Source organism: Aegilops tauschii, chromosome 3 (genome assembly GCF_002575655.3).
Source record: "Aegilops tauschii subsp. strangulata cultivar AL8/78 chromosome 3, Aet v6.0, whole genome shotgun sequence".
Taxonomy (NCBI): Eukaryota; Viridiplantae; Streptophyta; class Magnoliopsida; order Poales; family Poaceae; genus Aegilops; species Aegilops tauschii.
Window position 1 is genome coordinate 315,404,349 of NC_053037.3, and position 72,089 is coordinate 315,476,437.

Here is a 72,089-nt window from a genome sequence, read left to right on the forward strand (position 1 = left end):
AACGTGTGCCAACCCCTATGCATAGGTTCATGGGCGGAACCCGCAAGTTATTCACCAAAACATACATCAAGTGAATCAATAGATTAACCCATTGTCACCACGGTTATCCCACGCAAGACATACATCAAGTGTTCTCAAATCATTAAAGACTCAATCCGATAAGATAACTTCAAAGGGAAAACTCAATCCATTACAAGGGAGTAGAGGGGGAGAAACATCATAAGATCCAACTACAATAGCAAAGCTCGCGATACATCAAGATCGTATCACCTCAAGAACACGAGAGAGAGAGAGATCAAACACATAGCTACTGGTACATACCCTCAGCCCCGAGGGTGAACTACTCCCTCCTCGTCATGGAGAGCGCCGGGATGATGAAGATGGCCACCGGTGATGGATCCCGATTGGTTTTTGGTGGCTACAGAGGCTTGCGGCGGTGGAACTCCCGATCTCTTCTATTCCCCGATCATTTTAGGGTATATGGGTATATATAGGAGGAAGAAATACGTCAGGGGAGCCACGAGGGGCCCACGAGGGTGGAGGGCGCGCCCCCTGCCTCGTGCCTTCCTCATTGCTTTCTTGACGTGGACGCCAAGTCTCCCAGGTTGCTTTCTTTCCAAAAATAACTTCTCCAGAAGGTTTCATTCCGTTTTGACTCCGTTTGATATTCCTTTTCTTTGAAACACTGAAACAAGGGAAAAAACAGGAACTGGCACTGGGCTCTGGGTTAATAGGTTAGTCCCAAAAATAATATAAAAGTGTATAGTAAAGCCCATTAAACATCCAAGATGGATAATATAATAGCATGAATACTTCATAAATTATAGATATGTTGGAGACGTATCATCTTCGGAGAGGGACATGTGAGTGTCATCTTCTGATTCTCCGTCTGTCGCCTGTTTCTTAGGGCTAGCTTACCCACCCTCCTGCTCGGAGCTTGGCTGGAGGGGATTGTCTTTGTCTTTGGCACTATCTGCAGTGTTATTGTCCCTTGTGCCGGTATCGCTGCTTTTGCTATGGCGGGGCTTAGAGCGGCGCCGTTGACGCCGGTGCTTAGATTGCTTCTCGAGGGGATTATCCTCTGTTGCCTTATTGCCATCGCTTTCTTTGGGGGTGTCCACCATGTATATATCATATGATGAGGTGGCAGTCCAGCGCCCTGTGGGCGGTGGTTCCTGTTCTTCTCCTACATCATCGTCCATACCGTCGATGTCTTCGGAGCCGAAATCAAGCATGTCGGTTAAGTCGTCAACAGTGGCTATTAAGTGGGTGGTGGGTGGGGAACGAATTTCTTCGTCGTCCGCTTCCCACTCAAGCCGGTCACAGTTCGACCAAGGGCCTCTTGACAAGGAGAGAGACCTTAATGAATTCAGCACATCGCCCAGGGCGAGTGCTGAAAGATATCCGCGGAGGAAAACTCCATGATCGGTGCCCAATCAGATTTGATAGGCGCTGACACAGGCGGTTCGGAACCCGTGGCCAGGGACGAATCCAAGAGTCCGGCAACACAGGTCTCGTAGGAGGTGAGGTCAGTATTTGGCTCTATCGCCACTGAGTGTGCGGCCGTGGCGGGGTCCATCCACTCGTCCACGGACGGCGCAATCTACTCCAGATTAAGGGCCGGAGTAGCCATAGGTGTGATCTCCCGAACACCGTCCGACGGCAGAGCTAAGTCATGCTCGTCGTGACTGTGCGGCGCACCTGACATGGGCTCGAATCCGTCGAAGACCAAGTCTCCGCGGATGTCGGCGGTATAGTTTAAGCTTCCGAACCTGACCTGACGGCCAGGAGCGTAGCTCTCGATCTGCTCCAGATGGCCAAGCGAGTTGGCCTGCAGTGCGAAGCTGCCGAATATGAAGATCTGTCCGGGGAGAAAAACCTCACCCTGGGTCGCATCGTTGCCGATGATCGAAGGAGCCATCAAGCCTTATGGTGACGGCACAGTGGAACTCTCAATGAAAGCACCAATGTCGGTGTCAAAACCGGCGGATCTCGGGTAGGGGGTCTCGAACTATGCGTCTAAGGCGGATGGTAACAGGAGGCGGGGGACACAATGTTTACCCAGGTTCGGGCCCTCTCGATGGAGGTAATACCCTACTTCCTGCTTGATTGATCTTGATGATATGAGTATTACAAGTGTTGGTCTACCACGAGATCGTAGAGGCTAAACCCTAGGATCTAGCCTATGATTATGATTGTTCTTGTCCTACGGACTAAACCCTCCGGTTTATATAGACACCGAAGCGGGCTAGGGTTACACAGAGTCGGTTACAAGGGAGGAGATCTACAGATCCGAATTGCCAAGCTTGCCTTCCACGCCAAGGAGAGTCCCATCCGGACACGGGACGAAGTCTTCAATCTTGTATCTTCATAGCCCAATAGTCCGGCCAAAGTATATAGTCCGGCTGTCCGAGGACCCCCTAATCCAGGACTCCCTCATAGGGAACGTCCCACCTTTGGGGACGAAACGATATCCACTGCCTCTTATTGCTTCTAAAATTTTTCTCGTGTCAACATAGAACAACAGGAGTGTTGTGTCAATTTTTGTGATTTTTTGGGGTTCTTTTGGACATTTTATGCATTAATTGAGTTTTCAATGCATTTATGTGCATAATTCAAATTTGAACTACATGCACATGCTCCAGTGCATATAAATTGGTTGAAAAATTAAATCTGTGCATGCTTAGGTCCCACGCAATAAATGGGAATGAATTTGAAACACCAGGGCACCGTTGATTGCCGACAAAACATTGAGATGCCTAGTTTTCAAATTCTAGTAAATCCAAAACTCGTCTGAAATTCATGAAACTTGGCATGCTATCATGGAATGGCGCCCGGCATGATGTGGTATTTTTCGTGTCCATTTTGGGAGAAGGCGCACTCGAATAATGACAGCCAACAAAGGCATTTTGAAAAAATAGCTGCCACTTAATATCTTATACGTTTGTATAATTCAAAACGTGTGCGTTCTGTTAACCATTCACGTGACGCCACGTGTCTTGGTTTTAATGGCTGTAGGAGGTGCTGTGCGGACAGCTCCTTGACCTTGACTGATTGGGAGGCGTGCGAGCGCAGTCCGGTGCACAGGCTGACCGAGAGGCGTGCAAGCTGTCCTCCAATGCGCAGGCTCACCGAGAAGTGTGTGAGCTTTACGCTGCGCAGGCTCACTGGGAAGCGAGCTCTTTGACTTACATGGCTGCCCGCCTTCCTCTCCATTAATGGCGCCCGAGCCGCTGTTTAATACGGGTGGCCTTACTGTTCACCTCCCATTCCCTTCCCCCCGCAGACCTCCACCGTCATGGCGCAGAATGATCATCTGCCACTAGTCTTCAAGTTTGGTGAAGTCGACCCAAGCCGGAGGAGATAGAAAATAAGGAGGAATGGGGCCTCATGGACATGGCCCAGAACGAGCTGGCCGCGGCGGTTGCTGCCACCGCTCCCGTCCCAGCTCCCATCCACGCGCCCGCGCCAGCGACCATCCCCGTAGCATTGACGGGCTGGTCGCCGAGCACTCTCGCAGAGCTGGAAGCCGCGGGCGTCAGCGAGGTCTCCACGGACCCACGCGAGCTCGTGTACATGCCAGCACCAGCGCCCGTGCCCGTGCGCGCCCCTCCACCCATCGTATCACCGGCCCCATGCATTTTGTTGCATCCGCCACGCCCGTGCGCGCCCCTCCACCCACCGCGGCGCTGGTCCCCGTGCGTTTGGCTGCGCCGCGCCCGTGCCCGTGCTGTTGGGGAACGTAGTAATTTCAAATTTTCCTACGCACACGCAAGATCATGGTGATGCATAGCAACGAGAGGGGAGAGTGTTGTCCACGTACCCTCGTAGACCGAAAGCGGAAGCGTTAACACAACGCGGTTGATGTAGTCGTACGTCTTCACGATCCGACCGATCAAGTACCGAACGCACGGCACTTCCGAGTTCAGCACACGTTCAGCTCGATGACGTCCCTCGAACTCCGATCCAGCCGAGTGTTGAGGGAGAGTTTCGTTAGCACGACGGCGTGGTGACGATGATGATGTTCTACCGACGCAGGGCTTCGCCTAAGCACCGCTACGATATTATCGAGGTGTAATATGGTGTCGGGGGGCACCGCACACGGCTAAGAGATCAATAGATCAATTGTGTGTCTAGAGGTGCCCCACTGCCCCCGTATATAAAGGAGGAAGGGGGGTTCGGCCGGCCAAGGGGAGAGGCGCGCCAGGAGGAGTCCTACTCCTACCGGGAGTAGGACTCCCCCCTTTTCCATGTTGGACTAGGAGAGAGAGAGGGGGAAGAGGTGGAGGGGAGGAAGGAAAAGGGGGGGCGCCGCCCCCCTCTCCTTGTCCTATTCGGACTTGGGGGGGGAGGGGCGTGCGGCCCTGCCCTGGCCTCCTCTCCTCTCTTCCACCTAGGCCCACTAAGGCCCATTAAGTTACCGGGGGGTTCCGGTAACCTCCCGGTACTCCGGAAAAATCCCAATTTCACCCGGAACACTTCCGATATCCAAACATAGGCTTCCAATATATCAATCTTTATGTCTCGACCATTTCGAGACTCCTCGTCAAGTCCGTGATCACATCCGGGACTCCGAACAACCTTCGGTACATCAAAACATATAAACTCATAATATAACTGTCATCGTAATGTTAAGCGTGCGGACCCTACGGGTTCGAGAACTATGTAGACATGACCGAGACACCTCTCTGGTCAATAACCAATAGCGGAACCTGGATGCTCATATTGGTTCCCACATATGCTACGAAGATCTTTATCAGTCAGACCGCATAACAACATACGTAGAGGCATACTAGTGACACTCTATTTGTCTATGTATTCACACAAGTATTATGTTTCCGGTTAATACAATTCTAGCATGAATAATAAACATTTATCATGATATAAGGAAATAAATAATAACTTTATTATTGCCTCTAGGGCATATTTCCTTCAGTCTCCCACTTGCACTAGAGTCAATAATCTAGTTCACATCGCCATGTGATTTAACATCAATAGTTCACATCACCATGTGATTAACACCCATAGTTCACATCGTCATGTGACCAACACCCAAAGGGTTTACTAGAGTCAGTAATCTAGTTCACATCGCTATGTGATTAACACCCAAAGAGTACTAAGGTGTGATCATGTTTTTCTTGTGAGATAATTTTAGTCAACGGGTCTGTCATATTCAGATCCGTAAGTATTTTGCAAATTTCTATGTCTACAATGCTCTGCACGGAGCTACTCTAGCTAATTGCTCCCACTTTCAATATGTATCTAGACCGAGACTTAGAGTCATCTAGATTAGTGTCAAAACTTGCATCGATGTAACCCTTTACGACGAACCTTTTGTCACTTCCATAATCGAGAAACATATCCTTATTCCACTAAGGATAATTTTGACCGCTGTCCAGTGATCTACTCCTAGATCACTATTGTACTCCCTTGCCAAAATCAGTGTAGGGTATACAATAGATCTGGTACACAGCATGGCATACTTTATAGAACCTATGGCCGAGGCATAGGGAATGTTTTTCATTCTTTTTCTATCTTCTGCCGTGGTCAGGCATTGAGTCTTACTCAATTTCACACCTTGTAACACAGGCAAGAAACTCTTTCTTTGGCTGTTCCATTTTGAACCACTTCAAAATCTTGTTAAGGCATGTACTCATTGAAAAAACTTATCAAGCGTCTTGATCTATCTCTATAGATCTTGATGCTCAATATGTATGCAGCTTCACCGAGGTCTTTCTTTGAAAAACTCCTTTCAAACACTCCTTTATGCTTTGCAGAATAATTCTACATTATTTCCGATCAACAATATGTTATTCACATATACTTATCGGAAATGCTGTAGTGCTCCCACTCACTTTCTTGTAAATACAGGCTTCACCGCAAGTCTGTATAAAACTATATCCTTTGATCAACTTATTAAAGCGTATATTCCAACTCCGAGATGCTTGCACCAGTCCATAGATGGATCACTGGAGCTTGCATATTTTGTTAGCACCTTTAGGATTGACAAAACCTTCTGGTTGCATCATATACAACTCTTCTTTAATAAATCCATTAAGGAATGCAGTTTTGTTTATCCATTTGCCAGATTTCATAAAATGCGGCAATTGCTAACATGATTCGGACAGACTTAAGCATAGATACGAGTGAGAAAATCTCGTCGTAGTCAACACCTTAAACTTGTCGAAAACCTTTTGTGACAATTCTAGCTTTGTAGATAGTAACACTACTATCAGCGTCCGTCTTCCTCTTGAAGATCCATTTAATCTCAATGGCTCGCCGATCATTGGGCAAGTCAATCAAAGTCCGTACTTTGTTCTCATACATGGATCTCGTCTCAGATTTCATGGCCTCAAGCCATTTTGCGGAATCTGGGCTCACCATCGCTTCTTCATAGTTCGTAGGTTCGTCATGGTCTAGTAACATAACCACCAGAACAGGATTACCGTACCACTCTGGTGCGGATCTTACTCTGCTTGACCTACGCGGTTCAGTAATAACTTGATCTGAAGTTCCATGATCATCATCATTAACTTCCTCACTAATTGGTATAGGCGTCACGGAAACTGGTTTCTGCGATGAACTACTTTCCAATAAGGGAGCAGGTACAATTACCTCATCAAGTTTCTACTTTCCTCCCACTCACTACTTTCGAGAGAAACTCCTTCTCTAGAAAGGATCCATACTTAGCAACGAATGTCTTGCCTTCGGATCTGTGATAGAAGGTGTACCCAACTGTCTCCTTTGGGTATCCTATGAAGACACATTTCTCCGATTTGGGTTTGAGCTTATCAGGATGAAACTTTTTCACATAAGCATCGCAACCCCAAACTTTAAGAAACGACAACTTTGGTTTCTTGCCAAACCACAGTTCATAAGATGTTGTCTCAGCGGATTTAGATGGTACCCTATTTAACGTGAATGCAGCTGTCTCTAATGCATAACCCCAAAACGATAGTGGTAGATCGGTAAGAGACATCATATATCGCACCATATCTAATAAAGTACGGTTACGATGTTCGGACATACCATTACACCGTGGTGTTCCAGGTGGCGTGAGTAGTGAAACTATTTCACATTGTTTTTACTGAATGCCAAACTCGTAACTCAAATACTCTTCTTCACGATCAGATCGTAGAAACTTTATTTTCTTGTTATGATGATTTTCCACTTCACTCTGAAATTATATGAACTTTTCAAATGTTTCAGACTTCTGTTTCATTAAGTAGATATACCCATATCTGCTCAAATCATCTGTGAAGGTCAGAAATTAATGATACCTGCTACGAGCCTCAATATTCATCAGACCACATACTTCTATATGTATGATTTCCAACAAATTTGTTGCTCTCTCCATAGTTCCGGAGAACGGCGTATTAGTCATCTTGCCCATGAGGCACGGTTCGCAAGCATCAAGTGATTCCAAAATCCCATTAGTATGGAGTTTCTTCATGCGCTTTACACCAATATGACCTAAACGGCAGTGCCACAAATAAGTTGCACTATCATTATTAACTTTGCATCTTTTGGCTTCATTATTATGAATATGTGTATCACTACGATCGAGATCCAACAAACCATTTTATTGGGTGTATGACCATAGAAGGTTTTATTCATGTAAACAGAACAACAATTATTCTCTAATTTAAATGAATAACCGTATTGCAACAAACATGATCAAATCATATTCATGCTCAACGCAAACACCAAATAACACTTATTTAGTTTCAACACTAATCCCAAAAGTATAGGGAGTGTGCGATGATGATCATATTAATCTTGGAACTACTTCCAACACACATCGTCACCTCGCCTTTTACTAGTCTCTGTTTATTCTTCAACTCCCGTTTCGAGTTACTACTCTTAGCAACTGAAGCAGTATCAAATACTGAGGGGTTGCTATAAACACTACTAAGTACACATCAATAACATGTATATCCAATATACCTTTGTTCACTTTGCATCCTTCTTATCCACCAAATACTTGGGGCAGTTCCGCTTCCAGTGACCAGTCCCTTTGCAGTAGAAGCACTTAGTCTCAGGCTTAGGTACAGACTTGGGCTTTTCACTTGAGTAGCAACTTGCTTGCCGTTCTTTTTGAAGTTCCCCTTCTATCCCTTTGCCCTTTTCTTGAAACTAGTGGTATTGTTAACCATCAACACTTGATGCTCTTTCTTGATTTCTACCTTCGTCGATTTCACCATCGCGAAGAGCTCGGGAATTACTTTCGTCATCCCTTGCATACTATAGTTCATCACGAAGTTCTACTAACTTGGTGATGGTGACTAGAGAATTCTGTCAATCACTATTTTATTTGGAAGATTAACTCCCACTTGATTCAAGCGATTGTAGTACCCAGACAATCTGAGCACATGCTCACTGCTTGAGCTATTCTCCTCCATCTTTTAGCTATAGAACTTGTTGGCGACTTCATATCTCTCAACTCGGGTATTTGCTTGAAATATTAACTTCAACTCCTGGAACATCTCATATGGTCCATGACGTTCAAAACGTCTTTGAAGTCCCGATTCTAAGCCGTTAAGCATGGTGCACTAAACTATCAAGTAGTCATCATATTGAGCTAGCCAAACGTTCATAACGTCTGCATCTGCTCCTGCAATAGGTCTGTCACCTAGCGGTGCATCAAGGACATAATTCTTCTGTGCAGCAATGGGGATAATCCTCAGATCACGGATCCAATCCGCATCTTTGCTACTAACATCTTTCAACATAATTTTCTCTAGGAACATATCAAAAATAAACACAGGGAAGCAACAACGCGAGCTATTGATCTACAACATAATTTGCAAAAATACTATCAGGACTAAGTTCATGATAAATTTAAGTTCAATTAATCATATTACTTAAGAACTCCCACTTAGATAGACATCCCTCTAATCCTCTAAGTGATCACATGATCCATATCAACTAAACCATGTCCGATCATCACGTGAGATGGAGTAGTTTCAACGGTGAACATCACTATGTTGATCATATCTACTATATGATTCACGCTCGACCTTTCGGTCTCCGTGTTCCGAGGCCATATCTGCATATGCTAGGCTCGTGAAGTTTAACCTGAGTATTCCGCGTGTGCAAAACTGGCTTGCACCCGTTGTAGATGGACGTAGAGCTTATCACACCCGATCATCACGTGGTGTCTGGGCACGACGAACTTTGGCAACGGTGCATACTCAGGGAGAACACTTTTATCTTGAAATTTAGTGAGAGATCATCTTATAATGCTACCGTCAATCAAAGCAAGATAAGATGCATAAAAGATAAACATCACATGGAATCAATATAAGTGATATGATATGGCCATCATCATCTTGTGCTTGTGATCTCCATCTCCGAAGCACCGTCATGATCACCATCGTCACCGGTGCGACACCTTGATCTCCATCGTAGCATCATTGTCGTCTCGCCAACTATTGCTTTTACGACTATCGCTACCGCTTAGTGATAAAGTAAAACAATTACATGGCGATTGCATTGCATACAATAAAGCGACAACCATATGGCTCCTGCCAGTTGCCGATAACTCGGTTACAAAACATGATCATCTCATACAATAAAATATAGCATCATGTCTTGACCATATCACATCACAACATGCCCTGCAAAAACAAGTCAGACGTCCTCTACTTTGTTGTTGCAAGTTTTACGTGGCTGCTACGGGCTTAGCAAGAACCGTTCTCACCTACGCATCAAAACCACAACGATAGTTTGTCAAGTTGGTGCTGTTTTAACCTTCGCAAGGACCGGGCGTAGCCACACTCGGTTCAACTAAAGTTGGAGAAACTAACACCCGCTAGCCACCTCTGTGCAAAGCACGTCGGAAGAACCAGTCTCGCGTAAGCGTACGCGTAATGTCGGTCCAGGCCGCTTCATCCAACAATACCGCCGAACCAAAGTATGACATGCTGGTAAGCAGTATGACTTATATCGCCCACAACTCACTTGTGTTCTACTCGTGCTTATAACATCAACGCATAAAACTAGGCTCGGATGCCACAGTTGGGGAACGTAGTAATTTCAAAATTTCCTACGCACACGCAAGATCATGGTGATGCATAGCAACAAGAGGGGAGAGTGTTGTCCACGTACCCTCGTAGAGGTAAAGCGGAAGCTTTAACACAACGCGGTTGATGTAGTCGTACGTCTTCACGATCCGACCGATCAAGTACCGAACGCACGGCACCTCCGAGTTCAGCACACGTTCAGCTCGATGACGTCCCTCGAACTCCGATCCAGCCGAGTGTTGAGGGAGAGTTTCGTCAGCACGACGGCGTGGTGACGATGATGATGTTCTACCGACGCAGGGCTTCGCCTAAGCACCGCTACGATATTATCGAGGTGTAATATGGTGGAGGGGGGCACCGCACACGGCTAAGAGATCAATAGATCAATTGTGTGTCTAGAGGTGCCCCCTGCCCCCGTATACAAAGGAGCAAGGGGGGGGGGGGGTTCGGCCGGCCAAGGGGAGAGGTGCGCCAGGAGGAGTCCTACTCCTACCGGGAGTAGGACTCCCCCCTTTTCCATGTTGGACTAGGAGAGAGAGGGGGAAGAGGTGGAGGGGAGGAAGGAAAAGGGGGGGCGCCGCCCCCCTCTCCTTGTCCTATTCGGACTGGGGGGGGAGGGGCGTGCGGCCCTGCTTTGGCCTCCTCTCCTCTCTTCCACCTAGGCCCACTAAGGCCCATTAAGTTACCGGGGGGTTCCGGTAACCTCCCGGTACTCCGGAAAAATCCCGATTTCACCCGGAACACTTCCGATATCCAAACATAGGCTTCAAATATATCAATCTTTATGTCTCGACCATTTCGAGACTCCTGGTCATGTCCTTGATCACATCCGGGACTCCGAACAACCTTCAGTACATCAAAACATATAAACTCATAATATAACTGTCATCATAACGTTAAGTGTGCGGACCCTATGGGTTCGAGAACTATGTAGACATGACCAAGACACCTCTCCGGCCAATAACCAATAGCGGAAACTGGATGCTCATATTGGTTCCCACATATTCTACGAAGATCTTTATCGGTCAGACCGCATAACAACATACGTTGTTCCCTTTGTCATCGGTATGTTACTTGCCCGAGATTCGATCGTCGGTATCTCAATACCTAGTTCAATCTCGTTACCGGCAAGTCTCTTTACTCGTTCCGTAATACATCATCTCGCAACAAACTCATTAGTTGCAATGCTTGCAAGGCTTAAGTGATGTGCATTACCGAGAGGGCCCAGAGATACCTCTCCGACAATCGGAGTGACAAATCCTAATCTCGAAATACGCCAACCCAACAAGTACCTTTGGAGACACCTGTAGAGCACCTTTATAATCACCCAGTTACGTTGTGAAGTTTGGTAGCACACAAAGTGTTCCTCCGGTAAACGGGACTTGTCATAATCTCATAGTCATAGGAACATGTATAAGTCATGAAGAAAGCAATAGCAACATACCAAACGATCGAGTGCTAAGCTAACGGAATGGGTCAAGTCAATCACATCATTCTCCTAATGATGTGATCCCGTTAATCAAATGACAACTCATGTCTATGGCTAGGAAATATAACCATCTTTGATCAACGAGCTAGTCAAGTAGAGGCATACTAGTGACACTCTGTTTGTCTATGTATTCACACAAGTATTACGTTTTCGGTTAATACAATTCTAGCATGAATAATAAACATTTATCATGATATAAGGAAATAAATAATAACTTTATTATTGCCTCTAGGGCATATTTCCTTCACGTGCCCCCCCTCAGCGGCATGGGACGATGCTGTCGACCGCTACCTCTCAGCGGTGCCAGTTGCCGTCCTCCCGCGCCCCGCCCGTCGATCGCGCGATGACATGATGTTTGATTTACAAGTGAAGAACATTTTGTGCTGCCTTGAAGACTTCAACAAGCGTCCCGGAGGACGAAAACGACAATGACGGCGCGGCACGCCGCCTCCGCCGCCGTCGGAAATAGTTTTTTTGGGGTTTAATATTGTATCTCGAATTCTCGATCATATGAATATAAATTCATAGTGTGATTGAATGAAATATATGGTGTGAACGAACTTGCATTTTTCTCTCTTAATGTATAGAATTATCGAACAATTTTCTTTTGAAAAAAACGTCAACGGTTTTTAAATATAAAACACTCATCGCAAATGTTTTAGTTAGAACACCCGTATGCAAACCCGACAGCTTCCCCAGGAAGCCAAGGGAAAATGTGCCGAGCAGGATTTCTCCATCCCTTCAACGCAAATGGTTGTTTTGCATGACCCGTGTGCAACCACGTACAAACAATTGGATAAGATTTGCATATCTGTCATTTTGGGTATGTTGCCATTTCTCAAACTGGAAAGATTGACCTTTGTTTATCTAGTAACATTGCCATTTGTCAACCTTGTAACACTGCGATTTGTCAAAATATGCAGCTACAAATCACTAGCACTATCTAATTTTTGCAACTAAAATCACTAGCACTATTCATATGAACACCACTAGCAGGCGTGAGTTCATGGACGCATATGCAAATGTACCATTGATTACATACAACAAGTCATCAACCCACAACGACAACAAGGATACACGTTGGATTATAGATCATTTCCAACAAAACATTCTAGTAAAGTTTTTTCTCACACAACAAATAACAAAGCGATGAAATGAACTTCAGATCAACCACTCGTCGGCGTTGGAAACACTTGCTTTGAACCAGAAGTGATTCTCTGGGAAGGGCCAGCTACTGTCAATCTCGAGACCAACGCAGGACTGATCATTTAGGCTAAAGCGGCCTATTTCAATACCCATATTGGGACAGTAGGGAAGCATAGTAATGTCCGAGGTATAGATACAGTTGCTTCTCATAAATGGTAGTAACGTTGTGTCAACAGCAGCTGGATCGCCTTCCACCATCATTGGATAGTTTTGTCCAAGGAAGAGCGAGTTTCCTCCAAGACTTTAAATGCTGAACCAGGGAGAAGGTGTTGGCGCTAGTACACTAGTATCCATCCCGAATACCCCGCAAAAGATGTTGGAATAGGTCCGGAGAGTACGACCATACGAGACAACACCTGCTTTCTTAGTAACATCAGTAGTGCCCCGTATACAGACAAGAAGAAGTGATCCATCGGAATAAGTTGCCAGGCGCCACTGAGTATATGGGTCCTACTCATCCTCATGCTCGTGAATAAAATTTTCAAGTATAGGTGGTGGAATGTTCACAGGACCTTGGAAACACAAGAAGGTTAATTAGTAAAGGGAAACTAGCTAACACGCATACATGTGGATGAAACAATTATAATTACGGTGGAAGACAAACGTACCGAAATCATGAGGATTCCATGCAAAAACAGTGCCACGAGTGGTGGCAGCAAACACAAGACCCTCATATTGAATTGCATCACAATACTCATCCATGTATAGAAACTGATTTTTGAGCAATATCCATCGAGTCGAACCATGAAGGATGGCAACAAGCTTGTCGAAGATAGCGACAACATAAGCATTCCTATAACCCCAAGAGCGGTTGGGAACTCGACAAATTGCTATCTTCCATAGACGACAGTCAGCATGATCATATTTGAACTCACGTAGAATACCGGTGTACTCAACCTCTGGGCAGTCGTCTGAGATTTTTCGAAGTGGAACCCGGTGACGAGTGTACACATACACAAGTTCCCACTCGCAATTGTACCCAATATAAACAACCCAATCTCCATTTGCGCCTGCCCAAGCCTTGCCCTCAAGCGATGGCATCTTAACATCATACGTATCATTATCAAGCGGCATCAACTTACACAAGGTGAGGCTTCCCTCGTCCCCGCGCCAATCAGCAGGGTCATGGCAAAGAAGATAGGGGAGATCAAACCGCTCCTGAACCCTTATGTTCCTTGTAATGACGTTATTAGTTGAGTCGAGAATGGTCTTGAACGAACCTGCCATGCTAGCCGAGGTGATGACGTCGCACCGATCAATGAGTTCCTCCACCGCGTCATCATTCAGATCGGGGCAAGAATAACGGGGTCATTTCCGGCTTGTTCCCTCCATGGAGAAGACGATCAAACAATGGCAGAAGGAAGGGTGAAGGCAAATGGAGGAGGGAGGAAGAGCTAGCGTGCGACAGCAGTTCCAAATCGAGAGCGAAAGGCGAAGAGTCGGTGGACGGTTGCACTACAAAAAAAGACACATCCGTGACATTTTGGGCCGAACGAATTTTTTCTCTGTCATACATATGACACTTCTATGACGATAAATGTGACAAAACCCAGTATCATCATAGATGTGGTGGGCTCCTACTTCTATGACAAAAAATCATGACAGAAAATGGGCTTTTCGTCCTGGGCGGGCCGGAGACGCAGCTGCATGACATTCTTTGGGCCGTCTATGACGGAAAAATCCGTGGTAGAAGCGAGGGGGAGGAAAATTTCGGGGAGTTCCCGGTTACGGTGGGAGGTCGGGGGCCGAGCGATGCGCGTTTCTCTTGTACACGTACGCGCGTGTGTGCGAGGCGTTGGCTCGAACTGAACCCGAGCGAGGCGTTGGGCTCTAACTGAACCCGAGCGATTGCACTGCAGGCTACGCGTTACTGAACCCAAGCGATCGATCGATGGCTGTTAACTGAACCCGATCGAGCGATTCCTTCGCTACTGCTACTAACTGAAGCCGATCGATTGGATGAACAGTGAGCGTTGCGGGGGGGGGGGGGGGGGGGTGGATGAACAGTGAGCGGTGGCGTTGCCTCTGGATGAACAGGACCCCGTGGTGTGGAGGGCTGGATGAACAGTAGACGGTGGAGGGGTGCCCGTGGAGGGGTGGTCGAACAGGACCCCGTGGTGTGGAGGGCTGGATAAACAGTAGACGGTGGAGGGGTGCCCGTGGAGGGGTGGTTGAACAGTAGCCGGTGGAGTAGCGCGCGGTGGAGGCTGGATGAACAGGAGCCCGTGGAGGCTGGAGGAGGTCGACGGTGGAGATGAACAGTATCCCGTGGAGTCCCATTTTGTGGTACGCCACACCCCTCCCGATGAACAGGACCCCCGTTTCGACCGTAGGAGGTCCATTTCATCCGTTTTGTGGTACGCCACACCCCTCCCGATCAACAGGACCCCCGTTTCGACCGTAGGAGGTCCGTTTCGTCCGTTTTGCGGTACGCCACACCCCTCCCGATCAACAGGACCCCCGTTTCGACCGTAGGAGGTCCGTTTCCTCCGTTTTTTGGTACGCCACACCCCTCCCGATCAACAGGACCCCCGTTGCGACCGTAGGAGGTCCGTTTCCTCCGTTTTGCAGTATGCCACACCCCTCCCGATCAACAGGACCCCGTTCCGAACGTAGGAGGTCTGTTTCCTCTGTTTTGCGGTACGCCAGGCCTCATTTCCATCGCCTGTTCCGTCCAAGCCCTCCCGATGAACACGACCGTGCATTCCGTTCTGACCCAGCCGGTTGGCTCCCACGCGTTCCGTTGCCTCCCGATGAACACGAAGCATTCCGTTGCCTCCCCATGAACACGACGCATTCCGTTGCCTCCCCATGAACACGATGCATTCCGTTGCCTCCCCATGAACACGACGACGACGCTGTTTCTCCGTTCCGACCCAGCCATGTACACGAGCCCTGGCCGTATGTATGCACGAGTAGGCGTTCGAGACCCCGCCCGTATGTACACATACGTGGTCGTATTTTCTTTCTTGCACCCTGGCCGCTGTACGTACGTGTACATGCTATGTGCGCGCCTCTACTACGACACGTACGCGCCTCTACTACGACACGTGCATGCCTCTACATCAACCAGTATATATGTACGTACACGTTCGCGACCAGAATGACAACGCTACGTACGCTTCGACCAGGTGGGTTCCGACTGTCAGGCACTTCCTTGTGTGCGAAGATGTAGCTGGTGGGTCCCAGCAGTCAGGGGGCGAATCGTTTTTTTGCCCGGACGCACTTCCTTGCGTGCGAAGATGTAGCTGGTGGGTCCCAGCAGTCAGGGGGCGAATCATTTTTTTGCCCGGACGCACTTCCTTGCGTGCGAAGATGTAGCTGGTGGGTCCCAGGAGTCAGGGGGAAACATTTTTTTCGTGAAATACGGTGGCCTGTCCGGTGGGTCCCCGCTGTCAGGTGGAGGAATCATTATTTTGCGCGTAATAAGGAGGCACTTCCTTGCTACGGCCGTGGACCCAGCTGTCAGCCTCTCCACGTATAGTCCACGTCCGATGGAAGTCGTTCCTTGACCACGTTGACCACGCCGCGCCGAGAGCACCACGGCGAGGACTAGGAAGGGGACGACTCCGAGCCGGGGCAGACGCAGCAGTGGATGCCCACGCGAAGAGGAGTACGAGGGTTCACTGGTTCGGCTGCGGTGTGAGGCTGCTGTCGCCGCAGAATAACAGGGGGTGTGGGTGAGTAGAGGGATGGCATGGCCAGCGGTGGGAGTAGTAGGGGGCGGTGAGGCCTCCGCGGCATCACAGCCGACCATGGGAGGCAGGAGCACGCGGCACGACCGGCGCTGGTTTGGGCGGCTGGAGCAAGAAGACCAGAGGTTGAAGAAGCACTACGGCCGTTGGATGAACATCGTACGGTAACAGGAGCTAGAATCGTTCATATTGACTAAGTTGACAAAGCCCTCCGTCCCCGTCAACTTGGTAGGCCCACAAGTCAGTCTCCCACTATGCTGGGTTCCAGCTGGCAGGGGGAGTATTCATTTTTTTTGTGCGTAATAAGGAGGCACTTCCTTGCGTGCGAAGATAGCTGGTGGGTCCGACATGTCAGCGGGGGGCACGTTATTTTCGTGAAATACAGAGGCCCTTCCGGTGGGTCCCAGATGTCAGGTGGCGAAATCATTATTTTGCGCGTAATAAGGAGGCATTTCCTTATGTGCGGCCGTGGACCCAGCTGTCAGCCTCTCCACGCACAGTCTACTTCCGGTGGTGTCGTTCATTGACCACGTTGACCACGCCGCGCCGAGCGCATCCAAGGTGGTGGACGACGGCGAGGCCCCGGACAGCAACGAGCCAGAGATGGGAAGACGCGGGAGTAGAGTCGCAGACGGAGAGGTGTACGAGGGTTAACTGGTTCTAGTGCGGTGTGGTTCGGCAGTCGGTGGAGAAGAACAGGAGGTGTGGAGGGGTGGAGGGATGGCCTGGCCAACGGTGGAGTAGCGCTTCATAGCGAAGCGTGCTAAGCACAGCTGCTAGCAGCAGGAGGCGGGAGGTGGTCCCGGCGGTGCTGGAGGAAGAAGACGAGAGATTGAAGATGGATGCCGGTCGTTGGATGTAAATCCAGTGGCTAACATGTCAGAATCATTTGTTGACTAAATTGACAACGACTTGCGTTGGCTTCGACCTATTGGCCCACATTTCAGCCTCCAAAAATGTGGCCCGTATTCAACCCATTTTTTTCAGAATTTACAGTCTTTTTTTTGCCCGGTAGAATTTACAGTCAATTTGATCTTTTTTTTGAATTACAGCCATTAGCTGGGCTGGGTGAACAAATAATGTAGCGTCCATGCGGCCCATTTATTTTATTTCCTAAAAAATTACAGGCCATTTGCACTTTCTCGAAATACACGATTTTGCTGGGCTGATTCTAATTATAATGTTGGGTTGGGCCAGCAATGTTATCAAAAAATAAAAAGGGGCTGAGCATTTTGTTATAAATATATTTAAATAATAAGTGATATTATTACATTCGTCCTTAAATCTTACCAAGCTTTTGTACACAATCACTAGGATTTTCGTGCCAAAACAATCCAGGATTTTATTTGTTAAGAAATTATTTTTATAAGTTAATAAGATGTGGGATATTGTTTTCTTACATATGTAAGTATCTGTTAAATATATGATGACAATAAAAATAATATATAATAACATATAAAATAATTTATATATATATAATATAGTTAGAAGGGAAACATAAGTTGGACCTGGCGTTCCTATTCTTATATAGAAAAATAGAACAGACCTCTGCGTTTTCTTAAAAAAAACATAAATTGGGCTGCCAAAAATAAAACCTCGGATGGGAGGTACATAGGCCGGTCGATACATGACGGCCCTAAGAAAATACAAACAGGCCTATGGACCTCCCATCCGAGGTCGTGGGCTGCGCATGTTAAAAATGAAAGCCTAGACGGGGCAGCCCAAAACCACGTCCAACACTTGCCAAAACTTCGTCCCTCGTTTTCTCTGTGTTTCGCACAGTCGACATTGTGTGGGCATTTTGACTGTGCATCATATGAAGATGTGCTATGCATGAATGTTGATCAACATGATGTTAACTGGCTGGTAGTTCCATTTTCGACCATGAATAAAACTTCCAATATGATGTTAACCCTGTTTGAAAAGGGCATGTTAATATAAATGCTCTGCCTCTGAAAGTTGCAGTTTATTATCTGAAACTGAACTTGCAGTTTCTTATCTGAAACTGAAACTTGCAGTTTCTTCTCTGAGATTCACATTGTCTGCACTTTTATACTCCTATGAAACTACATTTTTAAGTGCTAAAAATAGATCTCTAGAATTCATAAAATATTTCATATGCTCAATACTGCAAATCTGAAATTCAAAAGACATTCATATCTGAAAGTACTCTCAAAATACACAACACAAAACACAATTCACAACCTGCAAATACTGACAACCCTAAGCTCCTCCTGACAATTCACAACCTGCCCGACTATTGGGCTGGGGGGCAGCCCCCTCCTATTCCTCGGTGGCAGACAGCCGCCCCGTGAGACGATGTGAACGTCGAGGGAGACGATGGCGGGGAAGCGTCGTCGGTCCAACTGCTTTTCTCCTCTTGCAGTCGGGTTCGGTCGACGAAGACTCCACCGGCTCGCTCTGGCAGGACACCCTCACAAACGACACCCTGTAGATGCTCAATCCTTCAATCTCTGGTGGATGCTCCATCTGGGATCGATACTCCCACCACCGCTCCCTCACGATCGGATTTGGTGAATCTGTTTGCTCCATGGCCCAGAGGAGCAGCTCTATGTACTCCGGCGCGACTCCCTCCGGGAATATCGCTGCCTTTTCGCTCTGTTGCAGTTATTTGGCCATGGATGTCGCCGTCGCCGCTAGTTGGTCCTTGTTGTCAAACCAAGACTGTATCTCCAACATCCTAGCTAGCTTCACAGGGTCGCCGTCTGCAATCCTTACGTATCGGTTGTACTCCTCCATCGATCTACTTCTGCACAGCACCTTCACTCGTCGGCGGTGGTTTTTGAATGGAAGAGGAGAGGAGCAGCGCTGGTTTTGGATTAGAACGGGAGAGGAGCGACGCTGGTTTTGGACTGGAACAGGAGAGGAGGGGCGGTGGTTTTGAAATGGAAGAGGAGAGGAGCGGAGCTGCATTTAGATTGGAACAGGAGAGGAGCGGCGGTGGTTTAAGAGGAGAAGAGCGGAAGAGCGGCGCTTGTCTTGGAAGTATTTTTTTGTTGTTTTGCGTATTTTGGGTCAAAGTCTGACCACGTACTGTATTTGACAAGCAAATGTGAAGGCATGTCACCAAAAATTGTATCGTTTGGTTCGTATCTGAATGTACTTTCAAATTATATTATTTTTGCAACGTATAACATATATTTTATGTGCGAAAATCATGGTCAATTATGACCCAGAATAAAAGGGAGACTAGTTAATGTGGGGTCGCTTTCTTAATTGAAGGGTAAATTGATTTTGATTTTGATCCAGTCACAGCGCGCCGGCCCTCTCGTCCAATCCTAAATCGCTGCCGCACGCTCCTCTCCCTCTTCTCCATTGCAAAACCACCTCCTCTCCTCTCCATCATCTCCATTCCAAAACCACCATCTCGCCTCTCCCTCTTCTGATCTTCTCCATTGCAAAACCACCTCCTCTCCTCTCCATCATCTCCATTCCAAAACCACCGTCTCGCCTCTCCCTCTTCTGATCTTCTCCATTGCAAAACCACCTCCTCCCCTCTCTATCATCTCCATTCCAAAACCACCGTCTCGCCTCTCCCTCTTCTCTATTGCAAGACCACCGTCTCTCCTCCCATCTTCCAAAGCTAGCACCGGACCACTCAGAAGGACATCTATGGAGAGGATGCAGCAGCGAATCAGGCAGATCGCCGGCGGCGACCAGGCAAAGTTAGCCAGGTTGAAGGAGATCCTTAGTTGGTTTGACAATGAGTGGGAGATTTTGAGGACGGTGCAGGCCATGTGGCAATGTATGCGAAAGAGCGAGACGGCGGCGATGAGGGCGGCGATGTACATGTACTCCTCGACGGCAGTCACGCCGCAGTCCTCCGAGTTCATCGAGTATCTCCTCTGGGCGATGGAGCAGACAGATTCGCCCGAGGCGACAGTCAGGCGGAGGTGGTGGGCGTACAGGTCGAAGGTCGAGCACCCAGAGGATAACGAATCGATCGAGTATGGTGTGCCGTTCGTGAGGGTGCAGAGCCAGCTGGAGCCACAGGAGTATTCGTTCTCCCACCGCAAGAGGAGGCCGGATGGCGTGACGTCGCTTCCCCGCCGTTCTCCACGGTTCCCTTGACGCTCGCCTCGTTTCAACGGCGGCGGTAGGGTTTAAGGTAAGCTTCGCACTAACCTAATCTTCCACCTGCTCATGCTTACAATCAGTGTGACAGCTAATGAAAATCATGCTTACAATCAGTCTCCGAGTACTACGCCAATCACCCTAAAATAGCTCTGGACCTTTGGGTCAAAGTTGTGACACAGTGTACAAATAAAGAAAAATAGATTGGTGCTTCTTTCAGAAAAGAGTACTCCCTAGAAAACTGCCAATATAAGCTACTAGTATTTGGTTAGATGATTTGCTGCCAAGAAAGATCCCTCCACAGAGAGCGCCACACATCCCACTGGTGGTGGTGGATGCCAATGCGTGCATGCAGCATGGTTGGTGTCAGTAATTTTTACTTGGCACACCTCGCACTCTGCATATATGCCGGTTCCATACGTACATTTGTGCAGTTCCACCAAAATGCAGCTGAATAACCCTGTTTGCACAGATAATGAAAAAGCGTGATTACATTATACTGGCACTAGTTGATGAAACACACAAAATAAATAGAAGAAAATATTGCGATAGTATCATAGTATGCCATGCTGCGAGGGCGAGATGGGCCCTGCGGTGCCTCATACGGTACGCCTCATACTAGACATCGTGCCAAGTCTCCCAGATACACCTTCTGCCAGTGATGAACATCTGTGTACAGCGGTAGTACAAGGAGGCGCCTTGAGACATTCAAATCTCTATTTTTGTACATATCAACTAAAATTAAGCACCCCAGTTTGCAGAAACGCTTAAACATTAACAATGGTACTAGTTGATGAAACATACATTAACAAAGAGAAGCACTTTCTTTATCTACATTGGAAATGAAATGATTGAGATGACACTCGCTCTATTTTAACTATATTATTACTTCATTTTATCAGTAACACTAGGGTCGAGCAGGTGGCAAATGAGGTGTACCGTGCGTCGCAAGGATGGAGGCCGGGGGTGCTTAGACTGGGATGCTAAAGCTGGCTCTTTCAGTCACCAACATGGATGATTCAATTCATGGGACCTTTTGGTGCAGTTCACCAAAAATGAAGCAATGTCCCGTGAGCTAGCAGCTTCTTCTTCAATTTTTTTTAAGAAAAGGGCTCCAGCCCCGGTTCCATTTCCATCAGAAAACGAAACCCACAGGGCTTCTTCTTCATTAGTTGCAATAAAATTGAGCAACATCAAGGTTGGTTGTGAAGCTCCTGGAATGCTCAACTATAATTTGGATATCATTTGTGCAGTTCAACTAAGATCGAGCGTGAAATGTATATCTCTGTTTGCACAAAAAAAGGTGGAAAGGAGGGTGACTAACAAGTGATGAAACATGCATCAAATGAAAAGAAGCATGTTCCTTATCTGAATGGCAATCCTACAAGGACAGTAGCAATTTCTAAAGCACTGGCATTGCTAGATATTAGTGTGGGCATTAGGATTAACTATGACAACCGTTAAATATGACATTACTTTGGGCACGGGAGAGTAGGCAGACCAGGACAGTTGCATTTCTAACGAAAAGAACCAACTTATCTTAATGGGAAATTTTAGCAGGACATGTAAAGAAGTGCCATTGATTCATATTACTGGAGGCATTACATTGAAAACAACATTGGTTTAACGTGTCCTTACTTTTAACAGTGCGACTGCTACATTTTACCAGTGGCATTACATAAGAGTGGCTCGGGGCAACAAACATCAGAACATGATATCTGGGTTGGTCCCATTTTTGTTCGGTATAGCCACCTTATACTGTGAGGCTAGCAAATCTAGTGCTAGACTTACTCTGTTGACTTGTCCCCCAGTCCCCACTTTCTTTCCTTTTTCAACCAATAGATCGGGTTTATATTGAGTTTGTACTGCGTTTCCCTTTATTTCCCTATTAGACCTAGAGACCAGTTGGATAGCCAGTCTCTGCTACTTTTCGCCCCCATTATTTCCTCTTTCGACCAAGTCCTAGATTCAGGTAACAAATCCTCCCCCCCCCACCCCCTTTCTTCCTTGTTTGAACCAAGTAGTACTAGATTCGAGTGGCATGAACTAGTTTTACCTCTTAAACGTAAAAAAATTAGGTGGTTTTCGAATAGCCGATCGATCCTATCTACGAGGGGGCCTGAGAAATAGTAAAAGATACAAATGCAGTGACGTCAGGAGCTCGGGAAGTAGAGCAAGGCCGGTTTCAAAGGAAGTTATACCTGATGGTCGCCGGGATGTCGCTAGGTGGGCGGAGGGAGGCCGGATCTGCCCACACTATGGCAGCGAGGAAGAAGGGGTCGGAGGCCCTCCCTCGCCAGCGGTGCTTGGGAGAGAACGGCAAGGCGGGCTGATTGGGACGCGCCCAACAGTGGGTAAGAGCCATCGCCGAGGACGACCGCGTGAACGTTGCACCTTCTCACCTTCCCCGGAGGAGAGGATCCGGCTGGATCTGTGACCAGCGGTGAGCAGAGAGAGAGAGTGTGGCCACCGCTGTCGTGTTTAGATCTGGAGAGGCCGAGACAGTGTGAAGAGAGCAACACTAGCAAGCAAGGCGGAGGCTCCTGCCTATATAGTGGAGTAGTACTAGTTTTCTTTTGTCTACCGGAGCCGGCTTGACCTCGTGAATGACAGTTGAGAAGTCTTCATGCACGTGGCTCGGAGGCGCCGTTGTTGTCATTTTGATCTGAAGCGCCGGATTATAACATATAACACGAAAAAATGCCACATGACAAGAAATCATAACCTCACTGCCCAAAGGAGACAACATGAATCCCGACGGACAAACCAGACGAGGAACAAAGCTCAAATTAAAGATAAACTCGTAGAAAAGGGGTCCGTCGATAGATGTCCTAATTAACATAGCCGGCTTGACCTAGATGGCAGCCGAGTAGTCCCTGTTCGTGCATGTGCCCCCAATGACTAGCCCAACTCAATTGTCGCCGTTTAACCCTCGCAGTGATCCGAAGCACATGACACCTAATTTTGCGAGATGACAAGAAACCTTTTTTTAGATTTCTCACCACAACTACAGCCATGTACAACACAACCTGCACAATATGTACACGATAGCCAATCCAGGCGTGTCTGCTGGAGTCTGGTCACATGCATGGACGAACTGATCTTCCGTGTCTTGCAGGGATCGTCCACGCACCAACGTAATACAACACTTCTCTAGTACTATCGCTCGTCTCCCTCTTCTATTAAGTCACCCGACTTGTGGGGCCGGGGAGTGTGCCTATGGTCGGTTCTCAATTGCCGTCCCACATGTGTGTGCAAACGCAATATGACGCGCGTTCCATTCGGAGAGCAGCGTGCCAGACCGACCGACCGTCTAGGGTGCGACGCGAACGCGACGGGCGTGTTGTATACTCCGTACATGTGTACCGCCATTTTCTAGACGCTTTGCTCCATGGTGCGGGCGCAATCCATGGATACAAAATTAGTATACTGGATACTATTTAAAAGTCGAGGGCGGGGCTTTTCCTGCGCGTAAGGCGGCGGGGCAGTTCCGCCTAGTCGGTTCGACAGAGACGCGAGAAGATGAGGGAGTAGGCTGCTGCAAACGTAGGGTTGTGTGATTTGACAGCGAGTTACTGCTGGACAGGTGGGGCCCCGTGATTTGACTTGCCATTATCATTTTAACTGCAGCGCTACGACCGGCGCGAGTCTCCCGATTCCTGACCACCTCCATACAGGTGCCTCTCCCAATGCTCCACCATGTAGTAGAGGCTGGCTCTTGCATGAGAGCCCACTTCTCCACTTTTTCCTTGCCTCTCTTTCCTCCACATATGCAAAAATGCCATGTAAAGCGCACTATTGTACTTACTTTTACTTGCTCCTACAGGTGCTTAAGCTTTCCACATAGGCATAAAGTCTGATGTGGCAAGTTAATCAAGAAGAGAGAGACTAGTTTGGTGACCCAAGGAAGAAACGGTGCTAAGCGCGTGTACCTAGGTGAAAAGACAATTTTGAGTCTATAGCTAATTAAATGAAGCAAACTTAGCAACACCATTTCATTGGAAGAGGTCACTCCTTGGCAAATGCAATAAATACTAGTACTCCCTGTGTCCCATAATATAAGAACGTTTTTGGCACTACACTAGTGTCAAAAACGTTCTTATATTATGGGACGGAGGGAGTACGAAGAAAGAGATAGAGAGGAGTAAAAAAAATACACTTATAGCCAACCTTATAGCCAACCTTGTTGTAGTATGAGTGACTAAGTGATGACTATGTATGACATGCCAACATCAGATAGCCTAACGCACCGTGTTAAATCTCCAAGGGCGCGACCGCGCGAGCGACGCGACGGTCGTGGTAGGCGCGACCATGATACGGGCTGCTGGCAGCCCTTGGATCTGAGATCAAACGGTCGCATGCTAAGTTGCTGAAAATTTGTAGAATAACCCTCCAGGATAGGATATTCACCCATAGGTCTAGAATCACGCCATGCAACCGTTCGATCTCAGATCCAAGGGCTCTCGGAAGCCCGTATCATGGGAGAATGGAAAGCCACTACCCTGCCGTTCGCACGCTGGCAGTTCGCTCCTATTCGTCCCCGCACGTCCTTCAATACTATGGCGGTTCGCTCCTAGTCGTCCCGTCCATTCACATTACGGCAGTTCCACTAATCCTAACCCTCCTCCCAAGTCCATGGCGTCCCAAATCTCCACGATCGGCGGTGAGTACAAGGTTAGAACCATCACCGACGATGAGTTCGACGTCATCTATACCCGTTCTTCCGCGATGGTGAAAGGATGCCTTTCTCGCTTCAGACGCATGTTCGAAGACTCAGATGATGAGTGGGTCACTGGGCTAGATGTTGAGTACACCACAGTCCTGGGACGAGAGAAGGATCTAAAGGACGAAGAGAGGAAGAAGCCCGCCGTGATCCAGGTTTGCGTGCATGACTTATGCTTGGTCTACCACATATGCTATGCCGACGTTGAGTGCCAGGATTTTAAGGACTTCCTCGAGAGCAACCTAGTCAAATTCGTTATTGTAGACTTTGGTAATGACAAAGAAGTCCTGCGTCGGATAGGCCTTGTTGTAGGAAACACCTTCGACCTCCAGAAGAATCGGTTGGTGTCCTCTCGTCAGCCTTCAATGCTGACCCTGGCAGGAGCCACGGTTCATCCTTCGTACGGTAAACTGGAGAAACCTCCATACACGTTTCATCGTCATGCATGGCAGAGGAATGTACTAGATATAGACCACATCCACTACGCTGCAATGGATGGCTACCTTTGCTTCAATATCGACAAGGGTTGGATGAAGAGCAACAACCAAGTGTGCGGTTCAAGCAAAGAAGTATCGGCCAAGAGGAAGAGGGACAAGGACGAAGTCGAGGACGTGGACGAGGACTCCGAGTAAGGTGGCAGTGTCGTTGCTCATGGTGGTTCTAATGCAGTGTCTACCGGAATAGTTGCAAAGTTTAATTTCAGGTGTGCTTAAGTTAATTTGAGGGGTGTGTTTTGCTAAGCCCCCAGCAGAACTATGTTATGTTTCTTCTCGTTACTTTAACTCTTCAGTATGTACATACTAGTATTTCTTAAATTTCATCTTTTAGTTGGTATAGTACTACCACTCGTTTCTTCACATTATATACGTACAATATATATGGCCAACATCATATAGCCAGCAGTTTAGTTGTCAAAGAATTTCATGGTGCTTAGTTTTGTCAAAGAATTCTAGGATGCTTAGAGGGTGCTTGGATCCAAGGGGCTTATTTTAGTCTGACTAAAAATAGTCTCTTTAAGAGGCTAAAGTTCCAAGCACCCCTGACTAAAGAGGGGCTAAAACTAGTCTTGAGACTAAATTTTTTTAGTCAGGGGTACCCCTACTAAAATGTGGATTAGTCCTCTCTCTACGCATTTAACTCCTCTCCTTTAACACAGGCGAGTTCTGGATTGGAGGGTTTGGAGGATAATAAATGCTCATTAACTTGATTTTAGCCTTTTTAGTATTTGGATCCAAGCATGGGTGAGGCTAGCATGTTTTAGTCCCACTACTTTTACTCATGGGACTAAAACGTATCCAAGCACCCTCTTAGTTTTATTTGAGGGGTGGGTTGTGCTGGACACCATTATTGTGACTAGCCTTTTTAATAGTACTATATGCATAATTTGGCGACGAGCGCTCTCTATATGTACCACCTTTTTTTTAATTTCAAGTTTTGCTCCATGGCGCAATCCATCGATACTACTGCTGTACAAAAGTATACATTTTTTAAAAGGCTAGAGGGCGGGGCACTCTAGCTTGGTCGGTTTCACGAGAGGAAAGGGCCTTTGTGATTTGATGGCTCATTACCGCTGGAAGGCGAGGCCTTGTGATTTGACTGCTCGTATAAATGCGCCGACGACCTGATCGAGGAGGAGCAAAGAACCGTGCGGTATACTCAAGTTTTCCACTAGAGTAGTACTGCGACGGAGGAGCACGAAACACGGCAGCCCAGTGCCATATGGCGATAAAAAATGATCTAATTTGCTAGTCATCTCATTGTTAGCATTGTTCTATTCATTCCCTCAAAAAAACCATTGTTCTATTCATGCCTCACAGAGAACGTGACACGTGCGGCGAAACACCCGAAGCAAAAGATGAAACACAGGAGCAAAAGAAGAAGGAAGATTATCACCCCAAATGATCTAATTTGCCGCGGAGTCGTAACTGCTTCTTCATCGCCTCCACGACCTCCATCTCCTTGCGCGTCTCCTCCGCCATCTTCCTCATTCTTTCCATGACGCGGGATTTCTCGATGCGAGCCTTCATCATCTGTTCCACGGCCGCATTACGTACCTTGACAGCAGTCGGGTGCTCGATGCGGAGCTTCGCCAACTCCTCCTTCTGTTCCATGACGAGGGCCTGCAGCATCTTCATCGAGGAACTACTATTCTCATGCAACTTCTTCCAGCCGGCGTTCTTCTCCTTCAACAGGTCGATCTCGTGGCAGAGCTTCGCCTTGTCCTCCTGAAGTCGCAGGATTTCGCCGGTCGCCTTCTTCTCCGAGGCAATGCTCTTCTTCAGCAGCATCACCAAGCCGGCGGTCAACTCCGCCTGCTGATTGAGCTCAGCGGGCATGTCGTCGAGGCTCTCCTTCAGCAACTCTATCAAGCCTTGGATGAACTCCTTTTGCTTATTGAGCTGATCGGGCATGCCGTCAAGGGATAATGACTCCAGCTCCGCCGGCTCGGCATGTTCGCCTCCGTGGCTAGGGCGCTCCTGGGAGCCATCGCCTGCCCGTGAGAGATCTTTCGAGGTCTCTGCGTGGCGGCGAGCCCTCTCTTTTTTTCCGCAGCCTTGGTTGCCGCTCCCTTGTTACGATTAGTTCTCGACCTAGAGCTCTGCTCACCGGCCATGGCAACGACGGACGAAGAAGAAGCACTTATGAGGAGGAAAGGTAGAGTAATTTTCGGTTAGGTAGTTCCCCTTTTTATAACCTAAGTACTAGCACTAGTACTAATACCTGCATAGTGGGAACACGTTCAGGTTTGGTACGTACTAGTAGGTGTGAGCAGGCTTTCGAATGTGATGGGAACAAGGTAAAGATTAGTTGATGGTTTTGGTTTCGAGGCCCGAAACGGCTCCCGATGAGTTTAGCGGAACATAAATTTCAAGTACTACACTGCTCAAATGCGTAAATATTATGTTACTGTCAAAAATTGGCACAAAATACGAAGGAGACCAATGGAAGTACTACTAGCAACCCACGATTTAATTACTCGCATGCGCGTAGTGGAGTAATAATGTCTTTTTTCCGCCCTCACGTCCACTCAATTTGCATGCACTGTATTAATTGACCATCGATGAAGTGAATGACTTTACACGCGTCAAATTATCACATGGGGTGGATCTTGGTACAAAATTGCGTCCGCCCATGTACCCGCGTGTGCGTGCGAGGGAATGAGTGTGTGCGTGGCGTGCGTGCACATCTTTGCTTCGTGCATGTACCGCCAGTATGGCTCAGGTAGGACGAGTACATTCTTCTGGAACCAGCAGCATGTCACTGTGATCAATCCACGCAAGGAGGTCGCGACAACGCCTCCACATGTGCCACGTGGCTTCATGAACTGTAAGAGAGACACTGTGTAGCGTGCCATTGGTATTCTAATTTACGTGTTTTGCACATACTCGAAGTACTAGTAAGGTACACGTGCATTGCACGCATCAGATTTTATAACCAAATTATGAATAAATACCACACTATAGCATGTAAGCTCTGAGTCATATATGCCTGATGTAGCCCTTCGTTTAATTCTTATAGTTCATCTCATTCAAAATCAATTAGTTTTTATAAAAAAGCCAAGAACGCGGGAATAGGAAAAACATGGGATTATAGTGGAATGTCGTCTTGAATCCTACAGGATTGTACGAGTGTTTGATTGTGCATAGAAAAAACGCAGAATTCTTTCAAAGAGGTTTGAGTGGATGGGATGTTTCCTATGAAATCTAGTGCAAATGAATCATATGGAAAAATTCCTATGGTTTACAATCCTACGAATCAAACAACCAAGATAGGAAAAATTCCTAATGATTAGAATCCTCCAAAATTCCTTTGAGAATCCTTTGAATCAAAGAAGCCCTTAATCTATTTTATGGTTCATGGAATTGTGCGCTGTAAAGCATAAAGTAAAACCAAATAATGGCAATTCAACTAGAAAAAAAGTTTGGGCAGTTATGATACGGAAGATTCTAGAACAAAAGAGAACCACTGTTGTTTTGAGGTTTGTGCATTATGCTTAAGTTCAACCATGGAGTCTGCTAGATTGTACATGTGGCAAAATCCGGTGGGGGGCTAGAAGATGGTGCGAGGGGCCGAGTGGAGGGACACTATGAAGGAATGCACAAGTGCGAGATCGATATTTAGAGAGAGGGGGCGAACACGTGCGCTGTTGCGCGCAGTGGCGGAGCCATGAAAAATAAATGAGCTAGGGGGCCAAGCATTGCTTATCCTTTACGAGGAGGGTCAATTCATGAACTTAAACCATTTTTAGCAGCAATTGTCTAATGATCACATTCATATTAGCCTCGATATATAGTGATGTTAGGGGGGAGGGGGCAGGGCCCTTACTGCCCCTGTCTTCGCCATTGTGCACGAGTCTGAGAGATGAAGCGGAAGGCATGGATGATGAGAGGGGGACGTTGGATATATAATTAATGTGGGTGTATTAGCTATATATGTTAATCCTATATAGAGAGGTATAGATTGATCGATGTGGACGTGGGAAAGAGGGTGAGACCTCACTGGATATATCGATTGATCGGTTTGTGTGGAAAACTATGAAAGACCTAGCTATATACACACATACATAGAGGAACATCGATCGTTGCGCATGCACGCGTGAGAGATAAAGAATGCCCAATATGATGGAGAGGGGGATGTGTGTGGGTGTGTGCCTTCACGGGAGACCGACCTGAAGAAAAAGATTGCATGCGTGCGATGGATAATACCGACTGGTAGTGTGTGTGCATGCATGCACGAGAAAAAGTTAGTGGTACAATTATAAAGAGAAGACTACTGTGTGGGTGTAAAAGAATAGGTGAGGTCATAATCAATGTAAAGTTGAATTCAAATATTTGAATAAGAGATCCTGATGTTTGAAACCCATGCATGCATGAATATAACGGAGATCTGCGCGGTGTGGTTTGGAAACGAGCATGTTGTAATGCATACACATTGAACAAGGTCAGACTGATTTGAATTTGAGATACCGATGGCAGACATCATTTGGCCACGTCGCATGCGTGCATGGACACACTATTCTAATTGGAGATGATGGGCGGCTTTCGCATCACATATCTATATCTATACCCCTATATATGTATATTATATTTTATATTTTTTTATATTGTGTGCGGGTAACTTTAACTTTGAAAGATGGTCGTTGGATGAGGCGAATCCGATGGTCCAAAGATGGCAAATTTGAGCACTACTGGCCGTTGGATATCATCTAAATTCCACTAGATTTCGCCACATGTATAATCTAGAAGACTCCATGGTTGAACTTAAGCATAATGCACAAACATCAAAACACAAGCACTTATTATTTGTTCTAGAATCTTCCGTATCAGAATTGCCCAAATGTTTTTCTACATGATTTGCCATTATTTGTTTTTACTTTATGTCTTACGATGCACAATTACATGAATCCTAAAATAGATTAGCTTTCTTATAAAAACTAGATGATTTTGAATGAAATGAACTATAAGAATTAAACAAACATCTACATCATGCATATATGACTCAAAGCTTGCGTGCTATAATGTGGTATTTATTCATAATTTGGTTGCCAAATCTCATGCGTGCAATGCACGTGTACCTTACTCTAGTCTAAATGGTGTGTGTGTGTGTGTGTTGTGCGTGTTGAGGTGCAAATTGTCTTTTTTTGGTACACGTTAAGCTTGTTCTTCGGAAATTTCAAGCCGCGCCTTGTTATGCCGAAAATTCAAGCTAGCGTCTGTGTCTATCGTGCTGCGAAACTCCCGCCTCTTCAACCCGCGCCTTGTTAGCCCGAAATATTTAAGATATATCTTTGTCTCGTTGTGCTCCGACAACTCCCTCCATCTCAACCCGCGCCTTGCTATTCCGAAATTACAACGCGCGCGAAAACTCCCACCTCCTGTGAAATCCCGACACGCGAAATGCCCGTGGTACCCCTGAACCGAAAGAACCGCCTCAAATCGGTGGGGGTACTTTTGTAACTTACCCCACATTTCGGACAAGCGCATCTCTAAGCCATGGTTCCCCACTGCCATCCCATCCGCCCACCCATTCGTACACCGAGGCCGCGAAAACCTGTGACGAAACCCCACACCCTGCTCTGTCCGCCACCCAGTCGGAGCCTCTTCCCTGACGACGTCGTTCACAGCAACACCTCGACGTCCCTCATCCACCGTACCGGATGAGGATCCGTCGTCGATCTCATCGTCCCGCCGGTTCAGCCACCCCGTCCTCCACCTCCAAGGAGCTGCCCCGACGTTCCCCTTGTCTTTCGCGCCACCTCCATTCCCACACCGCCGTCTTCACCTGCACCACCGGAAGAGCATCATCATCACCGTTTCCTCGGATGAAGCTGCGGCCTAATCGGTGCCACCAAAGAGGTTGTACACTAATCGCCGCATTTTCTTCTTGATTTGATCTCACGGTGCTGCCGGCGCTCGGTCCCGAGCCGACACGGCACGACTCCATCCACGGCGGCGTCGCCGGCCACTTCCTCCACGGCGTCGCTCCCTCGGCGGCGATGTCCACATCAGTAGGAGTTGCTGTTGCTTTAGCTCTCGCTCGCGCTGCTGCTCTGCTCTTGCTCTCGGTCCCCTGCCTGGTCTGCTCTTGCTATTGCTCTTGCTCGCGCTGCTGCTCTCGCTCTTGCTCTTGCTTGCGATGCTGCTCTGATTTAGCTACACTTTAGTCGACTGAATCGACTTTTGGGTCAGTCGATTTTCTGGGGGTGGGGGGGGGGGGCTAGCCGGGGTGAAGGAAGAACCAGCCGCAGCGGGGAGGGGGGCTCGCCGGAGAGGTACCCCACTATCTATCTTAGGGTTCAGGATGGGGGCGGTGGTCGCCGACGGTGGCGGGGCGGTGGCGTGGGGATCGCTGGAGAAAAAGCTCGGCACGGGGGGGGTGGGCTCGAGGGATGGCCGGGGCGGCGGTGGACCGGCGGTGGGGAGTGTTTTCGGGGCGGCGGGGCGGCGCACCGCCGGCCGCGGGCGGCAAGGGGCTGCTGTTTGGCCGGTGGTGGCTGGCGGCTCAAGGGGTGGAGGTTGAAGATGAACCGCAGGCCCTTGATTTCGTATCCAACGGCTGCAAAATTGACTGACCAGAGATAAAAAAGTCCGTCGACCGACGTGTAGCCTCACCTTGCTAGTGCGTTCAGTTTCGACAGCAAAATTCAGTTTCGACAGTTAAGTTAAGTTTCGACAGTTAAGTTCAGTTTCGACAGTTAAATTCAGTTTCGACAGTTAAGTTCAGAGATGAGCGGCTGATGTATTTTACATCTAGCACTTTGTGGTTATGTATTTTACGTCATGTATTGGAGATGCTATTAGAATTCCACTCAGGTTAACGTTGTTCGTTGTCTCTCTTGTCCTGCTTCAGCTTCGGCGTCGTACAACTCGCCGGAGCTGCTCCAACGACGAAACCCTCCATCACAGCGGAGCAGTACCTCGGGCTCCATCTCCAGACGCCTAAGATCTTCTTCCCCTCCTCCGACAGCCAAGTCAGCCGGAGCATCCTCACCGGCCAACCCAATCACGCTGAGATCGACATGGCTTCGCCAAAGAGGTTGTACACTTGTTGCATCTCTTTTTTACTCTACATGTTATATATATTGTCCACTGAGCACTCGTAGTAACGGGAAATACGATTATTTTATCCTACTATATGACAAGCACTGAGGTACCAGGCAACTTAGCTATCCGTGATGGACTCTCTTGAACGCCATCATTATTTATCTCTGCGCGTTTGAGCTGTGCATTTGTCGATGGGCCTAGGAGTTGAGCTAGTATGGCAGTGGCCTGGGTCCAAAGTAATAGAAGTAGCACAAAAACATTTTTTTAGTGTAGGATTTTCATTGCTCAAGCCTGCCTACTAGAATCGCCAGTGCTTGAAAGGAAAAGTGAATGAAAAACATCAGAATTGGAAAGTTTCCTATGGTACTACTTTTCATGAATTTGGTGCAAAGGAATGGAGCAAAGGAAAACTGTAGGATTTGTTCCTTTAGTGTCTCCTAGAAAGAAAAAACCGTAGGAATTCTAATTTCCACTTCTCCTCCTTTTCATATTCCTATTCATCAAGCACAAGACTAAGAGATAGTAGCATAATAGCATTATAACCGTGCATTTTCTTGTGGTTTGACTTAATCTCACCATGCTTTTTTGCATCATGTGATCTTCCAATTGTTGTCAATCAAACACCTAGATTGGCAGAAATCCTGTGTTTTTAAATTCTCTGTTTTGCACGTGCATTCCTACCCTATTCCTGTCTAGTTCCTATCCCTGCATTGTTAGAATCCTCAAATTCAAACAAGCCCTTACTCAATTACTTCTGTTATAGATATGCGTCAAAGAAAACCTTGTGTGGTTTGTCCTGCTCCTGCGGCGCTGTGTTCCACCCCAGCTCAGCTGCTCCAACGACGGAAGGGTTCACCACAGCAGGGATTCACTCTCCAGACTGTCTTTTGCCGCCTCAGATCTTCTTCCCCGCCGCCGACAGCCACGACAACTGCATTACCATCATCAACTGAGCAGATGACCTTGAGGACTACACGGGTCCGCAAGGGAGGTCGCACTCTTCCGTGTCTGCTTACGTTATGCGTCGCTTAATATGATGACATGCTACATTATCGTCGTGTTCACCTATTAGACTCTGAGTCAGGTCCAAACTAATGCTGAAACTTGAGTTTTTAAATGGTTGTGGGGTACATATTGGGGCAGCAATCAGTACTATCTGTCTACTATCTGGTTAATCTCTGGTGTCTACTATGAGTTTCATGTTGGGTGCAAACAAACATTAAAGGAGCCATTATCTGTATTTTTTAACTAAAGCTATTATCTGCCTGCTATCATTGGTTTTGGGTCTATCCACAGTTTGCTACCATCACTCTGGATTTGTGCATGCACTCCTTACATAATCTCACTATGTTTTATTCCTATGCATGCCAGTTATTGTACACAATGGAACTGATCATGTATAGCAAAAGAGACGAGCCTTGCATGGCAATAAAATTTCATGCAGACGTCATTCCATGGTGGGCGCAAAGGCAGCCCCCCTCCACCCATTTCGGATCGTAATCAAGAGGAAGATAACTGTTCTAAGGGGGATTCGGAAGGAGAAGACCACTCCTATTCACCCCATGAGGTCTTCGCTCTAACTTGGCATGCTGATGTTGGTAATATCATGCATATGGTGCCTTGCATCGCTTACTGTATACATTAAAGATGTCATCTCCTTAGTTTAGACATGCTTTGTGTCAATGCCATCTGTTTAGTTTCTTTATCATATATGTGAATCATGTAATGCCATCTTGTCTAGCCAGGCATCATATATGTGAATTTTGCAATGCCACCCTGGTTAGCCAGTCATCTTATATGTGAATTATATCATTCCATCATTTTTTTATTACTTGTTAAATTTGTCAACAATTTTAGTACATTCAATTACTCTTCCTGTGCATCAGCCATTCGGCACGGTCATGAAAAAATATGGAGTGGAAACAAGGTCTTCAGAGCAGACAATGCTATCTGACGAAGCGCATGTCTTGCTGGTTACTGATAGCTCCTCAGAGGAGGATTCAGAGATAGATGACAAGTCATATCCCCCCCCCCCCCGAGGTGCATGCCCTAACTTGGCAGGGTTATCTTGCTCATATCGTGTGTATGGTATCTTGCATTGCTATGTCATTTGCTTAGTTTAGACATGCTTTGTGTGAATGCCACCTGTTTAGTGTCTAATTACCATATATGTGAATTATGCAATGCCATCTTGTTGCAAGACATTATATATGTGAATTATGCAATGTTATCTTGTTGCAAGGCATTATGTATGTGAATTATGCAATGCCATGCTGTTTAGGCAAGCGTCCATATGTGAATTATATCATGTCGTCCTTTTTTTTGTATTTCTCATTGCTTTTGTCGACAATGTTTGTATATTCAACTGCTCTTCCTATGCATCAGCCATTTGAATTGGTGATGGAGAAATCTAGAGTGAAAACAAGGTCTTCAGAGCAGACAATGCTACCTGCTGAAGCAGATATCTTGCTGGTTACAGATAGCTCTTCAGAGGAGGATTCAGAGGCAGATGACCAGTCCTATTATCCCCCTGAGGTGTATGCTCAAACTTGGCAGGGTTATATTACTCATATAATGCATATGTTGTATTGCAATGCTTAGTTTTTACATCATATACACAATATTAAATGCCATCTCCTTAGTTGACACATCATATATGCGATTGCCCTCTACTCACTTCCTTAGTATATAAATCATATATTTGAATTATGTCATGCTATGATGTTTACATAGACAGCATTTATCTGAATTATGGCATGCCAACCCATTTTCTAAAGACATAATATAGTTATATCATCTCATCTTGTTTACATAGTCATCATATTTTAAATTATGTCATTCTATCCGTGAATTATATCATGCCATCATGTTTCCATCGACGGCATGTTTGTGATTTATGGCATGCCAACCACTTTAATAGACACATCATATAGTTATATCATGTCATCCTGTTTACATAGTCATCATATTTTGAAGTATGTCATTCTATCCTGTTTAGTTAGCCATCATACATGTGAAATTGTGTCATGCTATCCTGTTTAATTAGCCATCATATATGTGAAATTATGTCCTGCTATTCTATTTGCTTAGACAACATAAATGTGAATTATTTCATGCCCTGTTTTCTTCCCTACTATCCATTGCACCTGTCTATCTTACAATGTCTGTACATTCAATTACTTTTCTTGTTTATCAACCATTTCAATTGGAGGGAGTGATGGCAGTATCTGTGGGAGTAAAAACATGGTCTTCAGAAAAGATCGTGCTACCTGTCGATGCAGATAGAACCACGGTTGTACTTGCCCAAGAACCAGCCCCACCACACATAACCCACACTCATGCAGATTGTACCCCTACCCAGTTGGACAGAGAACCAGCTACACCCCTTCTAACCCCAACCCCAGCAGATAGACACCCAGTTCCCGTTGACACAGCACCGTCTCCACCACAGAGCACCCAAACACGAGCAGTTAGTAAGGCAACTGTAGTGCCCAAATCACGAGGACCACCACTCCGAACCCGAAGTCAACGCTTAAAGAAGAAGAAGAATTGTTCTCAGGTCAGGTTCCGTAGCTATGGTTCATACTACTTTGCTCTTGCATCACTGTATTTACTGATACCAACTAATTTCAAATTTGAAGGATGCAATTGAAACTCCAATGCCGCAACAGGTATGTTTTAAACCTGTTTCTTCAACGTGTTTGGCTATTTGCTGTTGTAACTTGCTCTATGTTGATTTCAGTTTCAATTGAATAAATAGTTATGTTCTCATGCCATGCACATTACAAGTGTTGTTATTGCTGTGTAGTTTCCCACACTTATATTCTGTCTATGCTGCTTTGTCTTAAATAGATATGATTCAAACTGTATCTATCTTGATTTGGCAACATAAACTAGAATGATATAGACCATACAGTGACCATACTACATAGATATATGTTTGTTTCATGTTGTTATCCTGTCCACCTTACTACTGAACTGGTTTACCAAAATGAGTTTCATATACTACATTGTAAACCTGAGATGTGTTTGTTTGTTTCACTTTTAGAACGCGGATAAAATATTGGAGAAGAGCACCCTGTTATGCAATGGTAAAGGAAGTAATGCAGATAAGGTTCAAGATAGGGAGACATCCCTGTTGGTCTCCAAGAAAGCTGATAAAAACTATATTGAAGACACTAAGACAACCCCAAAGTCCTGTCTTGATGTAGTGTTCGAGTTACTGGCTACCACTGCTGGCACCAGCTCTTCGAACTCGTTGCCTGAATCAGTTCGGCTTCTTGAGTCTCAACTTCAAGTTGAAAGACATCGATCAGATGTTATGCGACAGGAAGCCGAAGGACTGAGGAAGTCCCTGCAGAATTCAGATGCATACTTTCTGGTGCAATAGCAAGCGCTGGAAGACTTAAGCGCAAAACAAGAGAAAGTTAATAAGCTTGCTAAGCACCTTGCCAGCATTATGGGTACCCAGGATATTGTTTCTTGAGCTCTTCTGAAGTGGTTTCAGTTCTGGACTTGTTTTGCTGCGGCGTTTATATGCTGCTGTGTTCCCTATATTTGCACTGGTGGCGAACTTTGATGCCCAGTGGATGTAATATGTGTAATAGCCGTGATAGCCTAGTGTAAGTTGCTTGCTTATTTATTTCCTTGTTGTCTTGTTTATTTGTTTGCTTGTAGTCAGTGCAGTTCTTTTTCTGCGGTTTGCTAGTGGCTGCAATAACCTATTTTTTTAAACTAGGCCACAATAACCATGGGCTAATATTTACTGTAGTGACACTGGGCCTCCTACGGGCTGTAGAAACAGTGGGCCTTCTACGGGCCGTATAAACAGTGGGCCTTCTACGGGCCGTAGAAACAGTGGGCCTTCTACGGGCCGTAGAAACAATGGGCCTTCTACGGGCCGTAGAAACAATGGGCCTTCTACAGGCCATATCATCAATGGGCCTTATACGGGCCGTATGATCCAAAAATGGGCCAAACAGACCGCATTCTGGCCGTAAACGGGCTAGAGTTGGAATCGTCCGTTCATGGGCCGACCATAACGGGCCATCGTTAATAGGCCGTATTTGATGACGCTATGAAAACGGCCCAACATATTAACGGACCACAAACGGGCCGACTGTAACCACGGGCTGAATTTGGCCCACAAGCAGAAAATGACAGTAACGGGCCGTAAGTAATCGAATGCTGGAAAATAGCCCAAGAATAAATGGGCTCTGAGAAGGCCGAAAGATAACATGCGCTGCAAACGGCCCAACGGAATAACGAGCCGTTAATGGGTATAAAGTGATACACTGTTCTTTACGGGCCAGTTTCACCACGGGCCGTTAATGGGTGTAAAGTGATACACTGTTCATTACGGGCCAGTTTCACCACGGGCCGTTAATAGGCCAAGAGTTACATAGGGCCTCATATGGGCCGAAAGACGTCATGGGCCATACATGTGCCAGAAGTGAAAACGGGCTGGAATCATATTGGATGGCCCAGATGACGCTATTGGGCCTAATTCGAATAGGGCGTAACGGGCCTTGGGTTAGCGGGCTGTAAATGGGCTATATGTGAACAGGCCGTTAACAGGCTTTCCATGGGCTGGCCCGCCACCTTTTGACCAATTCAAACGGGCCGGCCTTTTCACAGGAATGGGCCTCTGTTGGGCCGTGCCACGTGTCGACATATCATAGGCGCCTTCTGTCCAATGAGTGGATGACATCTGTCCCAACGATGAGCCGACACGTGTTTCCTCCAGCCAATGATGATTTTACATGTGGAAAATCCCCATTGGTCGGGGCTGTTAACGGGTTATCGGATCCAAAACCCGACCCGATAGCTTAACGACGTTCCGTTACGGTGGATGCCACGTGTCGGTCACCCTTGACGAAAGCACTTCTGTGACGCGTGATTTATCGTCATGGAAGTGGACACTTCCGTGATGATAATTTTGGTAATGTCATGGAACACTTCTACGACAGCACAGGTATGACTATCTTGATTCTGTCATAAAATCGTCATGGATGTACATGCATGATAGAAAACGCGACCTACTGTGACAAACACGTATCATCACGGAAGTGTATTGTTTTTGTAGTGTTGCCATGGTACACGAAGAGGCGCCTGGGGAGCGAACAATTTCCACAGAGGTCACACACTGACGACAAGGGCCGAGTGAACCGCATGCAATCCCATCGCACAACACACACATCTTGTTAAGTTGAACCATTTCTGTACTCTTGTGTCAACGCAAACAGTTCATCCGAGTGAACCACATGCCGTATATCCCACACACCTTGATCTGGCTGACTGTTTCTTTTGTGTTGCCTAATCACAAACAGTTCATCCGAGTGAACCGTATGTTGTATATCTACACACCTTCATCTGGCTGCCCGTTTCTTTTGTGTTGCCTAATCACAAATAGTTCATCCGAGTGAACCGTATGCTGTGTATCGCACATGACTTCATCTGGCTGCCCGTTTCTTTTGTTCCTCCTCATCACAAACAGTTAATTGAACTGAACCGTATGCCCTTCATCGCACACGCAACTAAAACCTGAACCGTGTTTGATGCATCCGTCATCGCAAATGTTTTATACATTTCTGATGGTTTTCATACAGCACCGTTTGAGATTATGGCATCGCACACAGTTTCTCGAAGGGTCTCTGATTGTAGTGTCGTATCAAATGCCATCAATAGCCCGTGAGTAGTGCATGATGATGGCAATGCTGGTCAAAGCAAGGGCTTTTGCGACTGGAGGCTAGGGAGACCAACAACTCAGTTGTGAATGAAGAAGATGCAGAAGAAAGGAAGAGGTGAAGGAGGGCATGTGATAAAGCTGAAAACATGAGGGAAACAACAATATGAAGAAATGAAGGAAAAATCAATATGAAGAAGCAAGAAATAGAGAACCATCGAGCAACTGCTACGAACCCATAGTCCAAAGAGAACTACTCATGGGATATCGATGGCATTTGATACGTCCATTTTGCATCATGTTTTATTACTGTTATTTATATTGTTTTTTGGTTATTATTCCACTTTATGTTGCAATTATAATGCCTTTTATCTCTTAACTTGCAAGATTTACATGGAGAGGGAGATTACCGACAACTGGAATTCTGGACCTAAAAGAGCTACAACAAAGATACCTATTCTAGAGAGCTCCAAATGACGTGAAACTCCATGAAGATTTTTTGTTGAATATAAAAAAAATACTGGAGCAAAGAAATACCAGAGGGGGCCCACCAATTACCCATTAGGCAACAGGGTGTGGTCACCCCCCTTGGAGGCGCCCTGATGCCTTATGGGGCCCACAGCTGGCCTCCGGTGCCCATCTTCTACTATATGAAGAGTTTTGGCCTAGAAAAAAAGAAGAGTACACTTTCGGGATGAAGTGCTGCCGTCTCGAGGCGGAACCTGGGCAGGAGCACTTTTGCTCTCCCGTGGCGCGATTCCGCCAGGGATACTTCCCTTCGGGAGGGGGAAATTAAAGCCATCAACATCACCAACGATCCTCTCATCGTGGGGGGACCAATCTTCATCAACATCTTCACCAACACCATCTCATCTCAAACCCTAGATCATCTCTTGTATTCAATCTTTGTCCCAAAACATCAGATTGGTACCCGTGGGTTGCTAGTGAGGTGTTACAACAGCTCGAAACACCATAAATACCAACACTTATAGCACACCCGCCTATTTCAAAATGGAATATGTTTTGCTAATTGGGGAGTGGTTTATTCTAATGGTCCTCTTATTCCAGAATCATAAGGCTCCCAGTAGTCCCATGCCGACAACATGCTCACGAAAAATACTGGGTGGTAAGCCTTTAGTTAGCGGATCCGCAAGCATATTCTTCGTTCTTATATGTTTAAAATCAACTGTTTGATCTTGGATTCTATCTTTCACAACACGATACTTGATGTCAAGTGTTTGGCAGCATTACTTGACGTGTTGTTACTCGTATAGAAAACCGCGCGTTCATTATCGCAGTATAATAAAATTGGTTTAGATATGTTTTCAACCACTTTAAGCCCGGGAAAAAAATTCTTTAGCCATACAGCCTGCCCGGTGGCCTCAAAACATGCTACAAATTCTGCTTGCATTGTAGATCCAACAGTTAACGTTTGTTTGGTGCTTTTCCATGATATGGCTCCCCCGGTGAGTGTGAATATATAACCAGACGTGGATCTCTTATTATCCACACACCCGGTAAAATCAGAGTCTGAATAACCAACAATTTCTAGGTTATCAGTTCTTTTATATGTAAGCATGAAATCCTTAGTTCCTTGCATATAAGGCAAGACTTTTTTGCGGCCTTCCAGTGGTCCGGTCCTGGATTTGATTGGTATCTGCCAAGCATCCCGGTTGCAAAACATAAATATGGGCGCGTACACACTTGAGCATACATGATGCTTCCGACAGCTGAAGCATAAGGAACTGACTTCATCTGATCAGTTTCATACTGGTTCCTTGGACATTGAAATGTGCCAAACTAATCGCCCTTAACTATAGGAGCATGTGTGGGTGAGCACTTATGCATATTGAATTTCTTCAGCACTCTCTCAAAGTATGCCTTTTGAGATAGTCCTAACATTCCCATGGACCTATCTCGATGAATCTCAATGCCGAGGACATGCGAGGCTTCACCAAGATCTTTCATATCAAAACTAGATGACAGAAAATACTTGGTCTGATGTAGCGTATCCCTATCGCTACATGCTAACAATATGTCATCAACATATAGGGATAAAATTGTGAACCTACTGCCTTTAAAATTAACATATATGGAGTTGTCCACAACATTTTCGGCGAAACCAACAGTTTTGACAATTTTATCAAAATTGAGGCACCACCCTCTTGATGCTTGCTTTAAGCCATAAATTGATTTCTTTAGACAACATGCTAAATGTTCCTTCCCTTCCACAACAAAACCTTCCAGCTGAGCCATGTAAACGTTTTCTTTCAGGTCACCATTTAGAAATGTCGTTTTAATATCCATTTGGTGTAGTTCTAGGTCATAATGAGCTACTAATGTCATTATGATTCTGAAAGAATCCTTAGTTGACACAGGAGAGAAGGTTTGCTTATAGTCAATTCCTTCTCTCCGTGTATACCCTTTTGCCACTACCCTTTCCTTGAACCGTTCAACATTCCCTTTGGAATCATACTTGGTTTTGTAGACCCACTTGCAGCCTGCTTTCTTAGCTCCATCGGGAACTTCTACTGAGTCCCAAACATCATTTGAGCCCATAGATTTCAACTCGTCTTCCATGGCAAACAACCACTTGGAGGAATTTTTGCTTTTAATGGCTTCCTTATAAGAGGTTGAATCCTCCAACTTTCCCATATCATTCATATCTTCAATCATGAAAGTGACATAATCATCTGATATAGCTTTCTTCCTCTCACGCTGTGGTCTACCCACGGGAGGAGGTGGTGGTGGTACATCATTATTTTGAGGATCATTATTTTCCTGGGGGTCCTCATTTGTGTCTGGATTTTCATTATTACTTTCTGGATCACCATTATTACTTTCTAGATCATCAGACGTCACATCTCTTCGTATTGGAAAAAACAATCTCTTGGATAATCGGGGGTGGTTGATGCGGCTAGAAACTATGTCGGTATTTCCCCAAATAGGAAGGGATGATGCAGTACAGCTATGGTCGGTATTTCCCTCAGTTATGAAACCAAGGTATCAATGCAGTAGGAGAACCAAGCAACACTATGTAAACGGTGCCTGCACACAAAGAACAAATCCTCGCAATCCAACGCATGAGAGGGGTTGTCAATCCCTCCTCGGTAAAAAGATAGATTAATTTGTACGAGTTTGGATAAATAGATCTGAATAAAACACGAAATAAAATAAATAAAGAAAAAGTGCAGCAAGGTATTTTTGCGTTCTTGGAATAATAGATCTGAAAACAAATACGACAAAAGATAGATCGGAAAGCAAATATGATAAAACATAGACCCGGGGGTCGTAGATTTCACTAGTGGCTTCTCTCAAGAAAATAGCACACGGTGGCTAAACAAATTACTGTTGGAAAATTGATAGAAGAACAAATAATTATGATGATATCCAAGGCAATGATCAATATATAGGCATCATGTCCAAGATTAGTAGACCAAAACGATTCTGCATCTACTACTAGCACTCCACACATCGACCGCTATCCAGCATGCATCTAGTGTATTAAGTTCATGGAGAAACGGAGTAATGCAATAAGAACGATGACATGGTGTAGATAAGATCTATTCATGTAGGAATAGATCCCATCTTGTTATCCTTAATAGCAACGATACATACGTGCCTCGCTACCCCTTCTGTCACTGGGTCAGGACACTGCAAGATCGAACCCATCACAAAGCACCTCTTCCCATTGCAAGAAAAATCGATCTAGTTGGCCTAACTAAACCAAAGATTCGAAGAACAAATACGAGGCTATAAATAATCATGCATATAAGAGATCAAAGAAGACTCAAATAATATTCATGGATATAGATATGATCATAAACTCGAACTTCATCGGATCCCAACAACACACCGCAAAAAATCATTACATCAAATAAATCTCCAAGAGACCATTCTATTGAGAATCAAAAAGAGAGAAGAAGCCATCTAGCTACTGCCTACGGACCCGTAGGTCTATGGTGAACTACTCACGCATCATCGGAGAGGCACGAATGAGGATGATGAACCCCTCCGTGATCGTGTTCCCCTCTTGGAGAGTGCCGGAATAGGGCTCTAGATTGGATCTCGTGGTTCTGGAACTTGCGGCGGCTAGAATTGTGTTTCATCGACTCCCCTAGGGTTTCTAGAATATTTGGGTATTTATAGAGCTAAGAGGCGGTGGAGGAGACCCACGTGGGCCCCACAACCCAACAGGGCGCGCCAGGGGCCTCTAGCATGCCCTGGTGTCTTGTGGGCCCCATGGGCCTCCTCCCAGGTGCTTCCTTGGCTCCCAAGTTGTCTTCTGGTCCAAAAAAATCTCCAAAAAGTTTCACTGCATTTGGACTCCGTTTGGTACTGATATTCTACGAAGTAAAAAAAAAGCAAAAAACAACAAATGGCACTGGGCACTATGTCAATAGGTTAGTCCCAAAAAATGATATAAAGTCGCTATAAAATGATTGTAAAACATCCAAGAATGATAATATAACAGCATGGAATAATCAAAAATTATAGATACGCTGGAGACGTATCAGCATTCCCAAGATTAATTCCTGCTCATCGTCGAGTAGGTAAATGATAAAAATAATTTTTTTGATGTGGAATGCTGCCTAACATGTTCATCACATATTCTTTTCTTTTGTAGAATGGAAATTTGGACCTTTTAGATGGTTCAAAGCAATAGTCTAGTTTTTACATGAAGATTTCAATACTCAAGCATATCAATAAACAACCATGTCTTTCAAAATATCAATACTAAAGAAAGTTCTCCCTAGCCCATCATGCTCAATCATTGATCCATTCATGAAACACACTCGAATATTTGCTACATCCAATGCTCAAGTACGATCATAGTGCTCCCTAGTTGGTGCTTTACAAGAGAAGATGGAGACTCAAATAAAAATAAAAATTTCATAAAAGTAAATAGATAAGCCCTTCGCGAAGGGAAGCAGATATTTGTAGAGGAGCCAGAGCTCAAAGCAAAAATTAAGTGATACATTTTTTGAGAGGCATGCTTTTCCTGTCAACAAAAACGACCGAGTAATTCCCAACACTTTCCATGCTAGATATATCATAGGCGGTTCCCAAACATAAAATAAAGTTTATTCCTTTTTCCACCATACTTTCACACTCCACGGCTAGCCGTATCCACATGTACCGTCCATACCAACACATTCCAAGGAATTTATTATTTGACAACATAAGGTAAATTTCTTTTTCATTCCGGGACTGGGCATCCCTATTACCGCTGTACTCTCGTGCAATGACAAGTGAATAAACACTCATATTGAGAATAACACATCTAGCATGGAAAATATTGGCCACCCCCTACCGTTTCATGAGCAGTACGGGCACACAAAAAGGAAATTCATTTTTAAAATTAGAGTTGGCACATACAAATTAATTTAGAACGGCACGGAAATACCGCATATAGGTAGGTATGGTGTAATCATATGGAAAAACTTGGTTTAAGGATTTTGGATGCACAAGTAGTATTTCTACTTAGTACAAGTGGAGGCCAGCAAAAAGATTGTGCAGCAACCAACCAAGAAACTAAAATTCTCATAAACGAGCATTATGCATAACTCAGACCGAATACTGCACCACAAGTAGGATGTAATTTCATTGCATAACTATTGGCGTTCGTGCTTGCATAGGGAATCACAAACCTTAACACCAATATTCTTACTAAAGCAGAATTACTCACCAACATGACTCACATATTACTATCATCATATCTCAAAACTATTACAAAGAATCAAGTTTATTTTGTCCAATGATCTTCATGAAGGTTTTTATTATATCCCTCTTGAATATCTATCACTTTGGGACTAATTTCATATATTGCAATTGCTTTTGACAAGCTCAAACAAATTTAAGTGAAGAACATGAGCATAAAGATTTTCATCTCTCAAAATAATCTAAGTGAAGCATGAGAGAATTTCTTCAAAAAATTTACTAACTCTAAAATAAATCTAAGTGAAGCATGAGAAAATTTCTTCAAAAATATTAAATCACACCGTGCTCAAAAAGATATAAGTGAAGCACTAGAGCAATTCCATGGCTCAACTTTTTTTAAGTGAAGCACTGCTACTTCTTGAACTTGCGTTGGTTTTTCCCTTGAAGAGGAAAGGGTGATGCAGCAAAGTAGAGATAAGTATTTCCCTCAGTTTGAGAACCAAGGTATCAATCAAGTAGGAGACACCGCACAAGTCACCGAATACCTGCACAAACAATCAAACAACTTGCACCCAACGCGGTAAAGGGATTGTCAATCCCTTTACGGTTACTTGCAAAAGTGAGATCTGATAGAATAGCTAAATAGTAAAGTAAATATTTTTGGTATTTTTGGTTTATAGATCGAAAAGTAAAGATTGCAAGAATAGTAGATCAGAAACTAAAATTGTAGATTGGAAACAATATGATGGAAAATAGACCCAGGGCCATAGGTTTCACTAGAGTCTTCTCTCAAGATAGAAAATATTACGGTGGGTGAACAAATTACTGCCGAGTAATTGATAGAAAAGCGCAAAGATATGACGATATCTAAGGCAATGATCATGAATATAGGCATCACATCCGTGTCAAGTAGACCGAAACGATTCTGCATCTACTACTATTACTCCGCACATCGACCGCTATCCAGCATGCATCTAGAGTATTAAGTTCATAAAGAACGGAGTAATGCATTAGGCAAGATGACATGATGTAGAGGAATTAACTCAAGCAATATGATGAAAACCCCACCTTTTTATCCACGATGGCAACAATACAATATGTGCCTTGCCGCCCCTACTGTCACTGGGAAAGGACACCGCAAGATTGACGCTAAGCACTTCTCCCATTGCAAGAAAAACCAATCTAGTTGGCCAAACCAAACCGATAGTTCGAAGAGAATTACAAAGATATCAAATCATGCAAAACAGAATTCAGAGTAGATTCAAGTAATATTTATAGATAAGCTGATCATAAATCCACAATTCATCGGATCTCGGCAAACACACCGCAAAAGAGTATTACATAGAATAGATCTCTAAGAACAACGAGGAGAACATGGTATTGAGAATCAAAGAGAGAGAAGAAGCCATCTAGCTACTAGCTATGGACCCGTAGGTCTGGGGTAAACTACTCATGCTTCATCGGAAGGGCAATAGAATTGTCGGTGTGGAACGACACCTATGGGATCACGAGAATCCCTACTACGGTTGCCGGGGCGCAGGGTTGCGAGAAGAGCAGGATTAGTAATCAGCACAAGGATCGTTTACCCAAGTTCGGGCCGCGAGGATGCGTAAAACCCTAGTCCTGCTTTGGTGGGTGTATTTCAGAGAGTTCTTGATCTCTCGAACTAGCTAGGGTGGGGTGGGTGGTCCCAAAGAGCCGAATCCCTCTCCAGTATGCCATGGGCCTCCTTTTATAGTCGAAAGGGGCTGCCACAGTGGCATACAGGAGGTGGAAAGCCGTACAGTATTGCGAGCTTATCGCTCGTATTATAGGACAAGACGCATTTAATGCGCCGCTGAGGTGTCCCCCTAGCTTTATCGGGGACGGGGGCGAGGCCCATCCCGTCCGTCGCCGCTCCTCCTCGCTTCGACACGCGCCCTGGCCAGTGACGCATGCGGTGCCATGTAGGCAGGCAGGCAGCTGGGGTGGCATGGTGGTGGAGCCTCCATGAAGATCTGCATGACGCCACGTAGGCGCTTGATGAGTTGGCTCGGCAGCTGCATGTTGCCACGCAGGTGCCTGCTCAGCTGGTTGAGCTGGCAGCTGCATGCAAACGGCGGTGGAAACTTGGTTGGTGCGGGCCTGGTAGTGGCCCTGCTGGCGTCCTCCGTGAGGGCCTTGCCGGGTGGCCTGGCAAGGGTCTTGCCGTGGCGTGCTGTCGTCCCCGGCAAGGACCTTGCCGGGGATCTAGTGGCCTTCCTCGGCAAGGATCTTGCCGGGGGTCGTTGTCTTGTAATCCTCATCTAATCTTGAGAGTTCCTTGTCTTCACATCTGCATGCCATCACAGAGGTGCCTCCCGAGCCCTGGACCAACGTGGTTGATGGTGTTGGGGACGTGGGCTCAAGGGTGGCTCGCTCTGTTGGTGTTTGGGCGTGCTGCCCGGCAAGGGTCTTGCCGGGGCTGCTGAGGCCGTCCCGACAAGGGTCTTGCCGGGTGAAACTGCTCCGCCCCTCTGCTTCTTTGCGTCCTTGGTCTTGGCGTTGCTCTGGCTGCCTCGGGCTTCGGTTTTACCTTGGTTCACCTCCCCTGCTCTGCTTGGTGTGGCCGTGGGCGCGGCTCCGACTGCCCGTGCATAGGTAAAGGGGTACAAAAGTGCGCCCCTTCGTTTGTACACCGACAGGAGCCCCCGGCCCTGGGCCACACATAAGCGCGACACGTTGTTGGGCCAGGCCCAAAACAGTGCGCGGGCAGGCGGGGCGGTTTTTACCGCGGTAAAACTTTTCGCGTGCTGCGCTTCCTCCGGCCCGCGCGCGGCGTGGCGCGGTGTGGAGGGGTGCGCGTGACGTGGGCGGCATGCGTGGGGCACTTTCCGCATGCATGCGTCACATCATGGTAAAGAGGCGGCTCGCGTCTTCCCCATAAAAAGAGGGAGGCATGGAGGCGCGGCTCATTTACTGCACGGGGCCGGGTCGCGGTCTTCAAGGCATCCACACCCCACGATCACGGGGCGGGGAGAGGTCGCTTCACCCGTCCCCTTGATTCTGCACGTTCGCCACGCGTCCTTCATGCGATTGGGGTGGCAAGCGGTGGAGGCGGGAAATCGGGCCGTCGCTGATTGGGGCAGCGGGTCGGTCTCGATTCCCTGTGCCCCTAGTGGCTGGATTGGCCGAGCGGGGCGGCCGAGCCCCGACCCCACCCCTTTATAAGGAGGGGGAAGGGGGGATGGCATCCCGCACTCTTCTGTCATCTATCTCCTCCTGCTTCCGCTTCTTCCTTTCACTCGCCCTGGAGAAAGGAATCCCGGTCCCTCGCTGGTGGCGGCGAGGGTCGCTGCCCGACAGCGCGTCCATCCCCCTCCTGAGCCCACGGTGGTGGAGCCGGCCGCAAGGGGAAGGGGGAGGGGGCGAGGCCGTGGGCGAGGCCGGGGCAGAGGTCGTGGTGCTCGGGGAAGAGGAGGGTGGGGCGGCGCACCGGCTTCGCCCCCGCCAATGATGCCTTTTCCGATGGAAGGCCATGTCGGAGACCAGCCCCGCGAGTTCTTCATCAGGCTGCGCAGGCCTCCGCGTCGCTGTCTTCGTCTTCCTGCCCCGTTCACTCAGGAGATGGAGCGTGACCCGCCCCAATCCCTCAAATTGCACATGAGGGGCTGCGGGAACGGGGGACGCGGGTCGACGTTGACTTCTAGGCTCCTCGGGTCATGTACCTCCGTCGTGGATGGAAGACGTTCGCTCGTCCTCTACTTCAAATTAATGGAGGATGGCCTGCTCTCCGTCAAGGTCTTCGGAGACTTCGGGACTCGCCTGAAGTGCTGCGTGGAGAGCTCCTCCGACAGAGATTCCGACGACGGAAGCTCTTCCTCGAGCGAAAGCGATGAGGAGGACAGCGGGGCAGATGATGGGGACGAGTCCGATTAGGCGTCGGATGCCCTGCGCCTGGGCGGGTGTGGCAGCAGCAGCATCTGCACCTGGCCGCTTCTCCGGCAGAGTTTTGCTGGGGGAGGGGCCAGCTCCTTGAACTTCTCGGGGCCATCACCTTGGGCGGCTGGCGTCCGGAGGCTGCGGAAGAAGAAGAGTGCGGGCGGCAAGGCCGTCAACTCAGAGTACGCGGGCACCGACGCCTTCGTCGCGTATTGCCGGTCCTGCCGCCACGTCTTCTAGCTCCTTTCCCGGCACCGTCATCACCAGCCCATCCGTGGGCGGCCACCGAGGTGTTCTCTTGGTGCTTTCTGCTGCTCGTAGCTCGCCTAGGCGCCCCTTTTGCCCTTTTGCCTCCTTGACCTACCTCCTGAGTCGAGGGACAAGAAAGGGATTACGGGCATCTTATCTCTTTTTTAATCTGTAGGCCCTCTGGCATTGTTAAATTTGAAGCTTGTAATCCCCCTTGTTCATGTTTTTCATCTCGTATGAACTATACCTGTACGGGATGTTTTTAATGGAAAAGGGGTGTTTGCTGGGGGTTTTTGTTCGTGGATGGAGCCCACGACAAGGAGTGAATCCTTGTTACTATTCAAGATAAATGTTTTCCGCCCGGCAACAGGCCTTGCCGTTCCCCCACTTCGCTCGACCATTCTCGCGCCCTTGGCGGAGGCAGGGATGAAGTGGGCTTAGGCTCCTCGTTTTATTTCCTTGCCGCTGCCACTACAACCAAATACGGACCCAGGAGATAATCCTTGGGTATAGAAAAGGGGAGCACCGTGGCCTGGAAACAAAGCGAGGTTTCACATATCCCAGTTCATAACGAAATGCATGGCAGGGGATAAAAGATTTATCTGGGTCTGCAGCCCCCGGCAACCTCATCTTGCCGCGGTTGGATCCTTGCACTTGCAGCCCCTGGCAACTTTGGTTTGCCGGGGTTGAGATGCCGGTCCGTGCCCTTTCTTCCAAGTAGCTCAGCAGAAATGCTCATGTGCCCTACGAACCAAAAGAGGACAGAAAAGGAACAGAGAGACGCGCACTCAACCTCTAGGCTAGGGGTTAGTCGCCGCTAAGCACTATCAACCCTATCCAAGGAAGAGACTCGACCTATCATGCATGCTATAACTTAGGGCGCCAGCGCTTCATTTATTTATGCTCAGGTTCTGCGCCTGGCTTTGTACAAAGGGTTACATGCCTTGTCGGCAAAGCTTGTACAAAAGGTGGCTTGCCGGGAGGCCCGGCAAGCCGCACCTTATGGGTAAAACTTACGAAGATGCTCGATGTTCCAGGAGTTGCTCACTGGGACAACATCTTCGGTCTCCAGGCGGACTGCGCCGGGCCTGGTGACTCGTATTACCCGATAAGGGCCTTCCCACTTTGGCGTCAACTTGTTGGAATTCTTGGCCGACTGAACGCGCCGAAGAACAAGGTCGCCTTCCTCAAAGCTTCAGGCATGAACCTTGCGGCTATGGTAGTGGCGCAAGGCTTGCTGGTAGCGCGCTGCTCTCACAGCCGCCCGAAGACGATCTTCCTCAAGGAGCGTCGGGTCATCTTGGCGCAACTGCTCTTGCTCAAGCTCATCATAAGCGAGCACTCGAGGTGACCCGTATCTGAGTTCCGTGGGGAGAACTGCTTCTGCCCCGTATACCAGGGCAAAAGGTGTCTGGCTGGTGGCTCGATTTGGCGTCGTCCTGATCGACCAAAGAACCACCGGCAATTCATCAATCCAGTGCCTTTCGCTCTTGCGAAGCTTGTCAAAAGTCTTTGTTCTTAGGCCTCACAACACTTCAGCATTCGCCCTCTCGGCTTGGCCGTTGCTCCGGGGGTGTGCCACGGAAGCAAAACAGACCTTGCTGCCGAGGTCTTGAATGTATTGCATGAAAGTGTGGCTTGTGAACTGCGTGCCGTTGTCGGTGATGACTCTGTTCGGTACACCAAAATGGCAAACCAGTCCCTAAAAAAACTTGACAGCTGACTGAGCAGTCACGTTTCTCACTGCTTCCACTTCTGGCCACTTTGTGAACTTGTCGATTGCGACGTACAAGTACTCAAAGCCCCCGACAGCACGGGGGAAGGGGCCCAGTATGTCGAGCCCCCAGACCGAGAATGGCCAGGAGAGAGGGATTATTTGAAGGGCTTGAGCTGGTTGATGAAGTCTCTTTGAATGGAACTGACACGCTTCACACTTGGTTACTAGTGCCGTCGCATCCTGGAGGGCGGTGGGCCAGAAGAAACCTTGCCGGAACGACTTCCCGGCAAGGGCCCTCGACCCTATGTGGGAGCCAGATATGCCTCCATGTATCTCTGCCAACAGCTCCAGTCCTTCCTCCAGGGGGATGCATCTTAATTTTACACCGTTCGACCTTTTCCTGTACAGAACGTCGTCGACGAACTGGTACAGGGCGGACCGGCGGGCTACTTTTTCCGCTTCTTCCTGCTCCTCAGGAAGTTCCCCTATTTGGAGGAATCAGACAGTATGCTGTGCCACGCCGGAGCCTGGGGCTCGACGGCAAGGACCAAAGGCATTTCCTCAGCCATGGGCGCAGCTGTCTCCATGGCCAGGGCTTGACGCCCTGCCGGAGCCAACTGCCCTTTGGCATGCTAAGTGTCCGTGGCAGCACCCTTGCCAGCGTCCCCAGGGGGCTCGGTAGGAAAGTACTTGCCGGGACCTGACTTCCTCCGCTTGTTCTGCCCCATTGATGGTTCGACGGATGGTTGAGTTAACCGGAGCAAGAAGGTACCTGGTTCCATAGGTAGCTTGAATGCAACACGCTTTGATAGGTAATCGGTGATGTCGTTCTCCACTCGGGGGACGTGCTCCGCTTGGATACCGTCAAAGCGCTCCTCCAGCTTCCTCACCTCATCTACGTAAGCCTCCATCAATGGGGTCCGGTAATCCTTGTGGACCTGTCTGACAACAAGCTGCGAGTCACCCCTGACGATTAGCTTCTTAACCCTGAGGTCCGCCGCGATCCTGAGACCGGCAAGCAGCCCGTCGTACTCTGCAGTGTTGTTGGTGGACATCTCCCTAGGAAAGTGCATCTGGACCACGTACTTGAGGTGCTCTTCGATGGGTGCGACGAGCAGCACGCCGGCACCGGCGCCTTGCAGCGAGAAAGCCCCATCAAAGTACATGATGCAGTCGCAGTCTGCTTCCTTGCCGGGGAGAGCGGTCTCCTGGATTTCTTCGTCGGGCGTTGAGGTCCATTCTACAATGAACTCTGCCAGGACTCTGCTCTGGATTGTCGAGGTGCTTTCAAACTTCAAACCAAAACTTGACAACTCCCAGGCCCATTCCACAATCCTTCTGGTTGCATCTGGGTTATGCAGTATTCTCGTGGGCTTGGAAGTAATGATGCAGCTTCCTCGAGGCCATAAGGAGGCCAAAGAGCAATTTTTGCACACCGGAGTACCTTGACCTGGCACCCTGCAAGAGGGAGCTGACAAATAAACCAGGTGCTGCATCATCTTCTTCTTCGGGACCACCTCAACCGACTGCGCAGGCACTGCCTCGGTGGCTTCAGACTCTGCCGGGGGCCTTGCCTTGCCGGCATGAGGCCCTGCCGGGGGAATATTTGTCTTGCCATCCGCTGGTTCTGCCGTCGCCACTGCCTCTTCATCGACCTCCCTCTGCGCCACCAGTGTGGCGCTGACCACTTGATTCGTCGCCGCTAGATACAGCAGCAACGGCTCTTGTGGTTTAGGCGCAACCAGTATTGGCGTGGAGGAAAGGTATTTCTTCATATCCTGCAACGCCGCCTCAGCTTCTGGGGTCCACTCCCCTGGGCCTGCCTTCTTCAAGATTTTGAAGAAGGGAAGGGCACGCTCGGCGAACTTGGAGATGAATCGGCCCATGGCAGCAACACAGCCAGTGAGCCGACGTACATCTTTAATCCACTTGGGTGCCTCAATCTGCTCAATAGCTTTGATTTTGTCTGGGTTTGCCTCAATCCCGTGCTGCGACACAAAGAATCCAAGAAGCTTGCCGGACGGAATGCCGAAAACATACTTCTCAGGGTTCAGCTTAAGGTTGATCTTGCGCAGGTTGGCAAATGTCTCTTCCAGATCTTGCACAAGAGTTGGCCCGTCCTTGGTTTTGACCACTGTGTCATCCATGTATGCCTCCATATTTCTATGGAGCTGAGGTTCAAAACCAATTTGCACTGCTCATGCAAACGTCGAGCCAGCACTCTTCAACCCGAAAGGCATCCGTAAAAAAGCAATGCGTACCACATGGGGTGATGAATGATGTCTTCTCTTCATCCACTCTTGTCATGAAGATTTGGTGGTAGCCTGAGTAGGCGTCGAGGAATGACAACAAATCACACCCGGCCATGGATTCAACAATCTGGTCAATGCGCGACAACGGGAAGGGGTCTTTAGGACAAGCCTTATTGATATCTGTGTAATCAATACACAGCCTCCACTTCCCATTTGCCTTGCGCGCCACTACCGGATTGGCCAACCACGTCGGGTGGACCACTCCTCTCACCAAACCTGCCGCTTCCAATTTCCGGATCTCCTCTGTGATGAATTCCTGCCTTTCCAGAGCCTGCTTTCTGACCTTCTGCTTGACGGGCCGCGCATGAGGGAAGACAGCTAGGTGGTGCTCAATCATCTCCCTGGGAACACCAGGGATGTCGGACACTTGCCACACAAACACGTCGACATTCGCCCGCAGGAAGGTGACGAGCGCGCCTTCCTATTTGCTGTCGACGGTGGAGCCTATGGTGAAGGCCCCTCCCGTGCCGTCCTCCCTGGTGGACACCTTCTTGGTCTACGGCGGCTCGGCTCTGGATATCTTGCTCTTGTCGGTAGAGCTCTCTGGCACGTCCTTGACGGTAGCGCAACACTCCGAAGAGGTGTGCTTGCCGGAGTGGGTGCGAGAGGTCTTGTCGGGCTTCTTCTTCCCTCCCGGGCCTTCAGCGGCAGGAGCAGGTGCCTTGACGGCAGCTGCTACAACTGCTTCCCGGTAGAGTTGGTCGGCGCAAATCAGCGCGTCCTTCTTGTCAGAGGGGACGGAGATGATGGTCAACGGCCCGGGCATCTTTAGCATGTTGTAGGCGTAGTGTGACGCTGCCATGAACTTGGCTAGTGCCGGGCGGCCGAGGATCCCGTTGTAGGGCAAAGGGATCTCGGCCACGTCGGAGATGATCCTCTCCGTCCTGTAGTTCAACTCTCCTCCAAACATCACGGGTAGTGTGAACTTCCCCTTCGGCTGGCTCCTCCCCGGATTGACCCCTTGAAACGTGCCCGTTTCCTCAAGGTCTCCATCAGGAATTTGCAGCCTTTTGATCACGACAGGAGAGATCAAGTTCAGGCCGGCCCCGCCGTCAACCAACATCTTGTTCACCTTGAGCTTGCGTATCGTTGGCAAGACCAACAATGGCAAACACCCGACCACGGTTGTGCGGTCAGGGTGGTCCTCGGCGTCAAAGATGAGGGGCATGCTGGACCACTTCAGCGGCTTCCGAGCGTCGAACGATGGCTCCGCTGCTGTAATCTCACGCGCCCACTGTTTGAGCTGGCATTGAGAAGTATGCAACGATGCGCCACCATCAACGCACATGGCCTCCGTAGCCTTCTGGAACTCTTGCTCACCGGACTCGTCGTCCTCGTCATGATCATCGTCTTCTTGTTTCTTGTCACGGCCCCGGGTGGGCCTCTCTTGCTGGCTGTCTTTACCGGGGTGGCTTCCTTGGCCGCCACACTTCTTGCCGGATCCCTCGGCACCGTCCTGACCTTTCCCCTTGTCCCGCCTCTCGTACTCAGCTTTTTGCTTCCCAGCAAGCAGCTCGACTTGTCGGCAGTTCTGGAGGTCGTGGCCCTAGGTGCGGTGGATCTTGCTGTATTGCCTGCCAGAGCCCCCTAGCTTGTTGGCAGCTGCTAAGGCCCGGCAAGCGGCGCACCCGGCAATCTCCTTGCCGGGGCCGTCTGCCTTGACCTTCTTGGTAGCGCCGGTGTCGTCAGACCCCTCGACGACAAGCACGGCCGTGCCCTTGCGTTTCCTGTTGCGATGCCGGCCCTTCTTCGTCGGGGTGGCGGCGTCTTTGTTAGTAGAGTCGGTTTCCGCGCCGGCGCCTTTGCCGGGGTACTTCCTTCCCTCTTCAGCTCGGGAGCATCTATCGGCGAGAACGTAGAGCTCGGCCACATCCTTAACCTTGGTCATCGCCAGCTCTTCACGCATCTTGCGGTTGCGCACGTTCTGATGGAATGCGCTGATCACAGCGGCGGGATGAACGTCGGGGATGCTGTACTGCACCCGGCTGAATCTCTGGATGTACTTGCGCAGGGTTTCCCCTTCCTTCTGGGGAATGATGTGCAGATCACTGGCCTGGCCATGAGCTTGGTGGCCTCCTGTGAAGGCGCCAACGAACTCATGGCACAGATCCGACGAAGAAGAAATGGAATCCGCCGGCAAGTGCATCAACCAAGACATAACATTGGGCTTCAGTGCTAGCGGGAAATAATTGGCAAGCACCTTGTCGTCGCGAGCTCCGGCCGCCTGCATCGCGATGGTGTAGATGCTGAGGAACTCGGACGGATGGGTCTTGCCAGTGTACTTCTCGCTGACGTCAGGCTTGAACGTGCGGTGGGACGGCCACTGGAACTACCGCAGCTCACGGGTAAAGGCCGGGCAGCCCACCTCGTAAGGCAGGCCGCCGGAGCCCCCCGGTGCTGGGTGGTCCATAGCGGGTCCCGCCCGCTTGTCCGACTGGTAGCGTGTATCACGCCGGCGCTCAATAGTGGTCCGAGCATCTACGTGCGCTTGTTCCCGAAGAACTTGGCGCTGGTCGTGGCGGGTCCGCGGGTCGGACGACACTATAGAGATGTTATTGCAAGCGTCGTCCCGACGGGCAGACGCCAGCAGCGGCTGGCGAGGAGGAGGAGAGTGCACCGTGGCCGCAGCTCCCCCGGTCCTCCCAGCGCCCGCATGTGGTGGCTCGGTGGAGCGCCGACCCGAGGGCCCCGCTGTTCGTCGATCGTCTTTGTTGGCGACGGCGACGAGGCTCCTGATGGTGGCCCTCCACTCGTCGAGCTTCTCTGCACCGGGAGGGAAGGAGAGGAGCAGCTGCGCACGCGCCAAAGCTTCTACTAGCGTGGGAGGCGGCGACAACTGCATGGATCATGACGCGCTTCGACTTCTAACCACATTAGAAGGAGCTCCGTCACGACCCAGCGGCTGTGCGCCATTTTCGCAAGCATTTCGGCGGGCAGGCTGAACTCCTTCATCCTGCTGACGACGCACATGGCTCTTCCCACGGCGGTGCCCAGGGTCACCGGTGTGGTGACGCTGCTCGTCGCGCACACCATGGGAAGAGCGCACAGTGGTCGCCGGCGTGGGTGTCTTGCAGGTCGTTGCGCTGCCCGGGGGTGGCACAACGACACTCCTGGAGGGCCCCGCGCCGCCTGGGGGGCCCAGCTCTGTCTTTGGATCTGGCGACGTGTGGCCGGTCGTCTGGCCCGGGTCCTGTCCGCGACCGGCCCACTGCTCGCCCACACAGGCGCGGGCCGTTCGGCTCCCAACGAGCCGACCGACGCGGCCGTCTTCTTCTTGGGAGCCATGGAGATGCAAAACTGCTAGGCTAACTACTAGACCAGATTCTCACAATTGCGCCCCCTACCTGGCGCGCCAAAGATGTCGGTATGGAACGACACCTATGGGATCACGAGAATCCCTACTACGGTTGCTGGGGCACAGGGTTGCGAGAAGAGCAGGATTAGTAATCAGCACAAGGATCGTTTACCCAGGTTTGGGCCGCGAGGATGCGTAAAACCCTAGTCCTGCTTTGGTGGGTGTATTTCAGAGAGTTCTTGATCTCTCGAACTAGCTACGGTGGGGTGCGCGGTCCCAAAGAGCCGAATCCCTCTCCAGTATGCCATGGGCCTCCTTTTATAGTCGAAAGGGGCTGCCACAGTGGCATACAGGAGGTGGAAAGGCGTACAGTATTGCGAGCTTATCGCTCGTATTACAGGACAAGACACATTTAATGCGCCGCTGAGGTGTCCCCCTAGCTTTACCAGGGACGGGGGCGAGGCCCGTCCCGTCCGTCGCTGCTCCTCCTCGCTTCGACACGCGCCCTGGCCAGTGACGCATGTGGTGCCATGTAGGCAGGCAGGCAGCTGAGGTGGTGCGGTGGTGGAGCCTCCACGAAGATCTGCATGCCGCCACGCAGGCACTAGACGAGTTGGCCCGGGAGCTGCATGTTGCCACGCAGGTGCCTGCTCAGCTGGTTGAGCTGGCAGCTGCATGCGAACGGCGGTGGAAACTTGGTTGGTTCGGGATTGGTAGTGGCCCTGCTGGCGTCCTCGATGAGGGCCTTGCCGGGTGGCCTGGCAAGGGTCTTGCCGTGGTGTGCTGTCATCCCTGGCAAGGACCTTGCCAGGGATCTAGTGGCCTTCCTCGGCAAGGATCTTGACGAGGGTCGTCATCTTGTAATCCTCATCTGATCTTGAGAGTTCCTTGTCTTCACAAAGATCTGCATGCCACCACAGAGGTGCCTCCCGAGCCCTGGCCCAATGTGGTTGATGGTGTTGGGGACGTGGGCTCAAGGGTGGCTCGCTCTGTTGGTGTTTGGGCGTGCTGCCCCGGCAAGGGTCTTGCCGGGGCTGCTGAGGCCGTCCCCGACAAGGGTCTTGCCGGGGGAAACTGCTCCGCCCCTCTGCTTCTTTGCGTCCTTGGTCTTGGCGTTGCTCTGGCTGCCTCGAGCTTTGGTTTTACCTTGGTTCACCTCCCCTGCTCTGCTTGGTGTGGCCGTGGGCGCGGCTCCGACTGCTCATGCACAGGTAAAGGGGTACAAAAGTGCGCCCCTTCGTTTGTACACCGACAAGAATTGATGTAGAAGCCCTCCGTGATCGAATCCCCCTCCGGCAGGACGCCGAAAAAGGTCCCTAGATGGGATCTCACGGGTACAGAAGGTTGCGGCAGTGGAAAAGTGTTTTCGTGGCTTCTCTGTTGGTTTGGGGATATATGGGAATATATAGGCGTAGAAATTAGGTCAGGGAGTGCACGAGGGGCCCACAAGGGTGGGGGGCGCGCCCTACGCCCTTGGGCGCGCCGTCCGTCCTTGTGGCCGCCTTGTGGCTCTTCTGACTTCATCTCCAAGTCTCCTAGTTGTCTTCTGGTCCAAGAAAAATCATCATGAAAGTTGTATTCCGTTTGGAATCCGTTTGGTATTCCTTTTCTGCCAAACTCAAAAACAGGGAGAAACAGGAACTGACACCGTGCTCTAGGTTAATAGGTTAGTCCCAAAAATAATATAAAATAGCATATTAATGCATATAAAACATCCAAAACAGATAATATAATATCATGGAACAATAAAAAATTATAGATACGTTGGAGACATATCAAGCATCCCCAAGCTTAGTTCCTGCTCGTCCTCGAGTAGGTAAATGATAAAAACAGAATTTTTGATGCGGAATGCTACCTAACGTATTTATCCATGTAATTTCTTTATTGTGGCATAAATTTTCAGATCCGTATGATTCAAAACAAAAGTTTAATATTGACATAAAAACAGTAATACTTCAAGCATACTAACAAGGCAATTATGTATTCTCAAAATAACATGGCCAAAGAAAGTTTATCCCTACAAAATCATATAGTCTGGCTATGCTCCATCTTCATCACACAAAATATTCAAATCATGCTTAACCCCGATGAAAAGCCAAGCAATTGTTTCATACTTTTGATGTTCTCAAACTTTTTCAACTTTCACGCAATACATGAGCGTGAGCCAAGGACATAGCACTATAGGTGGAATAGAAGGTGGTTGTGGAGAAGACAAAAAGAAGGAGATAGTCTCACATCAACTAGGCGTATCAACGGGCTATGGAGATGCCCATCAATAGATATTAATGTAAGTGAGTAGGGATTGCCATGCAATGGATGCACTAGAGCTATAAGTTTATGAAAGCTCAAAAAGAAAACTAAGTGGGTGTGCATCCAACTTGCTTGCTTATGAAGACCTGAGTCAATTTGAGGAAGCCCATCGTTGGAATATATAAGCCAAGTTCTATAATGAAAAAATCCCACTAGCATATGAAAGTGATAATATAGGAGACTCTCTATCATGAAGATCATGGTCCTACTTTGTCGGTGTACAAAAGAAGGGGCGCACCTTTGTACCCCTTTACCTGTGCACGAGCAGTCGGAGCCGCGCCCACGGTCACACCAAGCAGAACAGGGGAGGTGAACCGAGGTAAAACCGAAGCCCAAGACAGCCAGAGCAACGCCAAGGCCAAGGACACAAAGAAGCAGAGGGGCGGAGCAGCTTCCCCCGGCAAGACCCTTGCCGGGGACGGCCTCAGCGGCCCCGACAAGACCCTTGCCGAGGCAGCGCGCCCAAACACAACCAGAGTGAGCCACCCTTGAGCCCACATCCCCAACACCATCGACCACGTTGGGCCAGGGCTCGGCAGGCACCTCTGTGGTGGCATGCAGATCTTTGTGAAGACAAGATGAGGATTAGAAGACGACAATCCTCGGCAAGATCCTTGCCGAGGAAGGCGACCAGACCCCCGGCAAGATCCTTGCCGGGGATGACAGCGCACCGCGGTAGGACCCTTGCCGGGCCACCCGGCAAGGCCCTCACCAAGGACGCCAGCAGGGCCACTACCAGGCCCGCACCAACCAAGTCTCCGCCGCCATTCACATGCAGCTGCCAGCTCAACCAGCTGAGCAGGCACCTGCGTGGCAACATGCAGCTCCCAGGCCAACTCATCAAGCGCCTGCATGGTGGCATGCAGATCTTCGTGGAGGCTCCACCACCGCGCCACCTCAGCTGCCTGCCTGCCTACATGGCGCCGCATGCATCACCGGCCAGGGCGCGTGTCAAAGCGAGGAGCAGCAGCGACGGACGGGACGGGCCTCGCCCGGTCCCCGATAAAGCTAGGGGACACCTTAGTGGTGTATTAAATGCGTCTTGTCCTGTAATACAAGCGATAAGCTCGCAATACTGTACGCCTTTCCACCTCCTGTATGCCACTGTGGCAGCCCCTTTCGACTATAAAAGGAGGCCCATGGCATACTGGAGAAGGATTCGGCTCTTTGGAATCACGCACCCCACCATAGCTAGTTCGAGAGCTCAAGAACTCTCTGAAATACACCCACCAAAGCAGGACTAGGGTTTTACGCATCCTCGCGGCCCGAACCTGGGTAAACGATCCGTGTGCTGGTTACTAATCCCGCTCTTCTCGCAACCCTGCACCCCGGCAACCGTAGTAGGGATTCTTGTGATCCCATAGGTGTCGTTCCACACCGACATCTTTGGCGCGCCAGGTAGGGGGCGCAATTGTGAGAATCTGGTCTAGTAGTTAGTGATGTCTACTACGCAACCTTCTCCTTGTAGACGTTGTTGGGCCTCCAAGTGCAGAGGTTTGTAGGACAGTAGCAAATTTCCCTCAAGTGGATGACCTAAGGTTTATCAATCCGTGGGAGGCGTAGGATGAAGATGGTCTCTCTCAAGCAACCCTGCAACCCAATAACAAAGAGTCTCTTGTGTCCCCAACACACCCAATACAATGGTAAATTGTATAGGTGCACTAGTTCGGCGAAGAGATGATGATACAAGTGCAATATGGATGGTAGACATAGGTTTTTGTAATCTGAAAATATAAAAACAGCAAGGGAGCTAATGATAAAAGTGAGCATAAACGGTATTGCAATGATAGGAAACAAGGCCTAGGGTTCATACTTTCACTAGTGCAAGTTCTCTCAACAATAATAACATAATTGGATCATATAACTATCCCTCAACATGCAACAAAGAGAAACTCCAAAGTAACTAATAGCGGAGAACAAACGAAGAGATTATGGTAGGGTACGAAACCACCTCGAAGTTATTCTTTCGGATCAATCTATTATAGAGTTCGTACTAGAATAACACCTTAAGACACAAATCAACCAAAACCCTAATGTCACCTAGATACTCCATTGTCACCTCAAGTATCCGTGGGTATGATTATACGATATGCATCACACAATCTTAGATTCATCTATTCAAACCAACACAAAGTACTTCAAAGAGTGCCCCAAAGTTTCTACCGGAGAGTCAAGACGAAAACGTGTGCCAACCCCTATGCATAGGTTCATGGGCGGAACCCGCAAGTTGATCACCAAAACATACATCAAGTGGATCACGTGATATCCCATTGTCACCACAGATACGCACGGCAAGACATACATCAAGTGTTCTCAAATCCTTAAAGACTCCATCCGACAAGATAACTTCAAAGGAAAAACTCAATCCATTACAAGGGAGTAGAGGGGGAGAAACATCATAAGATCCAAGTATAATAGCAAAGCTCGCGATACATCAAGACCGTATCACCTCAAGAACACGAGAGAGAGAGATCAATCACATAGCTACTGGTACATACCCTCAGCCCCGAGGGTGAACTACTCCCTCCTCGTCATGGAGAGCGCCGGGATGATGAAGATGGCCACCGATGAGGGATCCCCCCTCCGGCAAGGTGCCGGAACAGGGTCCCGATTGTTTTTTGGTGGCTACAGAGGCTTGCGGCGGCGGAACTCCCGACCTATTCTGTTCCTCGAAGGTTTTAGGGTATATTGATATATATATAGGCGAAAGAAGTCGGTCAGGGGAGCCACGAGGGGCCCGCGAGGGTGGAGGGCGCACCCGGGGGGGGGGGGGGGTGGGCGCGCCCCCTGCCTCGTGCTCTCCTCGTTTATTCCCTGATTTGCACTCCAAGTCCCCTGGATTGCTTCCGTTCCAAAAATAACTCTCCCGAAGGTTTCATTCCGTTTGGACTCCGTTTGATATTCCTTTTCTGCGAAACACTGAAACAAGGAAAAGACAGAAACTGGCACTGGGCTCTGGGTCAATAGGTTAGTCCCAAAAGTAATATAAAAGTGCATAATAAAGCCCATAAACATCCAAGATGGATAATATAATAGCATGAATACTTCATAAATTATAGATACGTTGGAGATGTATCAGCATCCCCAAGCTTAATTCCTGCTCGTCCTCGAGTAGGTAAATGATAAAAGAAAGAATTTATGAGGTGTGAATGCTAGCAGGTGCACAAGTTTGACTAATGATGATTTCAATCACCTTTTCTAGCATCATTATATATCATAACAGTAGCTCAGCTCATAAAGCTTCTCATGATCAAGTAATAAGCTATTCACATGTTAAAGTATAGATCATAAACTTTCTTGAAAAGTAACAAACCGTGTTATCAGTCATCAAACAATTACAATTCATCTTATTTTCAGGAAGAGTCTATGTCAGAGCTTTAATTTAGCAAACCCCACATACTCAACTATCATATAGTCTTTCACAATTGCTAACACTCACACGATATTTATGGGTCCAAAGTTTTAATCAGACATAGAGAAAGATAGGGGCTTATAGATTCGCCTCCCAACCTTTTACCTCAAGGGTAATGTCAACAATAATAGTTCATGATGCCTTACATCCAATTGGATATATATATCAGAATCTTTCCAACACAAGGTGCTTGCCAAAGGATAAAATGTAAAAAGGAAAGGTGAAGATCACCATGACTCTTGCATAAGGTAAAAGACAATAATAAAAGATAGGCCCTTCGCAGAGGGAAGCAGAGGTTGCCATGCACTTTTATAGTTGGATGCACAAAATCTTAATGCGAGGGAACGTCACTTTATATTGCCACTTATGATAGGGACCTTTATTATGCAGTCCGTCGCTTTTATTGCTTCCATATCACAAGATCGTATAAAGCTTATTTTCTCCACACTAAAAGATCATACATATTTAGAGAGCAATTTTTATTGCATGCACCGATGACAACTTACTTGAAGGATCTTACTCAATCCATAGGTAGGTATGGTGGAATCTCATGGCAATACTGGTTTAAGGGATGTTTGGAAGCACAAGTAGTATCTCTACTTGGTGCAAAGAATTTGGCTAGCATGACGGGGAAAGGCAAGCTCAACGTGTTGGGCGATCCATGACAATATACTTTATTTCGGATATAAGAAAACATAACCCATTACGTCGTCTTCCTTGTCCAACATCAACCTTTTATCATGTCATATTTTAATGAGTGATCACAATCATAAAAGATGTCCAAGATAGTATATTTATATGTGAAATCTCTCTTCCTTCAATATTCTTTCATGAATTGTTCAGGTGACCAATACAATGTTTGCTAACCTTCAAAAAAATTTACCACCTCTACTTCTTATATGTGAAGGCATTACCCCCCATGGGAAAGGCATATGAAACATATATAATTTCAGATTTATGACATTCAATCATTCAACCATTTACTCATAGGATATAAGTGAAGCACACGAGTAAATGACAAACTACTCCAAAAAGATATAAGTGAAGATCAATGAGTAGTTCAATAATTATGTAGCTATGTGAAGACTCTCTCTCATTTAAGAATTTCAGATCTTGGTATTTTATTCAAACATCAAGCAAAACAAAAGAAAATAAAATGACGCTCCAAGCAAAACACATATCATGTGGTGAATAAAAATATAGCTCCAAGTAAAGTTACCGATGAACGAAGACGAAAGAGGGGATGCCATCCGGGGCATCCCCAAGCTTAGGCTCTTGTTTGTCCTTGAATATTACCTTGGGGTGCCTTAGGCATCCCCAAGATTAGGCTCTTGCCACTCCTTATTCCATAGTCCATCAAATCTTTACCCAAAACTTGAAAACTTCACAACACAAAACTTAACAGAAAATCTCGTGAGCTCCGTTAGCGAAAGAAAACTAAACACCACTTCAAGGTACTGTAGTTAACTCATTCTTTATTTATATTGGTGTTAAACCTACTGTATTCCAACTTTTCTATGGTTTATAAACTCTTTTACTAGCCATTGATTTATCAAAATAAGCAAACAACACACGAAAAACAGAATCTGTCAAAAACAGAACAGTATGTAGTAATCTGTATCAAACGTATACTACTGGAACTCCAAAAATTCTAAAATAAATTTGTGGACCTGAGGAATTTGTCTAGTAATCATATGCAAAAAGAGTCAACTAAATATAACTCTCCAGTAAAAAGTTTTAGCTAATCTCGTGAGCGCTAAAGTTTCTGTTTTTTGACAGCATGATCATAAAGACTTCACCCAAGTCTTCCCAAAGGTTCTACTTAGCACAAACACTAATTAAAACACAAAACCACATATAAACAGAAGCTGGATGGATTATTTATTCCTAAACAGAACCAAAAAGCAAGAAACTAAAATAAAATTGGGTTGCCTCCCAACAAGCGCTAACGTTTAACGCCCCTAGCTAGGCATGATGATTTCAATGATGCTCACATAAAAGATAAGAATTGAAACATATAGAGAGAATCATGAAGAATATGACTAGCACATTTAAGTCTAACCCACTTCCTATGCATAGGTATTTTGTGAGAAAACAACTTATGGGAACAAGAATCAACTTGCATAGGAAGGTAAACCAAGCATAACTTCAAGATTTTAAGCACATAGAGAGGAAACTTGATATTATTGCAATTCATACAAGCATACATTCCTCCCTCATAATAACTTTCAATAGCATCATGAATGAATTCAACAATATACCCAGCACCTAAAGCATTCTTTTCATGATCTACTTGCATAGAAAATTTACTACTCTCCACATAAACAAAATTCTTCTCATTCGGAATAGTGGGAGTATCATAAGAGACTTGAATACTATAAATTGTTTCCACATTAAAAGAGAAATGTTCAGAAAAAGGGTAATCACAATCATGACAAGTTTTATAAATATAATCATCACTACTTTTTATAGCATAAGTTTCATCACAATAATCATCATAAGTAGCAACTTTGTTCTCATCATAATTGATTGAAAATTCTTCCAAGATAGTGGACTCATCACTAAATAAAGTCATGACCTCTCCAAATCCACTTTCATAAATATTATAACATTCAACATCCTCCAAAATAGTGGGATCATTACTTCCTAAAGTTGACACTCTTCCAAACCCACTTTCATCAATATAATCATCATAAGTAGGAGGCATGCTCTCATCATTATAAATTTGCATATCAAAACTTGGGAGGCTAATAACATCGTCTTCATTAAACATAGCATCCCCAAGATTGGGACAACCATTAATTTCAGCAAATATATTCTCTAATATGTCATCCTCATCAAACATAGCTTCCCAAAGCTTGGGCCTTTTCATATCATAAGCATAATCATTCTCATCATTAATAGTATGGATATCACCAATAGTATAGCAATTATCATCATCACATTGAGTAGTAGGAGCAACATCATTTGGGAGGGATACATTTTTACCTTTGCTTCTGCATTTTTTCTTTTTCTTCTTCACATCATGTGCGGGTTTATCCCTCTTTTTTGAGCTCCTTATTGATGAGATTGGTTGGATAGAAAGCTCCTCCTCGTTACTTGATTCATCATAAGAAATAATAGGAGGATATTGGGAAGTCTCTTCCCTTTCATTAGTATTCTCTTCATCTTCTATTTGTTTTCTTTTCTTTATGTAATTGGCAATATAAGGATTTCAATGCAATTCACCGCACAATACATATAAATTTCTTCTAGTTCAATACCGAGGAATTTCTCGAGGTTATATTCTGGAATAATCTTAGTTTGACGTTTCATTTCTTCATAACCCAAAAGCAAACTAAGTTCACTATAATGTGCAAGGGAAATCAAGTCATCACAATTTTTGGACACGATTCGATCATGAAACAATTTGCATTTGATATTTAAATGACCATGTTCATTGCAAAGTTCACAAGTATGGCTAAGAAATTTTAAATTTTCAGCGCTAACATTTAGCCTTTCTTGTAACCATTTAGTTTCTAAATGCTTATGCCTCTTGCAATATCTATCTTCCCTATTTGGTGTGTACTTGCAAACCCAATGCACTCCACAAAAATTGACATGTTTATAGGAGACATTTTCATCATAACTAGTGCAATCATCATTAGTACTATGGATATTCAAGGAGTTCATACTAACAACATTGCAATCATGCTCATCATTCAAAGATTTAGTGCCAAATTTTTTAATGCATTCTTCTTCTAAGACTTTGGCACAATCTTCCTTCCCATCATACTCAGGAAAGATATTAAAAAGATGAAGCGTATAAGGTAAACTCAATTCCATTTTTTCTGTAGCTTTCTTTTATAAACTAAACTAGTGATAAAACATGAAACTAAAATATTCGATTGCAAGATCTAAAGATATACCTTCAAGCACTCACCTCCCCGGTAACGGCGCCAGAAAAGAGCTTGATGTCTACTAAGCAACCTTCTCCTTGTAGACGTTGTTGGGCCTCCAAGTGCAGAGGTTTGTAGGACAGTAGCAAATTTCCCTCAAGTGGATGACCTAAGGTTTATCAATCCGTTGGAGGCGTAGGATGAATATGGTCTCTCTCAAGCAACCCTGCAACCAAATAACAAATAGTCTCTTGTGTCCCCAACACACCCAATACAATGGTAAATTGTATAGGTGCACTAGTTCGGCGAAGAGATGATGATACAAGTGCAATATCGATGGTAGATATAGGTTTTTGTAATCTGAGAATACAAAAACAGCAAGGTAACTAATGATAAAAGTGAGCATAAACGGTATTGCAATGATAGGAAACAAGGCCTAGGTTTCATACTTTCACTAGTGCAAGTTCTCTCAACTATAATAACATAATTGGATCATATAACTATCCCTCAACATGCAACAAAGAGTCACTCCAAAGTAATTAATAGCGGAGAACAAACGAAGAGATTATGGTAGGGTACGAAACCACCTCAAAGTTATTCTTTCGGATCAATCTATTATAGAGTTCGTACTAGAATAACACCTTAAGACACAAATCAACCAAAACCCTAATGTCACCTAGATACTCCATTGTCACCTCAAGTATCCGTGGGTATGATTATACGATATGCATCACACAATCTCAGATTCATCTATGCAAACCAACACAAAGTACTTCAAAGAGTGCCCCAAAGTTTCTACCGGAGAGTCAAGACGAAAACGTGTGCCAACCCCTATGCATAGGTTCATCGGCGGAACCCGCAAGTTGATCACCAAAACATACATCAAGTGAATCACGTGGTATCCCATTGTCACCACAGATACGCACGGCAAGACATACATCAAGTGTTCTCAAATCCTTAAAGACTCAATCCGACAAGATAACTTCAAAGGGAAAACTCAATCCATTACAAGGGAGTACAGGGGGAGAAACATCATAAGATCCAACTATAATAGCAAAGCTCGCGATACATCAAGATCGTATCACCTCAAGAACACGAGAGAGAGATCAAGCACATGGCTACTGGTACCTACCCTCAGCCCCGAGGGCGAACTACTCCCTCCTCGTCATGGAGAGCGCCGGGATGATGAAGATGGCCACCGGTGAGGGATCCCCCCTCCGGCAGGGTGCCGGAACTGGGTCCCGATTGGTTTTTGGTGGCTACAGAGGCTTGCTGCGGCGAAACTCCCGATCTATTCTGTTCCCCGAAGGTTTTAGGGTATATTGATATATATAGGTGAAAGAAGTCGGTCAGGGGAGCCACGAGGGGCCCACGAGGGTGGTGGGTGCGCCCAGGGGGGTGGGCGCCCCCCTGCCTTGTGCTTTCCTCGTTGATTCCCTAACGTGCACTCCAAGTCCCCTGGATTGCTTCCGTTAACGCCCGAAGGTTTCATTCCGTTTGGACTCCGTTTGATATTCCTTTTCTGCGAAACACTGAAACAAGGAAAAGACAGAAACTGGCACTGGGCTCTGGGTCAATAGGTTAGTCCCAAAAGTAATATAAAAGTGCATAATAAAGCCCATAAACATCCAAGATGGATAATATAATAGCATGAATACTTCATAAATTATAGATACGTTGGAGACGTATCAGTTAGCCTAGCGGTTCTTCATCGCCATGGCTCCCAAGAAGAAGATGGCCACGGAGATCGGCTCGTCGGGGGCCGAACGGTCCGTGCCAGTACGCGCGAGCAGTGACCCGGTCACGGATAGGACCCGGGCAGCGGTCCGCGAGCACCAGCATCGCCCTGGCAGTCAGAGCCTGGCGAGCGGCGTCGTTCGCGCGGCAGACGACTGGCCGCACGTTGCCAGATCCAAAGACGGAGCTGCCCCCCCCCCCGCAGGCGGCACGGGGCCCTCCAGGAGTGTCGTTGTGCCACCCCCAGGCGGCGCAGCGACCTCCAAGACGCCCACGCCGGCGACCACTATGCGCTCTTCCCATGGTGTGCGCGACGCGCAGCGTCACCACGCCGGTGACCCTGGGCACCGCCGTGGGAAGAGCCCTGTGCGTCGTCCACGGGATGAAGGAGTTCAGCATGCCCGCCGAAGTGCTGGCGAAAATGGCGCGCAACTGCTGGGCCGTGACGGAGCTCCTTCTAACGTGGTTAGAAGTCGAAGCGCGCCGCGATCCACGCAGCTATCGCCGCCGCCCACATCAGCAGAAGCTTTGGCGCGCGCGCAGCTGCTCCTCGACTTCCCTCCTGCTGCAGAGAAGATCGACGAGTGGAGGGCCACCATCCGGAGCCTCGTCGCCGTCGCCAACAAAGACGATCCGCGACCGGCGGGGCCCTGGGGTCGGCGCTCCACCGAGCCACCACATGCTGGCGATGGGAGGACCGGGGAGCTGCGGCCACGGTGCACTCTCCTCCTCCTCGCCAGCCGCCGTGGGCGTCTGCCAATCGAGACAACGCTTGTGATAACATCTTTATAGCGTCGTCCCACCCGCGGACCGACTGCGACCAGCGCCAAGTTCTTCGAGAACGAGCTCACGAAGATGCTCGGACCACTATTGAGCGCCGACACGATACACGCCACCAGTCGGACAAATGGGCAGGACCCGCTATGGACCACCCAGCACCGTGGGGTTCCGGCGGCCTACCTTACGAGGTGGGCTGCCCGGCCTTTACCCGTGAGCTGCGGCAGTTCCAGTGGCCGTCCACCGCATGTTCAGGCCCGACGTCGGCGAGAAGTACACTAGCAAGACCCATCCGTCCGAGTTCCTTAACATCTACACCATCGTGATGCAGGTGGCCGGAGCTCGCGACGATAAGGTGCTTGCCAATTATTTTCCGCTGGCACTGAAGCCCAATGTTATGTCTTGGTTGATGCACTTTCCGGCGGATTCCATTTCTTCTTGGTCGGATCTGTGCCATGAGTTCATTGGCGCCTTCACAGGAGGCCACCAAGCTAATGGCCAGGCTAGTGATCTGCATATCATTCCCCAGAAGGAAGGGGAAACCCTGCGCAAGTACATCCAGAGATTCAGCCGGGTGCAGTACAACATCCCCGACGTTCATCCCGCCGCTGTGATCAGCGCGTTCCATCAGAACGTGCGCAACCGCAAGATGCTCGAAGAGTTGGCGATGACCAAGGTTAAGGATGTGGCTGAGCTCTACGTTCTAGCCGATAGATGCGCCCGGGCTGAAGAGGGAAGGAAATACCCCGGCAAAAATGCCGGTGCGGAAACCGACTCTACCGACGAAGACGCTGCCACCCCGACGAAGAAGGGCCGGCGTCGCAACAGGAAACGCAAGGGAAAAGCCGTACTTGCCGTCGAGGGGTCTGACGACACCGGCGCTGCCAAGAAGGTCAAGGCAGACGGCCCCGGCAAGGAGATTGCCGGGTGCGCCGCCTGCCGGGCCTTAGCAGCTGCCGACAAGTCAGGGGGCTCCGGCAAGCAGTACTGCAAGATCCACCGCACCAAGGGCCACGACCTCCAGAACTGCCGACAAGTCGAGCTGCTTGCCGAAAAGCAAAAGGCCTAGTATGAAAGGCGGGACAAGGAGAAAGGTCAAGACGGTGCCGAGGGATCTGGCAAGAAGCGCGGCGGCCAGGGAAGCCGCCCCGGCAAGGACAACCAGCAAGAGAGGCCCGCCCGTGGCTGTGACAAGAAACAAGAAGACGATGATCACGACGAGGACGACGAGTCCGGTGAGCAAGAGTTCCAGAAGGCTACGGAGGCCATGTGCGTCGATGGTGGTGCCTCGCTGCATACTTCTCACCGCCATCTCAAGAAGTGGGCGCGTGAGATTACAGCAGCGGAGCCGTCGTTCGACACTTAGAAGCCGCTGAAGTGGTCCAGCACGCCCCTCATCTTTGACACCGAGGACCACCCTGACCGCACAACCACGGTCGGGTGTTTGTCATTGTTGGTCTCACCAATGATACGCAACCTCAAGGTGAACAAGATGTTGGTTGACGGCGGGGCCGGCCTGAACTTGATCTCGCCCGTCGTGATCAAAAGGCTGCAAATCCCGATGGAGACCTTGAAGAAACGGGCACGTTTCAAGGGGTCAATCCGGGGAGGAGCCATCCGAAGGGGAAGGTCACACTGTCTGTGACATTTGGAGGAGAGTTGAACTACAGGACGGAGAGGATCGTCTTCGACGTGGCCGAGATCCCCTTGCCCTACAACGGGAACCTCGGCCGCCCGGCACTAGCCAAGTTCATGGCGGCATCACACTACGCCTACAACATGCTAAAGATGCCCGGGCCGTTGACCATCATCTCTGTCCCCTCCGACAAGAAGGACGCACTGATTTGCGCCGACCAACTCTACCGGGAAGCAGTTGCAGCAGTTGCCGTCAAGGCACCTGCTCCTGCCGCTGAAGGCCCAGAAGAAGCCCGACAAGACCTCTCGCACCCACTCCGGCAAGCACACCTCTTCGGAGTACTGCGCTACCATCGAGGACGTGCCAGAGAGCTCTACCGGCAAGAGCAAGAAATCCAGAGCCGAGCCACCGCAGACCAAGAAGGTGTCCGCCAGGGAGGATGGCACGGGAGGGGCCTTCACCATAGGCTCCAACCTCGACAACAAATAGGAAGGCGCGCTCGTCACCTTCCTGCGGGCGAATGTCAACGTGTTTGCGTGGCAAGCATCCGACATCCCCGGTGTTCCCAGGGAGGTGATTGAGCACCACCTAGCTGTCTGCCCTCATGCGCGGCCTGTCAAGCAGAAGGTCAGAAAGCAGGCTCTGGAGAGGCACGAGTTCATCACAGAGGAGATCAGGAAGTTGGAAGCGGCAGGTTTGGTGAGAGGAGTGCTCCACCCGACGTGGTTGGCCAATCCGGTAGTGTCGCGCAAGGCAAATGGGAAGTGGAGGCTGTGTATTGATTACACAGATATCAATAAGGCTTGTCCTAAGGACCCGTTCCCGTTGCCGCGCAACGACCAGATTGTTGACTCCACGGCCGGGTGTGATCTGTTATCATTCCTCGATGCCTACTCGGGCTACCACCAAATCATCATGACAAGAGAGGATGAAGAGAAGACAGCATTCATCACCCCATGTGGTACGTATTGCTTTTTACGGATGCCTTTCGGGTTGAAGAGTGCTGGCTCGACATTTGCAAGAGCAGTCCAAATTGGTTTTGAACCTTAGCTCCATAGAAATATGGATGCATACATGGATGACATAGTAGTCAAAACCAAGGACGGGCCAACTATTGTGCAAGATCTGGAAGAGACATTTGCCAACCTGCGCAAGATCAACCTTAAGCTGAACCCTGAGAAGTGTGTCTTCGGCGTTCCGTCTGGCAAGCTTCTAGGATTCTTTGTGTCACAGCGCGGGATCGAGGCAAACCCAGACAAAATCAAAGCCATTGAGCAGATCGAGGCGCCCAAGCGGATCAAAGATGTGTGTCGGCTCACTGGCTGCGTCGCCACCGTGAGCCGATTCATCTCCAAGTCCGCTGAGCGTGCCCTTCCTTTCTTCAAAATCTTGAAGAAGGCAGGCCCAATGGAGTGGACCCCAGAAGCCGAGGCAGCGTTGCAGGATCTGAAGAAATACCTTTCCTCCACGCCAATACTGGTTGCGCCTAAACCCCAAGAGCCGTTGCTGCTGTATCTAGCGGCGATGAATCAAGTGGTGAGCGCCGCACTGGTGGCGCAGAGGGAGGTCGACGAGGAAGCAGTGGCGACGGCAGAACCTGCGGGTGGCAAGCCAAAGATTCCCCCGGCAGGGCCTGATGCCAGCAAGGCAAGGCCCCCGACAGAGTCTGATGCCACCGAGGCAGTGTCTGCACAGCCAGTTGAGCTGGTGCAGAAGAAAAAGATGATGCAGCACCCGGTTTAC